Source organism: Pan troglodytes, chromosome 19 (assembly GCF_028858775.2).
Source record: "Pan troglodytes isolate AG18354 chromosome 19, NHGRI_mPanTro3-v2.0_pri, whole genome shotgun sequence".
NCBI classification, from domain to species: Eukaryota; Metazoa; Chordata; class Mammalia; order Primates; family Hominidae; genus Pan; species Pan troglodytes.
In genome coordinates this window covers 24,594,593-24,655,540 of record NC_072417.2, presented here as the reverse complement: position 1 = coordinate 24,655,540, position 60,948 = coordinate 24,594,593, and the positions used below count along the sequence as shown (strand labels likewise).

At 56.5% G+C, this 60,948-nt stretch overlaps 10 non-coding genes across 10 annotated transcripts; all 10 read left to right on the top strand.

The window, feature by feature from the left end:
* Positions 1-483: 483 nt before the first annotated feature.
* Positions 484-674, top strand: LOC134808995 (U2 spliceosomal RNA). Its single transcript, XR_010153420.1, has one exon. It is a non-coding gene; the product is annotated as a U2 spliceosomal RNA (small nuclear RNA).
* A 5,909-nt stretch (positions 675-6,583) lies between these two features.
* LOC129137792 (U2 spliceosomal RNA) lies at positions 6,584-6,774 on the top strand. Its single transcript, XR_008540583.1, has one exon. It is a non-coding gene; the product is annotated as a U2 spliceosomal RNA (small nuclear RNA).
* A 5,928-nt stretch (positions 6,775-12,702) lies between these two features.
* Positions 12,703-12,893, top strand: LOC129137791 (U2 spliceosomal RNA). Its single transcript, XR_008540582.1, has one exon. It is a non-coding gene; the product is annotated as a U2 spliceosomal RNA (small nuclear RNA).
* Positions 12,894-18,809: 5,916 nt separating this feature from the next.
* LOC129137790 (U2 spliceosomal RNA) lies at positions 18,810-19,000 on the top strand. The gene has a single exon (XR_008540581.1). It is a non-coding gene; the product is annotated as a U2 spliceosomal RNA (small nuclear RNA).
* Positions 19,001-24,927: 5,927 nt separating this feature from the next.
* On the top strand, positions 24,928-25,118 carry LOC129137789 (U2 spliceosomal RNA). Its single transcript, XR_008540580.1, has one exon. It is a non-coding gene; the product is annotated as a U2 spliceosomal RNA (small nuclear RNA).
* A 5,914-nt stretch (positions 25,119-31,032) lies between these two features.
* On the top strand, positions 31,033-31,223 carry LOC129137788 (U2 spliceosomal RNA). The gene has a single exon (XR_008540579.1). It is a non-coding gene; the product is annotated as a U2 spliceosomal RNA (small nuclear RNA).
* A 5,908-nt stretch (positions 31,224-37,131) lies between these two features.
* On the top strand, positions 37,132-37,322 carry LOC129137787 (U2 spliceosomal RNA). Its single transcript, XR_008540578.1, has one exon. It is a non-coding gene; the product is annotated as a U2 spliceosomal RNA (small nuclear RNA).
* Positions 37,323-43,235: 5,913 nt separating this feature from the next.
* On the top strand, positions 43,236-43,426 carry LOC129137786 (U2 spliceosomal RNA). The gene has a single exon (XR_008540577.1). It is a non-coding gene; the product is annotated as a U2 spliceosomal RNA (small nuclear RNA).
* Positions 43,427-49,337: 5,911 nt separating this feature from the next.
* On the top strand, positions 49,338-49,528 carry LOC129137784 (U2 spliceosomal RNA). Its single transcript, XR_008540575.1, has one exon. It is a non-coding gene; the product is annotated as a U2 spliceosomal RNA (small nuclear RNA).
* A 5,914-nt stretch (positions 49,529-55,442) lies between these two features.
* LOC129137783 (U2 spliceosomal RNA) lies at positions 55,443-55,633 on the top strand. The gene has a single exon (XR_008540574.1). It is a non-coding gene; the product is annotated as a U2 spliceosomal RNA (small nuclear RNA).
* The last annotated feature ends 5,315 nt before the right edge of the window (positions 55,634-60,948 follow it).

Genomic DNA, 60,948 nt, shown 5'->3' with positions numbered 1-60,948 from the left:
GGCGAAGTAAAGGCCCAGCGCAGCCCGCGCTCCTGCCCTGGGGCCTCGTCTTTCTCCAGGAAAACGTGGACCGCTCTCCGCCGACAGGTCTCTTCCACAGACCCCTGTCGCCTTCGCCCCCAGTCTCTTCCGGTTCTGTCTTTTCGCTGGCTCGATACGAACAAGGAAGTCGCCCCCAGCGGAGCCCCGGCTCCCCCAGGCAGAGGCGGCCCCGGGGGCGGAGTCAACGGCGGAGGCCACGCCCTCCGTGAAAGGGCGGGGCATGCAAATTCGAAATGAAAGCCCGGGAACGCCGGAAGAAGCACGGGTGTAAGATTTCCCTTTTCAAAGGCGGAGAATAAGAAATCAGCCCGAGAGTGTAAGGGCGTCAATAGCGCTGTGGACGAGACAGAGGGAATGGGGCAAGGAGCGAGGCTGGGGCTCTCACCGCGACTTGAATGTGGATGAGAGTGGGACGGTGACGGCGGGCGCGAAGGCGACCGCATCGCTTCTCGGCCTTTTGGCTAAGATCAAGTGTAGTATCTGTTCTTATCAGTTTAATATCTGATACGTCCTCTATCCGAGGACAATATATTAAATGGATTTTTGGAGCAGGGAGATGGAATAGGAGCTTGCTCCGTCCACTCCACGCATCGACCTGGTATTGCAGTACCTCCAGGAACGGTGCACCCCCTCCGGGGATACAACGTGTTTCCTAAAAGCAGAGAGAGGTAAGAGACAGTAGCAGCTGCGGGGCGGCTTGCACGCCGAGTGCCTGTGACGCGCCGGCTTGACTTAACCGCTTCCCTGAAGTACCAGTGAGGGAGGTTCCTGATCTGCAGGCGGTGGGCGGTAGACGGTAGGCTTATGCGGCACGCTTCCGTTTCCACCGTGACTACTGCGCTTTGGGAAGGCCACGACCTCCTCCTTTGGGGAGGTCCTTAGGATCTCAGCTTGGCAGTCGAGTGGGTGGCGACCTTTTAAAGGAATGGGATCCACCCGGAATTGAACTTCTTTCTCCTCTCTCTCTCTCTCTCTCTCTCTCTCTTTCTCTCTCTCTCTCTCTCTTTCTCTCTCTCTCTGTCTCTTTCTCTCTCTCTTCACCCCCCCCCCGCCTCTCCTCCGTTCTCTCTTTTGGTTTCCCCCACCCCCTCCCAAGTTCTGGGGTACATGTGCAGGACGTGCAGGTTTGGAACATAGATACACGTGTGCCACGGTGCTTTGCTGCACCTATCCACCAGTCGTCTAGGTTTGAAGCCCCGCACGCGTTGGCCATTTGTCCTAATGCTCTCTCTCCCCTTGCCCCCCACGCCCCGTCAGGGCCCGGCGTGTGATGTTCCCCTCCCTGTGTCCCATGTGTTCTCACTGTTCAACTCCCACTTAGGAGCGAGAACATGCGGTGTTTGGTTTTCGCTTCCTGTGTCAGTTTGCTGAGAATGAGGCCTTCCAGCTTCATCCACGTTCCCGCAGAGGACATGAACTCATCCTTTTTTATGGCTGCGTAGTAATTCCATGGTGTATACGTGCCACACTTTCTTTATCCAGCCTATCATTCATGGGCATTCGAGTTGGTTCCAAGTCTTTGCTATTGTAAATAGTGCTGCAGTAAACATACGTGTCCACGTGTCTTCCTAGTAGGAACTTCTTCCTCTTCAGCCCGCTGGGTAGCTGGCACTTTAAGGCAGGTGCCAACGCACCGGCAGCAAGCTTCCTTTTTTGCCCGGGAAAAACTGAGGTGCAGGTAGTATAAGCCATTTATCACGGAACGCACAGGAGCAGAGCTCGAGTCCAAGCATCGTGGCTCCACCCGTCATGCTTGATGCATCTTTAGGCTCCGCTCTAGGTATGCGTATCCTTTACGGGATCAGCCACCGGCAGTTGCCTTGCGACCACGATGACAAACCTCTGCCGGCTCTTTTGGGTCTCATCCCTGTATCTATTATACGTTGCATCCCAACATAAAGATCGGAATGTTCCTTTCGCTGACCCAGTCTCTCACCCTTTCCAAACTCCAGAAACCTTGTCTGTCCTCGGAAGAACTCCCCCTGCTTCTTTCTCTAAAGGCTGTCTTCAGGCCGGGCACAGTGGGGGGATCGCTTGAGCCCAGAAGGCCGCAGTGAGGTGAGATCGCGCCATTGCACTGCAGCCCCGGCGGCAGAGCCGGAGCCCCGTCTCGAAAGAAACAAACAAAAACCAACCGACCAACCAACAAACAAACACAGACAAAGAAAGAAAGAGCCCAGGCAACCTAGTGAAAACCTGTTCGGGCTGGGGCGTATCTGTACCCCAGCTGTTCCAGAGGCTGAGGCCAGGAGGATGGGTGGACGCTGGGAGGTGGATGCTGCAGTGAGCGGTGATCGCACCACTGCACTCCAGCCTGGGTGACAGAGCCAGACCCCGTCCCAAATAAATAAACATGAAAATAGAGGAACCAGTTTGTAGAAAGCGGGAGAGGGTCCCATTGAACTTCAAGCCTTCGAGCAACAGCTGTGGCTGGACAGGTTGGACCAGCAGGCTGGAGCAGTCGCCATCTTGGCAGGGATCATTGACCCTGATCTATCGCCGGGAGGAGGAAGAGCTGATCTTACGCAGGGAGGGCAGGTGGACTATGCGTGGACTCTGGTGATCTGTTTGGGTGCCAGGTGTTACTCCCAGGGCCACCCGTAACTGTGAATGTGCAGGAACCCTGACTTGAGAAGGGCCTGGCCACGGGGGGCTTAGGCCCCTGGGGAATGAGAGTTTGGTTCCCGGTACCCAGGGAAACCACCAGCATCGGCAGAGGTGATAGCTGGGGAGGAGCGGGGATTTGGACGAGAGACACAGGATGAGTACCGGGGGCAGCCCCGTGATCAACAACTGCTGCAACAGGGGCCGTTTGTTCGACTCGCTAGTCTTCTGTGGCTCTATGCGGTACTCAAGAGCAGAAGACAGAAGATACAAAAACCACAAAAGGTAGCCGGGCGTGGTGCTGCCCGTCAATAATCCCAGCTACTCGGGAGGCTGAGACAGGAGAATCGCTTGAACCCGGGAGGCGGAAGTTTCAGCGAGCCGAGATCACGCCATTGCAGTCCAACCTGAGCGTCCGAGCGAGACTCTATCTCAGAAAATAAAGACAGAATGAAAGAGCCCGGCGCGGTGGCTTACGCCTGTAATCCCAGCGCTTTGGGAGGCCGAGGCGGGCGGATCGCCTGAGGTCAGGAGCTGGAGACCAGCCTGGCCGACATGGCGAAACCCCCTAAAAATACAAAAATGAGCCGGGCGTGGTGGCCTACGCCTGTAATCCCAGCTACCCAGGAGGCTGAGGCAGGAGAATCGCTGGAACCCGGGAGGTAGAGGCTGCAGTGAGCCGAGATCGCGCCACTGCACTCCAGCCTGGGCGACAGAGCAAGAGTTTGTCTGCCAAAAAAAAAAAAAAAAAAAAAGCCAGGGTGAGCGGTGGCTCAAGCCTGTAATCGCAAGCAACACTTTGGGAGGCGGCAGCTGGGCGGATCACCGGAGGTCGGGAGTTGGAGACCAGCCTGACCAACATGGAGAAACCCCATGTGTACTAAAAATACAAACTTAGCCGGGCGTGGTGGCACATGCCTGTAGTCCCAGCTGCTCGGGAGGCTGAGGCAGGGGAATCGCTTGAACCCGGGAGGCGGAGGTTGCAGAGAGCCTAGATCGCGCCATTGGACTCCAGGCTGGGTAACAAGAGCGGAACCTCCGTCTGAAAAAAAAAAAAAAAAATTGGGAGAATTTTGCTCCCACTGCCGTCAAAATCCCATGTGTATTTCACACTTACAGCACAGCTCCATTAGAACTGACCACATTTCCAGGGCTCCCTAGATACCTGTGGCTAGCGGCTGCCATACTACACCGTGCTGGGCTGTAGAATGGGGATGACAAGACAGGGCGGCGGAGATTGGGTTGGCGTGAAGCGAGGGAAACACTCGGCCGCAGGACAAAACTAAAACAGCAAGGGGGCACCGAAAGACTCAGTAGTCCACATGAATATCTTGATTATGTTGTAGCCGAGATAATGTAGGGTCCACCCCTACCGGGTCTGTGGGTTTTCTCTTCGTGTGTGTGCGCGCGGAGACGAGAGATCGAAGAGATAAAGACAGAAGACAAAGAGATAGGAAGAAAGACAGCTGGGCCCGGGGGACCACTGCCACCAAAGCGCGGAGACAGACAGGTAGTGGCCCCGAATGCCTGGAGGCGCTGCTATTTATTGTAGTCAAGGCAAGGGGGCAGGGTAAGGAGTGCCAGTCATCTCCAGTGATCGATAGGTCACGCGAGTCACGTGTCCACTGGACAGGGGGCCTTTCCCTTTGTGGTAGCCGAGGTGGAGAGGGAGGACAGCAAACGTCAGCGTTTCTTCTATGCACTTATCAGAAAGATCGAAGACTGTGGTACTCCTACTAATTGTGCTACTGCTGTCTTCTAAGAACTTAAAAGGAGGAGCCAGGTGTACAGGCGGAACATGAAAGTGAAGAAGGAGCGTGCCCACTGAAGCACAGCATCACAGGGAGACGTTGGAGCCTCCGGCTGACTGCGGGCCGGCCTGGCTAATGTCAGACCTCCCACAAGAGGTGGTGGAGCGGAGCGTTCTCTGTCTCCCCTGGAGAGAGGGAGATTCCCTTTCCCGGCCTGCTAAGTAACGGGTGCCTTCCCAGGCACTGGGGCCACCGCTAGACCAAGGCCTGCTAAGTAACCAGGGCCTTCCCAGGCACTGGCATTACCGCTAGGCCAAGGAGCCCTCCAGCGGCCCTTCTCTGGGCGTGAATGAGGGCTCACACTCTTGTCTCCTGGTCACCTCTCACTGTGGCCCTTCAGCTCCTAACTCTGTGTGGCCTGGTTTCCCCCAGGGTAATCATAATGGAACAGAGATCATTATGGTAATAGAACAAAGAGTAATGCTACAAACTAATGATTAATAATAGTCAGATATAATCCTATCCGTTTCCTATCTCTAGTAAAACTTTTCTTATTCTAATAATTTTCTTTACTATACTGGAACAGCTTGTGCCTTCAGGCTCTTGCCTGGGCACCTGGGTGGCTTGCGGCCCACAAGATAAGATATATTGCGTTGAACTATAGTTTATGTTGATTGCTGAATGATTTAGGGCGGGGGGGTGGGCACCCTCTGAAATTCTGCCCTGGAGGAGAGGCCTCACCCTAACCCTGGCCGTGGCTAATAATAAGGCCCACCTCTTAGGGCCGTGGAGTGAAATAAGTTTTCCAGGTAATGCGCAGTAGAGCCCTCAGCCCTCCGCTGAAGTTGCGTTAGGAAGGAGGAAGGGAGAGGTAAATGCTGAGCCCGCAGGCGGCAGTCTGTGCCTCGGAGAGAAACTTTATCCCAACCTTGCTGGGGGCCTTGACGCCCACCTTGCCCCAAGAGCACCCCGGCAGTCACCCCTGCCCTCTGGGGTCCTGCCACCCCGAGCCCGACCTTCCCCCTTTTCCCCCGCGCCGGGCCAATAGCCTCCTAACTGCGTCGTGCTCATCACGGTCTGCCGTGCTCATCACCTTTGCGTCGTTTCTTCGCTCCACAAACGTTTGCTGAGCGCCTTCCACACGCCAGGCGCCAGACTCGCGCGGGGAAACAGGGATAAGCACTGAGGAGGGGTCCCAGCCCTCAGCGATGGGATTTCAGAGCGGGAGATAAAGGGTTGCCCAGAAGGGTGGTGAGTGGAATAGCTGATATAAACAACGGGGGCGCGATGAAATACACAGGAGGGCTGCTAGTCACATACGGGGCGGGTGCCGAGGGCCCTTGACTAAGGGAGGCTTCCTGGACGCGTGACACCCAAGCGGAGTCCTGACGACCTGCGTCAGAAGTAGCCAGGCGAGGAGGAGGGGAAGGGAATCCACGTCCCGAGCAGGGAGGCAGCTTTCCCTACACAGCACAGGACACGGTCCGCGCACAGAAGCCGCAGGAGACGCAGGCACAGGGGCTGGGGAGAATCCTTGCTGGGCCCTCGCCGCCTCCCTCTGCTGGGTGTCTGGTGCCAGCCTCCTGCCTGGCCGAGGAACTCCAGCCCCTGCTCCCGGAAGCCCCTCCAGGCCTTCGGCTTCCCTGACTGGGCATGGGCCCCTCGTCCCCTCGGGTACGGGGCCGGTCTCCCCGCCCGCGGGCGGCGAAGTAAAGGCCCAGCGCAGCCCGCGCTCCTGCCCTGGGGCCTCGTCTTTCTCCAGGAAAACGTGGACCGCTCTCCGCCGACAGGTCTCTTCCACAGACCCCTGTCGCCTTCGCCCCCAGTCTCTTCCGGTTCTGTCTTTTCGCTGGCTCGATACGAACAAGGAAGTCGCCCCCAGCGGAGCCCCGGCTCCCCCAGGCAGAGGCGGCCCCGGGGGCGGAGTCAACGGCGGAGGCCACGCCCTCCGTGAAAGGGCGGGGCATGCAAATTCGAAATGAAAGCCCGGGAACGCCGGAAGAAGCACGGGTGTAAGATTTCCCTTTTCAAAGGCGGAGAATAAGAAATCAGCCCGAGAGTGTAAGGGCGTCAATAGCGCTGTGGACGAGACAGAGGGAATGGGGCAAGGAGCGAGGCTGGGGCTCTCACCGCGACTTGAATGTGGATGAGAGTGGGACGGTGACGGCGGGCGCGAAGGCGACCGCATCGCTTCTCGGCCTTTTGGCTAAGATCAAGTGTAGTATCTGTTCTTATCAGTTTAATATCTGATACGTCCTCTATCCGAGGACAATATATTAAATGGATTTTTGGAGCAGGGAGATGGAATAGGAGCTTGCTCCGTCCACTCCACGCATCGACCTGGTATTGCAGTACCTCCAGGAACGGTGCACCCCCTCCGGGGATACAACGTGTTTCCTAAAAGCAGAGAGAGGTAAGAGACAGTAGCAGCTGCGGGGCGGCTTGCACGCCGAGTGCCTGTGACGCGCCGGCTTGACTTAACCGCTTCCCTGAAGTACCAGTGAGGGAGGTTCCTGATCTGCAGGCGGTGGGCGGTAGACGGTAGGCTTATGCGGCACGCTTCCGTTTCCACCGTGACTACTGCGCTTTGGGAAGGCCACGACCTCCTCCTTTGGGGAGGTCCTTAGGATCTCAGCTTGGCAGTCGAGTGGGTGGCGACCTTTTAAAGGAATGGGATCCACCCGGAATTGAACTTCTTTCTCCTCTCTCTCTCTCTCTCTCTCTCTCTCTTTCTCTCTCTCTCTCTCTCTCTCTCTCTCTTTCTCTCTCTCTCTGTCTCTTTCTCTCTCTCTTCACCCCCCCCCCGCCTCTCCTCCGTTCTCTCTTTTGGTTTCCCCCACCCCCTCCCAAGTTCTGGGGTACATGTGCAGGACGTGCAGGTTTGGAACATAGATACACGTGTGCCACGGTGCTTTGCTGCACCTATCCACCAGTCGTCTAGGTTTGAAGCCCCGCACGCGTTGGCCATTTGTCCTAATGCTCTCTCTCCCCTTGCCCCCCACGCCCCGTCAGGGCCCGGCGTGTGATGTTCCCCTCCCTGTGTCCCATGTGTTCTCACTGTTCAACTCCCACTTAGGAGCGAGAACATGCGGTGTTTGGTTTTCGCTTCCTGTGTCAGTTTGCTGAGAATGAGGCCTTCCAGCTTCATCCACGTTCCCGCAGAGGACATGAACTCATCCTTTTTTATGGCTGCGTAGTAATTCCATGGTGTATACGTGCCACACTTTCTTTATCCAGCCTATCATTCATGGGCATTCGAGTTGGTTCCAAGTCTTTGCTATTGTAAATAGTGCTGCAGTAAACATACGTGTCCACGTGTCTTCCTAGTAGGAACTTCTTCCTCTTCAGCCCGCTGGGTAGCTGGCACTTTAAGGCAGGTGCCAACGCACCGGCAGCAAGCTTCCTTTTTTGCCCGGGAAAAACTGAGGTGCAGGTAGTATAAGCCATTTATCACGGAACGCACAGGAGCAGAGCTCGAGTCCAAGCATCGTGGCTCCACCCGTCATGCTTGATGCATCTTTAGGCTCCGCTCTAGGTATGCGTATCCTTTACGGGATCAGCCACCGGCAGTTGCCTTGCGACCACGATGACAAACCTCTGCCGGCTCTTTTGGGTCTCATCCCTGTATCTATTATACGTTGCATCCCAACATAAAGATCGGAATGTTCCTTTCGCTGACCCAGTCTCTCACCCTTTCCAAACTCCAGAAACCTTGTCTGTCCTCGGAAGAACTCCCCCTGCTTCTTTCTCTAAAGGCTGTCTTCAGGCCGGGCACAGTGGGGGGATCGCTTGAGCCCAGAAGGCCGCAGTGAGGTGAGATCGCGCCATTGCACTGCAGCCCCGGCGGCAGAGCCGGAGCCCCGTCTCGAAAGAAACAAACAAAAACCAACCGACCAACCAACAAACAAACACAGACAAAGAAAGAAAGAGCCCAGGCAACCTAGTGAAAACCTGTTCGGGCTGGGGCGTATCTGTACCCCAGCTGTTCCAGAGGCTGAGGCCAGGAGGATGGGTGGACGCTGGGAGGTGGATGCTGCAGTGAGCGGTGATCGCACCACTGCACTCCAGCCTGGGTGACAGAGCCAGACCCCGTCCCAAATAAATAAACATGAAAATAGAGGAACCAGTTTGTAGAAAGCGGGAGAGGGTCCCATTGAACTTCAAGCCTTCGAGCAACAGCTGTGGCTGGACAGGTTGGACCAGCAGGCTGGAGCAGTCGCCATCTTGGCAGGGATCATTGACCCTGATCTATCGCCGGGAGGAGGAAGAGCTGATCTTACGCAGGGAGGGCAGGTGGACTATGCGTGGACTCTGGTGATCTGTTTGGGTGCCAGGTGTTACTCCCAGGGCCACCCGTAACTGTGAATGTGCAGGAACCCTGACTTGAGAAGGGCCTGGCCACGGGGGGCTTAGGCCCCTGGGGAATGAGAGTTTGGTTCCCGGTACCCAGGGAAACCACCAGCATCGGCAGAGGTGATAGCTGGGGAGGAGCGGGGATTTGGACGAGAGACACAGGATGAGTACCGGGGGCAGCCCCGTGATCAACAACTGCTGCAACAGGGGCCGTTTGTTCGACTCGCTAGTCTTCTGTGGCTCTATGCGGTACTCAAGAGCAGAAGACAGAAGATACAAAAACCACAAAAGGTAGCCGGGCGTGGTGCTGCCCGTCAATAATCCCAGCTACTCGGGAGGCTGAGACAGGAGAATCGCTTGAACCCGGGAGGCGGAAGTTTCAGCGAGCCGAGATCACGCCATTGCAGTCCAACCTGAGCGTCCGAGCGAGACTCTATCTCAGAAAATAAAGACAGAATGAAAGAGCCCGGCGCGGTGGCTTACGCCTGTAATCCCAGCGCTTTGGGAGGCCGAGGCGGGCGGATCGCCTGAGGTCAGGAGCTGGAGACCAGCCTGGCCGACATGGCGAAACCCCCTAAAAATACAAAAATGAGCCGGGCGTGGTGGCCTACGCCTGTAATCCCAGCTACCCAGGAGGCTGAGGCAGGAGAATCGCTGGAACCCGGGAGGTAGAGGCTGCAGTGAGCCGAGATCGCGCCACTGCACTCCAGCCTGGGCGACAGAGCAAGAGTTTGTCTGCCAAAAAAAAAAAAAAAAAAAAAAAAAAAAAAGCCAGGGTGAGCGGTGGCTCAAGCCTGTAATCGCAAGCAACACTTTGGGAGGCGGCAGCTGGGCGGATCACCGGAGGTCGGGAGTTGGAGACCAGCCTGACCAACATGGAGAAACCCCATGTGTACTAAAAATACAAACTTAGCCGGGCGTGGTGGCACATGCCTGTAGTCCCAGCTGCTCGGGAGGCTGAGGCAGGGGAATCGCTTGAACCCGGGAGGCGGAGGTTGCAGAGAGCCTAGATCGCGCCATTGGACTCCAGGCTGGGTAACAAGAGCGGAACCTCCGTCTGAAAAAAAAAAAAAAAAATTGGGAGAATTTTGCTCCCACTGCCGTCAAAATCCCATGTGTATTTCACACTTACAGCACAGCTCCATTAGAACTGACCACATTTCCAGGGCTCCCTAGATACCTGTGGCTAGCGGCTGCCATACTACACCGTGCTGGGCTGTAGAATGGGGATGACAAGACAGGGCGGCGGAGATTGGGTTGGCGTGAAGCGAGGGAAACACTCGGCCGCAGGACAAAACTAAAACAGCAAGGGGGCACCGAAAGACTCAGTAGTCCACATGAATATCTTGATTATGTTGTGGCCGAGATAATGTAGGGTCCACCCCTACCGGGTCTGTGGGTTTTCTCTTCGTGTGTGTGCGCGCGGAGACGAGAGATCGAAGAGATAAAGACAGAAGACAAAGAGATAGGAAGAAAGACAGCTGGGCCCGGGGGACCACTGCCACCAAAGCGCGGAGACAGACAGGTAGTGGCCCCGAATGCCTGGAGGCGCTGCTATTTATTGTAGTCAAGGCAAGGGGGCAGGGTAAGGAGTGCCAGTCATCTCCAGTGATCGATAGGTCACGCGAGTCACGTGTCCACTGGACAGGGGGCCTTTCCCTTTGTGGTAGCCGAGGTGGAGAGGGAGGACAGCAAACGTCAGCGTTTCTTCTATGCACTTATCAGAAAGATCGAAGACTGTGGTACTCCTACTAATTGTGCTACTGCTGTCTTCTAAGAACTTAAAAGGAGGAGCCAGGTGTACAGGCGGAACATGAAAGTGAAGAAGGAGCGTGCCCACTGAAGCACAGCATCACAGGGAGACGTTGGAGCCTCCGGCTGACTGCGGGCCGGCCTGGCTAATGTCAGACCTCCCACAAGAGGTGGTGGAGCGGAGCGTTCTCTGTCTCCCCTGGAGAGAGGGAGATTCCCTTTCCCGGCCTGCTAAGTAACGGGTGCCTTCCCAGGCACTGGGGCCACCGCTAGACCAAGGCCTGCTAAGTAACCAGGGCCTTCCCAGGCACTGGCATTACCGCTAGGCCAAGGAGCCCTCCAGCGGCCCTTCTCTGGGCGTGAATGAGGGCTCACACTCTTGTCTCCTGGTCACCTCTCACTGTGGCCCTTCAGCTCCTAACTCTGTGTGGCCTGGTTTCCCCCAGGGTAATCATAATGGAACAGAGATCATTATGGTAATAGAACAAAGAGTAATGCTACAAACTAATGATTAATAATAGTCAGATATAATCCTATCCGTTTCCTATCTCTAGTAAAACTTTTCTTATTCTAATAATTTTCTTTACTATACTGGAACAGCTTGTGCCTTCAGGCTCTTGCCTGGGCACCTGGGTGGCTTGCGGCCCACAAGATAAGATATATTGCGTTGAACTATAGTTTATGTTGATTGCTGAATGATTTAGGGCGGGGGGGTGGGCACCCTCTGAAATTCTGCCCTGGAGGAGAGGCCTCACCCTAACCCTGGCCGTGGCTAATAATAAGGCCCACCTCTTAGGGCCGTGGAGTGAAATAAGTTTTCCAGGTAATGCGCAGTAGAGCCCTCAGCCCTCCGCTGAAGTTGCGTTAGGAAGGAGGAAGGGAGAGGTAAATGCTGAGCCCGCAGGCGGCAGTCTGTGCCTCGGAGAGAAACTTTATCCCAACCTTGCTGGGGGCCTTGACGCCCACCTTGCCCCAAGAGCACCCCGGCAGTCACCCCTGCCCTCTGGGGTCCTGCCACCCCGAGCCCGACCTTCCCCCTTTTCCCCCGCGCCGGGCCAATAGCCTCCTAACTGCGTCGTGCTCATCACGGTCTGCCGTGCTCATCACCTTTGCGTCGTTTCTTCGCTCCACAAACGTTTGCTGAGCGCCTTCCACACGCCAGGCGCCAGACTCGCGCGGGGAAACAGGGATAAGCACTGAGGAGGGGTCCCAGCCCTCAGCGATGGGATTTCAGAGCGGGAGATAAAGGGTTGCCCAGAAGGGTGGTGAGTGGAATAGCTGATATAAACAACGGGGGCGCGATGAAATACACAGGAGGGCTGCTAGTCACATACGGGGCGGGTGCCGAGGGCCCTTGACTAAGGGAGGCTTCCTGGACGCGTGACACCCAAGCGGAGTCCTGACGACCTGCGTCAGAAGTAGCCAGGCGAGGAGGAGGGGAAGGGAATCCACGTCCCGAGCAGGGAGGCAGCTTTCCCTACACAGCACAGGACACGGTCCGCGCACAGAAGCCGCAGGAGACGCAGGCACAGGGGCTGGGGAGAATCCTTGCTGGGCCCTCGCCGCCTCCCTCTGCTGGGTGTCTGGTGCCAGCCTCCTGCCTGGCCGAGGAACTCCAGCCCCTGCTCCCGGAAGCCCCTCCAGGCCTTCGGCTTCCCTGACTGGGCATGGGCCCCTCGTCCCCTCGGGTACGGGGCCGGTCTCCCCGCCCGCGGGCGGCGAAGTAAAGGCCCAGCGCAGCCCGCGCTCCTGCCCTGGGGCCTCGTCTTTCTCCAGGAAAACGTGGACCGCTCTCCGCCGACAGGTCTCTTCCACAGACCCCTGTCGCCTTCGCCCCCAGTCTCTTCCGGTTCTGTCTTTTCGCTGGCTCGATACGAACAAGGAAGTCGCCCCCAGCGGAGCCCCGGCTCCCCCAGGCAGAGGCGGCCCCGGGGGCGGAGTCAACGGCGGAGGCCACGCCCTCCGTGAAAGGGCGGGGCATGCAAATTCGAAATGAAAGCCCGGGAACGCCGGAAGAAGCACGGGTGTAAGATTTCCCTTTTCAAAGGCGGAGAATAAGAAATCAGCCCGAGAGTGTAAGGGCGTCAATAGCGCTGTGGACGAGACAGAGGGAATGGGGCAAGGAGCGAGGCTGGGGCTCTCACCGCGACTTGAATGTGGATGAGAGTGGGACGGTGACGGCGGGCGCGAAGGCGACCGCATCGCTTCTCGGCCTTTTGGCTAAGATCAAGTGTAGTATCTGTTCTTATCAGTTTAATATCTGATACGTCCTCTATCCGAGGACAATATATTAAATGGATTTTTGGAGCAGGGAGATGGAATAGGAGCTTGCTCCGTCCACTCCACGCATCGACCTGGTATTGCAGTACCTCCAGGAACGGTGCACCCCCTCCGGGGATACAACGTGTTTCCTAAAAGCAGAGAGAGGTAAGAGACAGTAGCAGCTGCGGGGCGGCTTGCACGCCGAGTGCCTGTGACGCGCCGGCTTGACTTAACCGCTTCCCTGAAGTACCAGTGAGGGAGGTTCCTGATCTGCAGGCGGTGGGCGGTAGACGGTAGGCTTATGCGGCACGCTTCCGTTTCCACCGTGACTACTGCGCTTTGGGAAGGCCACGACCTCCTCCTTTGGGGAGGTCCTTAGGATCTCAGCTTGGCAGTCGAGTGGGTGGCGACCTTTTAAAGGAATGGGATCCACCCGGAATTGAACTTCTTTCTCCTCTCTCTCTCTCTCTCTCTCTCTCTCTTTCTCTCTCTCTCTCTCTCTTTCTCTCTCTCTCTGTCTCTTTCTCTCTCTCTTCACCCCCCCCCCGCCTCTCCTCCGTTCTCTCTTTTGGTTTCCCCCACCCCCTCCCAAGTTCTGGGGTACATGTGCAGGACGTGCAGGTTTGGAACATAGATACACGTGTGCCACGGTGCTTTGCTGCACCTATCCACCAGTCGTCTAGGTTTGAAGCCCCGCACGCGTTGGCCATTTGTCCTAATGCTCTCTCTCCCCTTGCCCCCCACGCCCCGTCAGGGCCCGGCGTGTGATGTTCCCCTCCCTGTGTCCCATGTGTTCTCACTGTTCAACTCCCACTTAGGAGCGAGAACATGCGGTGTTTGGTTTTCGCTTCCTGTGTCAGTTTGCTGAGAATGAGGCCTTCCAGCTTCATCCACGTTCCCGCAGAGGACATGAACTCATCCTTTTTTATGGCTGCGTAGTAATTCCATGGTGTATACGTGCCACACTTTCTTTATCCAGCCTATCATTCATGGGCATTCGAGTTGGTTCCAAGTCTTTGCTATTGTAAATAGTGCTGCAGTAAACATACGTGTCCACGTGTCTTCCTAGTAGGAACTTCTTCCTCTTCAGCCCGCTGGGTAGCTGGCACTTTAAGGCAGGTGCCAACGCACCGGCAGCAAGCTTCCTTTTTTGCCCGGGAAAAACTGAGGTGCAGGTAGTATAAGCCATTTATCACGGAACGCACAGGAGCAGAGCTCGAGTCCAAGCATCGTGGCTCCACCCGTCATGCTTGATGCATCTTTAGGCTCCGCTCTAGGTATGCGTATCCTTTACGGGATCAGCCACCGGCAGTTGCCTTGCGACCACGATGACAAACCTCTGCCGGCTCTTTTGGGTCTCATCCCTGTATCTATTATACGTTGCATCCCAACATAAAGATCGGAATGTTCCTTTCGCTGACCCAGTCTCTCACCCTTTCCAAACTCCAGAAACCTTGTCTGTCCTCGGAAGAACTCCCCCTGCTTCTTTCTCTAAAGGCTGTCTTCAGGCCGGGCACAGTGGGGGGATCGCTTGAGCCCAGAAGGCCGCAGTGAGGTGAGATCGCGCCATTGCACTGCAGCCCCGGCGGCAGAGCCGGAGCCCCGTCTCGAAAGAAACAAACAAAAACCAACCGACCAACCAACAAACAAACACAGACAAAGAAAGAAAGAGCCCAGGCAACCTAGTGAAAACCTGTTCGGGCTGGGGCGTATCTGTACCCCAGCTGTTCCAGAGGCTGAGGCCAGGAGGATGGGTGGACGCTGGGAGGTGGATGCTGCAGTGAGCAGTGATCGCACCACTGCACTCCAGCCTGGGTGACAGAGCCAGACCCCGTCCCAAATAAATAAACATGAAAATAGAGGAACCAGTTTGTAGAAAGCGGGAGAGGGTCCCATTGAACTTCAAGCCTTCGAGCAACAGCTGTGGCTGGACAGGTTGGACCAGCAGGCTGGAGCAGTCGCCATCTTGGCAGGGATCATTGACCCTGATCTATCGCCGGGAGGAGGAAGAGCTGATCTTACGCAGGGAGGGCAGGTGGACTATGCGTGGACTCTGGTGATCTGTTTGGGTGCCAGGTGTTACTCCCAGGGCCACCCGTAACTGTGAATGTGCAGGAACCCTGACTTGAGAAGGGCCTGGCCACGGGGGGCTTAGGCCCCTGGGGAATGAGAGTTTGGTTCCCGGTACCCAGGGAAACCACCAGCATCGGCAGAGGTGATAGCTGGGGAGGAGCGGGGATTTGGACGAGAGACACAGGATGAGTACCGGGGGCAGCCCCGTGATCAACAACTGCTGCAACAGGGGCCGTTTGTTCGACTCGCTAGTCTTCTGTGGCTCTATGCGGTACTCAAGAGCAGAAGACAGAAGATACAAAAACCACAAAAGGTAGCCGGGCGTGGTGCTGCCCGTCAATAATCCCAGCTACTCGGGAGGCTGAGACAGGAGAATCGCTTGAACCCGGGAGGCGGAAGTTTCAGCGAGCCGAGATCACGCCATTGCAGTCCAACCTGAGCGTCCGAGCGAGACTCTATCTCAGAAAATAAAGACAGAATGAAAGAGCCCGGCGCGGTGGCTTACGCCTGTAATCCCAGCGCTTTGGGAGGCCGAGGCGGGCGGATCGCCTGAGGTCAGGAGCTGGAGACCAGCCTGGCCGACATGGCGAAACCCCCTAAAAATACAAAAATGAGCCGGGCGTGGTGGCCTACGCCTGTAATCCCAGCTACCCAGGAGGCTGAGGCAGGAGAATCGCTGGAACCCGGGAGGTAGAGGCTGCAGTGAGCCGAGATCGCGCCACTGCACTCCAGCCTGGGCGACAGAGCAAGAGTTTGTCTGCCAAAAAAAAAAAAAAAAAAAAAAAAAAAAGCCAGGGTGAGCGGTGGCTCAAGCCTGTAATCGCAAGCAACACTTTGGGAGGCGGCAGCTGGGCGGATCACCGGAGGTCGGGAGTTGGAGACCAGCCTGACCAACATGGAGAAACCCCATGTGTACTAAAAATACAAACTTAGCCGGGCGTGGTGGCACATGCCTGTAGTCCCAGCTGCTCGGGAGGCTGAGGCAGGGGAATCGCTTGAACCCGGGAGGCGGAGGTTGCAGAGAGCCTAGATCGCGCCATTGGACTCCAGGCTGGGTAACAAGAGCGGAACCTCCGTCTGAAAAAAAAAAAAAAAAATTGGGAGAATTTTGCTCCCACTGCCGTCAAAATCCCATGTGTATTTCACACTTACAGCACAGCTCCATTAGAACTGACCACATTTCCAGGGCTCCCTAGATACCTGTGGCTAGCGGCTGCCATACTACACCGTGCTGGGCTGTAGAATGGGGATGACAAGACAGGGCGGCGGAGATTGGGTTGGCGTGAAGCGAGGGAAACACTCGGCCGCAGGACAAAACTAAAACAGCAAGGGGGCACCGAAAGACTCAGTAGTCCACATGAATATCTTGATTATGTTGTAGCCGAGATAATGTAGGGTCCACCCCTACCGGGTCTGTGGGTTTTCTCTTCGTGTGTGTGCGCGCGGAGACGAGAGATCGAAGAGATAAAGACAGAAGACAAAGAGATAGGAAGAAAGACAGCTGGGCCCGGGGGACCACTGCCACCAAAGCGCGGAGACAGACAGGTAGTGGCCCCGAATGCCTGGAGGCGCTGCTATTTATTGTAGTCAAGGCAAGGGGGCAGGGTAAGGAGTGCCAGTCATCTCCAGTGATCGATAGGTCACGCGAGTCACGTGTCCACTGGACAGGGGGCCTTTCCCTTTGTGGTAGCCGAGGTGGAGAGGGAGGACAGCAAACGTCAGCGTTTCTTCTATGCACTTATCAGAAAGATCGAAGACTGTGGTACTCCTACTAATTGTGCTACTGCTGTCTTCTAAGAACTTAAAAGGAGGAGCCAGGTGTACAGGCGGAACATGAAAGTGAAGAAGGAGCGTGCCCACTGAAGCACAGCATCACAGGGAGACGTTGGAGCCTCCGGCTGACTGCGGGCCGGCCTGGCTAATGTCAGACCTCCCACAAGAGGTGGTGGAGCGGAGCGTTCTCTGTCTCCCCTGGAGAGAGGGAGATTCCCTTTCCCGGCCTGCTAAGTAACGGGTGCCTTCCCAGGCACTGGGGCCACCGCTAGACCAAGGCCTGCTAAGTAACCAGGGCCTTCCCAGGCACTGGCATTACCGCTAGGCCAAGGAGCCCTCCAGCGGCCCTTCTCTGGGCGTGAATGAGGGCTCACACTCTTGTCTCCTGGTCACCTCTCACTGTGGCCCTTCAGCTCCTAACTCTGTGTGGCCTGGTTTCCCCCAGGGTAATCATAATGGAACAGAGATCATTATGGTAATAGAACAAAGAGTAATGCTACAAACTAATGATTAATAATAGTCAGATATAATCCTATCCGTTTCCTATCTCTAGTAAAACTTTTCTTATTCTAATAATTTTCTTTACTATACTGGAACAGCTTGTGCCTTCAGGCTCTTGCCTGGGCACCTGGGTGGCTTGCGGCCCACAAGATAAGATATATTGCGTTGAACTATAGTTTATGTTGATTGCTGAATGATTTAGGGCGGGGGGGTGGGCACCCTCTGAAATTCTGCCCTGGAGGAGAGGCCTCACCCTAACCCTGGCCGTGGCTAATAATAAGGCCCACCTCTTAGGGCCGTGGAGTGAAATAAGTTTTCCAGGTAATGCGCAGTAGAGCCCTCAGCCCTCCGCTGAAGTTGCGTTAGGAAGGAGGAAGGGAGAGGTAAATGCTGAGCCCGCAGGCGGCAGTCTGTGCCTCGGAGAGAAACTTTATCCCAACCTTGCTGGGGGCCTTGACGCCCACCTTGCCCCAAGAGCACCCCGGCAGTCACCCCTGCCCTCTGGGGTCCTGCCACCCCGAGCCCGACCTTCCCCCTTTTCCCCCGCGCCGGGCCAATAGCCTCCTAACTGCGTCGTGCTCATCACGGTCTGCCGTGCTCATCACCTTTGCGTCGTTTCTTCGCTCCACAAACGTTTGCTGAGCGCCTTCCACACGCCAGGCGCCAGACTCGCGCGGGGAAACAGGGATAAGCACTGAGGAGGGGTCCCAGCCCTCAGCGATGGGATTTCAGAGCGGGAGATAAAGGGTTGCCCAGAAGGGTGGTGAGTGGAATAGCTGATATAAACAACGGGGGCGCGATGAAATACACAGGAGGGCTGCTAGTCACATACGGGGCGGGTGCCGAGGGCCCTTGACTAAGGGAGGCTTCCTGGACGCGTGACACCCAAGCGGAGTCCTGACGACCTGCGTCAGAAGTAGCCAGGCGAGGAGGAGGGGAAGGGAATCCACGTCCCGAGCAGGGAGGCAGCTTTCCCTACACAGCACAGGACACGGTCCGCGCACAGAAGCCGCAGGAGACGCAGGCACAGGGGCTGGGGAGAATCCTTGCTGGGCCCTCGCCGCCTCCCTCTGCTGGGTGTCTGGTGCCAGCCTCCTGCCTGGCCGAGGAACTCCAGCCCCTGCTCCCGGAAGCCCCTCCAGGCCTTCGGCTTCCCTGACTGGGCATGGGCCCCTCGTCCCCTCGGGTACGGGGCCGGTCTCCCCGCCCGCGGGCGGCGAAGTAAAGGCCCAGCGCAGCCCGCGCTCCTGCCCTGGGGCCTCGTCTTTCTCCAGGAAAACGTGGACCGCTCTCCGCCGACAGGTCTCTTCCACAGACCCCTGTCGCCTTCGCCCCCAGTCTCTTCCGGTTCTGTCTTTTCGCTGGCTCGATACGAACAAGGAAGTCGCCCCCAGCGGAGCCCCGGCTCCCCCAGGCAGAGGCGGCCCCGGGGGCGGAGTCAACGGCGGAGGCCACGCCCTCCGTGAAAGGGCGGGGCATGCAAATTCGAAATGAAAGCCCGGGAACGCCGGAAGAAGCACGGGTGTAAGATTTCCCTTTTCAAAGGCGGAGAATAAGAAATCAGCCCGAGAGTGTAAGGGCGTCAATAGCGCTGTGGACGAGACAGAGGGAATGGGGCAAGGAGCGAGGCTGGGGCTCTCACCGCGACTTGAATGTGGATGAGAGTGGGACGGTGACGGCGGGCGCGAAGGCGACCGCATCGCTTCTCGGCCTTTTGGCTAAGATCAAGTGTAGTATCTGTTCTTATCAGTTTAATATCTGATACGTCCTCTATCCGAGGACAATATATTAAATGGATTTTTGGAGCAGGGAGATGGAATAGGAGCTTGCTCCGTCCACTCCACGCATCGACCTGGTATTGCAGTACCTCCAGGAACGGTGCACCCCCTCCGGGGATACAACGTGTTTCCTAAAAGCAGAGAGAGGTAAGAGACAGTAGCATCTGCGGGGCGGTTTGCACGCCGAGTGCCTGTGACGCGCCGGCTTGACTTAACCGCTTCCCTGAAGTACCAGTGAGGGAGGTTCCTGATCTGCAGGCGGTGGGCGGTAGACGGTAGGCTTATGCGGCACGCTTCCGTTTCCACCGTGACTACTGCGCTTTGGGAAGGCCACGACCTCCTCCTTTGGGGAGGTCCTTAGGATCTCAGCTTGGCAGTCGAGTGGGTGGCGACCTTTTAAAGGAATGGGATCCACCCGGAATTGAACTTCTTTCTCCTCTCTCTCTCTCTCTCTCTCTCTCTCTCTCTCTCTCTTTCTCTCTCTCTCTCTCTCTTTCTCTCTCTCTCTGTCTCTTTCTCTCTCTCTTCACCCCCCCCCCGCCTCTCCTCCGTTCTCTCTTTTGGTTTCCCCCACCCCCTCCCAAGTTCTGGGGTACATGTGCAGGACGTGCAGGTTTGGAACATAGATACACGTGTGCCACGGTGCTTTGCTGCACCTATCCACCAGTCGTCTAGGTTTGAAGCCCCGCACGCGTTGGCCATTTGTCCTAATGCTCTCTCTCCCCTTGCCCCCCACGCCCCGTCAGGGCCCGGCGTGTGATGTTCCCCTCCCTGTGTCCCATGTGTTCTCACTGTTCAACTCCCACTTAGGAGCGAGAACATGCGGTGTTTGGTTTTCGCTTCCTGTGTCAGTTTGCTGAGAATGAGGCCTTCCAGCTTCATCCACGTTCCCGCAGAGGACATGAACTCATCCTTTTTTATGGCTGCGTAGTAATTCCATGGTGTATACGTGCCACACTTTCTTTATCCAGCCTATCATTCATGGGCATTCGAGTTGGTTCCAAGTCTTTGCTATTGTAAATAGTGCTGCAGTAAACATACGTGTCCACGTGTCTTCCTAGTAGGAACTTCTTCCTCTTCAGCCCGCTGGGTAGCTGGCACTTTAAGGCAGGTGCCAACGCACCGGCAGCAAGCTTCCTTTTTTGCCCGGGAAAAACTGAGGTGCAGGTAGTATAAGCCATTTATCACGGAACGCACAGGAGCAGAGCTCGAGTCCAAGCATCGTGGCTCCACCCGTCATGCTTGATGCATCTTTAGGCTCCGCTCTAGGTATGCGTATCCTTTACGGGATCAGCCACCGGCAGTTGCCTTGCGACCACGATGACAAACCTCTGCCGGCTCTTTTGGGTCTCATCCCTGTATCTATTATACGTTGCATCCCAACATAAAGATCGGAATGTTCCTTTCGCTGACCCAGTCTCTCACCCTTTCCAAACTCCAGAAACCTTGTCTGTCCTCGGAAGAACTCCCCCTGCTTCTTTCTCTAAAGGCTGTCTTCAGGCCGGGCACAGTGGGGGGATCGCTTGAGCCCAGAAGGCCGCAGTGAGGTGAGATCGCGCCATTGCACTGCAGCCCCGGCGGCAGAGCCGGAGCCCCGTCTCGAAAGAAACAAACAAAAACCAACCGACCAACCAACAAACAAACACAGACAAAGAAAGAAAGAGCCCAGGCAACCTAGTGAAAACCTGTTCGGGCTGGGGCGTATCTGTACCCCAGCTGTTCCAGAGGCTGAGGCCAGGAGGATGGGTGGACGCTGGGAGGTGGATGCTGCAGTGAGCGGTGATCGCACCACTGCACTCCAGCCTGGGTGACAGAGCCAGACCCCGTCCCAAATAAATAAACATGAAAATAGAGGAACCAGTTTGTAGAAAGCGGGAGAGGGTCCCATTGAACTTCAAGCCTTCGAGCAACAGCTGTGGCTGGACAGGTTGGACCAGCAGGCTGGAGCAGTCGCCATCTTGGCAGGGATCATTGACCCTGATCTATCGCCGGGAGGAGGAAGAGCTGATCTTACGCAGGGAGGGCAGGTGGACTATGCGTGGACTCTGGTGATCTGTTTGGGTGCCAGGTGTTACTCCCAGGGCCACCCGTAACTGTGAATGTGCAGGAACCCTGACTTGAGAAGGGCCTGGCCACGGGGGGCTTAGGCCCCTGGGGAATGAGAGTTTGGTTCCCGGTACCCAGGGAAACCACCAGCATCGGCAGAGGTGATAGCTGGGGAGGAGCGGGGATTTGGACGAGAGACACAGGATGAGTACCGGGGGCAGCCCCGTGATCAACAACTGCTGCAACAGGGGCCGTTTGTTCGACTCGCTAGTCTTCTGTGGCTCTATGCGGTACTCAAGAGCAGAAGACAGAAGATACAAAAACCACAAAAGGTAGCCGGGCGTGGTGCTGCCCGTCAATAATCCCAGCTACTCGGGAGGCTGAGACAGGAGAATCGCTTGAACCCGGGAGGCGGAAGTTTCAGCGAGCCGAGATCACGCCATTGCAGTCCAACCTGAGCGTCCGAGCGAGACTCTATCTCAGAAAATAAAGACAGAATGAAAGAGCCCGGCGCGGTGGCTTACGCCTGTAATCCCAGCGCTTTGGGAGGCCGAGGCGGGCGGATCGCCTGAGGTCAGGAGCTGGAGACCAGCCTGGCCGACATGGCGAAACCCCCTAAAAATACAAAAATGAGCCGGGCGTGGTGGCCTACGCCTGTAATCCCAGCTACCCAGGAGGCTGAGGCAGGAGAATCGCTGGAACCCGGGAGGTAGAGGCTGCAGTGAGCCGAGATCGCGCCACTGCACTCCAGCCTGGGCGACAGAGCAAGAGTTTGTCTGCCAAAAAAAAAAAAAAAAAAAAAAAAAAAAAGCCAGGGTGAGCGGTGGCTCAAGCCTGTAATCGCAAGCAACACTTTGGGAGGCGGCAGCTGGGCGGATCACCGGAGGTCGGGAGTTGGAGACCAGCCTGACCAACATGGAGAAACCCCATGTGTACTAAAAATACAAACTTAGCCGGGCGTGGTGGCACATGCCTGTAGTCCCAGCTGCTCGGGAGGCTGAGGCAGGGGAATCGCTTGAACCCGGGAGGCGGAGGTTGCAGAGAGCCTAGATCGCGCCATTGGACTCCAGGCTGGGTAACAAGAGCGGAACCTCCGTCTGAAAAAAAAAAAAAAAAATTGGGAGAATTTTGCTCCCACTGCCGTCAAAATCCCATGTGTATTTCACACTTACAGCACAGCTCCATTAGAACTGACCACATTTCCAGGGCTCCCTAGATACCTGTGGCTAGCGGCTGCCATACTACACCGTGCTGGGCTGTAGAATGGGGATGACAAGACAGGGCGGCGGAGATTGGGTTGGCGTGAAGCGAGGGAAACACTCGGCCGCAGGACAAAACTAAAACAGCAAGGGGGCACCGAAAGACTCAGTAGTCCACATGAATATCTTGATTATGTTGTAGCCGAGATAATGTAGGGTCCACCCCTACCGGGTCTGTGGGTTTTCTCTTCGTGTGTGTGCGCGCGGAGACGAGAGATCGAAGAGATAAAGACAGAAGACAAAGAGATAGGAAGAAAGACAGCTGGGCCCGGGGGACCACTGCCACCAAAGCGCGGAGACAGACAGGTAGTGGCCCCGAATGCCTGGAGGCGCTGCTATTTATTGTAGTCAAGGCAAGGGGGCAGGGTAAGGAGTGCCAGTCATCTCCAGTGATCGATAGGTCACGCGAGTCACGTGTCCACTGGACAGGGGGCCTTTCCCTTTGTGGTAGCCGAGGTGGAGAGGGAGGACAGCAAACGTCAGCGTTTCTTCTATGCACTTATCAGAAAGATCGAAGACTGTGGTACTCCTACTAATTGTGCTACTGCTGTCTTCTAAGAACTTAAAAGGAGGAGCCAGGTGTACAGGCGGAACATGAAAGTGAAGAAGGAGCGTGCCCACTGAAGCACAGCATCACAGGGAGACGTTGGAGCCTCCGGCTGACTGCGGGCCGGCCTGGCTAATGTCAGACCTCCCACAAGAGGTGGTGGAGCGGAGCGTTCTCTGTCTCCCCTGGAGAGAGGGAGATTCCCTTTCCCGGCCTGCTAAGTAACGGGTGCCTTCCCAGGCACTGGGGCCACCGCTAGACCAAGGCCTGCTAAGTAACCAGGGCCTTCCCAGGCACTGGCATTACCGCTAGGCCAAGGAGCCCTCCAGCGGCCCTTCTCTGGGCGTGAATGAGGGCTCACACTCTTGTCTCCTGGTCACCTCTCACTGTGGCCCTTCAGCTCCTAACTCTGTGTGGCCTGGTTTCCCCCAGGGTAATCATAATGGAACAGAGATCATTATGGTAATAGAACAAAGAGTAATGCTACAAACTAATGATTAATAATAGTCAGATATAATCCTATCCGTTTCCTATCTCTAGTAAAACTTTTCTTATTCTAATAATTTTCTTTACTATACTGGAACAGCTTGTGCCTTCAGGCTCTTGCCTGGGCACCTGGGTGGCTTGCGGCCCACAAGATAAGATATATTGCGTTGAACTATAGTTTATGTTGATTGCTGAATGATTTAGGGCGGGGGGGTGGGCACCCTCTGAAATTCTGCCCTGGAGGAGAGGCCTCACCCTAACCCTGGCCGTGGCTAATAATAAGGCCCACCTCTTAGGGCCGTGGAGTGAAATAAGTTTTCCAGGTAATGCGCAGTAGAGCCCTCAGCCCTCCGCTGAAGTTGCGTTAGGAAGGAGGAAGGGAGAGGTAAATGCTGAGCCCGCAGGCGGCAGTCTGTGCCTCGGAGAGAAACTTTATCCCAACCTTGCTGGGGGCCTTGACGCCCACCTTGCCCCAAGAGCACCCCGGCAGTCACCCCTGCCCTCTGGGGTCCTGCCACCCCGAGCCCGACCTTCCCCCTTTTCCCCCGCGCCGGGCCAATAGCCTCCTAACTGCGTCGTGCTCATCACGGTCTGCCGTGCTCATCACCTTTGCGTCGTTTCTTCGCTCCACAAACGTTTGCTGAGCGCCTTCCACACGCCAGGCGCCAGACTCGCGCGGGGAAACAGGGATAAGCACTGAGGAGGGGTCCCAGCCCTCAGCGATGGGATTTCAGAGCGGGAGATAAAGGGTTGCCCAGAAGGGTGGTGAGTGGAATAGCTGATATAAACAACGGGGGCGCGATGAAATACACAGGAGGGCTGCTAGTCACATACGGGGCGGGTGCCGAGGGCCCTTGACTAAGGGAGGCTTCCTGGACGCGTGACACCCAAGCGGAGTCCTGACGACCTGCGTCAGAAGTAGCCAGGCGAGGAGGAGGGGAAGGGAATCCACGTCCCGAGCAGGGAGGCAGCTTTCCCTACACAGCACAGGACACGGTCCGCGCACAGAAGCCGCAGGAGACGCAGGCACAGGGGCTGGGGAGAATCCTTGCTGGGCCCTCGCCGCCTCCCTCTGCTGGGTGTCTGGTGCCAGCCTCCTGCCTGGCCGAGGAACTCCAGCCCCTGCTCCCGGAAGCCCCTCCAGGCCTTCGGCTTCCCTGACTGGGCATGGGCCCCTCGTCCCCTCGGGTACGGGGCCGGTCTCCCCGCCCGCGGGCGGCGAAGTAAAGGCCCAGCGCAGCCCGCGCTCCTGCCCTGGGGCCTCGTCTTTCTCCAGGAAAACGTGGACCGCTCTCCGCCGACAGGTCTCTTCCACAGACCCCTGTCGCCTTCGCCCCCAGTCTCTTCCGGTTCTGTCTTTTCGCTGGCTCGATACGAACAAGGAAGTCGCCCCCAGCGGAGCCCCGGCTCCCCCAGGCAGAGGCGGCCCCGGGGGCGGAGTCAACGGCGGAGGCCACGCCCTCCGTGAAAGGGCGGGGCATGCAAATTCGAAATGAAAGCCCGGGAACGCCGGAAGAAGCACGGGTGTAAGATTTCCCTTTTCAAAGGCGGAGAATAAGAAATCAGCCCGAGAGTGTAAGGGCGTCAATAGCGCTGTGGACGAGACAGAGGGAATGGGGCAAGGAGCGAGGCTGGGGCTCTCACCGCGACTTGAATGTGGATGAGAGTGGGACGGTGACGGCGGGCGCGAAGGCGACCGCATCGCTTCTCGGCCTTTTGGCTAAGATCAAGTGTAGTATCTGTTCTTATCAGTTTAATATCTGATACGTCCTCTATCCGAGGACAATATATTAAATGGATTTTTGGAGCAGGGAGATGGAATAGGAGCTTGCTCCGTCCACTCCACGCATCGACCTGGTATTGCAGTACCTCCAGGAACGGTGCACCCCCTCCGGGGATACAACGTGTTTCCTAAAAGCAGAGAGAGGTAAGAGACAGTAGCAGCTGCGGGGCGGCTTGCACGCCGAGTGCCTGTGACGCGCCGGCTTGACTTAACCGCTTCCCTGAAGTACCAGTGAGGGAGGTTCCTGATCTGCAGGCGGTGGGCGGTAGACGGTAGGCTTATGCGGCACGCTTCCGTTTCCACCGTGACTACTGCGCTTTGGGAAGGCCACGACCTCCTCCTTTGGGGAGGTCCTTAGGATCTCAGCTTGGCAGTCGAGTGGGTGGCGACCTTTTAAAGGAATGGGATCCACCCGGAATTGAACTTCTTTCTCCTCTCTCTCTCTCTCTCTCTCTCTCTCTCTCTTTCTCTCTCTCTCTTTCTCTCTCTCTCTGTCTCTTTCTCTCTCTCTTCACCCCCCCCCCGCCTCTCCTCCGTTCTCTCTTTTGGTTTCCCCCACCCCCTCCCAAGTTCTGGGGTACATGTGCAGGACGTGCAGGTTTGGAACATAGATACACGTGTGCCACGGTGCTTTGCTGCACCTATCCACCAGTCGTCTAGGTTTGAAGCCCCGCACGCGTTGGCCATTTGTCCTAATGCTCTCTCTCCCCTTGCCCCCCACGCCCCGTCAGGGCCCGGCGTGTGATGTTCCCCTCCCTGTGTCCCATGTGTTCTCACTGTTCAACTCCCACTTAGGAGCGAGAACATGCGGTGTTTGGTTTTCGCTTCCTGTGTCAGTTTGCTGAGAATGAGGCCTTCCAGCTTCATCCACGTTCCCGCAGAGGACATGAACTCATCCTTTTTTATGGCTGCGTAGTAATTCCATGGTGTATACGTGCCACACTTTCTTTATCCAGCCTATCATTCATGGGCATTCGAGTTGGTTCCAAGTCTTTGCTATTGTAAATAGTGCTGCAGTAAACATACGTGTCCACGTGTCTTCCTAGTAGGAACTTCTTCCTCTTCAGCCCGCTGGGTAGCTGGCACTTTAAGGCAGGTGCCAACGCACCGGCAGCAAGCTTCCTTTTTTGCCCGGGAAAAACTGAGGTGCAGGTAGTATAAGCCATTTATCACGGAACGCACAGGAGCAGAGCTCGAGTCCAAGCATCGTGGCTCCACCCGTCATGCTTGATGCATCTTTAGGCTCCGCTCTAGGTATGCGTATCCTTTACGGGATCAGCCACCGGCAGTTGCCTTGCGACCACGATGACAAACCTCTGCCGGCTCTTTTGGGTCTCATCCCTGTATCTATTATACGTTGCATCCCAACATAAAGATCGGAATGTTCCTTTCGCTGACCCAGTCTCTCACCCTTTCCAAACTCCAGAAACCTTGTCTGTCCTCGGAAGAACTCCCCCTGCTTCTTTCTCTAAAGGCTGTCTTCAGGCCGGGCACAGTGGGGGGATCGCTTGAGCCCAGAAGGCCGCAGTGAGGTGAGATCGCGCCATTGCACTGCAGCCCCGGCGGCAGAGCCGGAGCCCCGTCTCGAAAGAAACAAACAAAAACCAACCGACCAACCAACAAACAAACACAGACAAAGAAAGAAAGAGCCCAGGCAACCTAGTGAAAACCTGTTCGGGCTGGGGCGTATCTGTACCCCAGCTGTTCCAGAGGCTGAGGCCAGGAGGATGGGTGGACGCTGGGAGGTGGATGCTGCAGTGAGCAGTGATCGCACCACTGCACTCCAGCCTGGGTGACAGAGCCAGACCCCGTCCCAAATAAATAAACATGAAAATAGAGGAACCAGTTTGTAGAAAGCGGGAGAGGGTCCCATTGAACTTCAAGCCTTCGAGCAACAGCTGTGGCTGGACAGGTTGGACCAGCAGGCTGGAGCAGTCGCCATCTTGGCAGGGATCATTGACCCTGATCTATCGCCGGGAGGAGGAAGAGCTGATCTTACGCAGGGAGGGCAGGTGGACTATGCGTGGACTCTGGTGATCTGTTTGGGTGCCAGGTGTTACTCCCAGGGCCACCCGTAACTGTGAATGTGCAGGAACCCTGACTTGAGAAGGGCCTGGCCACGGGGGGCTTAGGCCCCTGGGGAATGAGAGTTTGGTTCCCGGTACCCAGGGAAACCACCAGCATCGGCAGAGGTGATAGCTGGGGAGGAGCGGGGATTTGGACGAGAGACACAGGATGAGTACCGGGGGCAGCCCCGTGATCAACAACTGCTGCAACAGGGGCCGTTTGTTCGACTCGCTAGTCTTCTGTGGCTCTATGCGGTACTCAAGAGCAGAAGACAGAAGATACAAAAACCACAAAAGGTAGCCGGGCGTGGTGCTGCCCGTCAATAATCCCAGCTACTCGGGAGGCTGAGACAGGAGAATCGCTTGAACCCGGGAGGCGGAAGTTTCAGCGAGCCGAGATCACGCCATTGCAGTCCAACCTGAGCGTCCGAGCGAGACTCTATCTCAGAAAATAAAGACAGAATGAAAGAGCCCGGCGCGGTGGCTTACGCCTGTAATCCCAGCGCTTTGGGAGGCCGAGGCGGGCGGATCGCCTGAGGTCAGGAGCTGGAGACCAGCCTGGCCGACATGGCGAAACCCCCTAAAAATACAAAAATGAGCCGGGCGTGGTGGCCTACGCCTGTAATCCCAGCTACCCAGGAGGCTGAGGCAGGAGAATCGCTGGAACCCGGGAGGTAGAGGCTGCAGTGAGCCGAGATCGCGCCACTGCACTCCAGCCTGGGCGACAGAGCAAGAGTTTGTCTGCCAAAAAAAAAAAAAAAAAAAAAAAAAAAAGCCAGGGTGAGCGGTGGCTCAAGCCTGTAATCGCAAGCAACACTTTGGGAGGCGGCAGCTGGGCGGATCACCGGAGGTCGGGAGTTGGAGACCAGCCTGACCAACATGGAGAAACCCCATGTGTACTAAAAATACAAACTTAGCCGGGCGTGGTGGCACATGCCTGTAGTCCCAGCTGCTCGGGAGGCTGAGGCAGGGGAATCGCTTGAACCCGGGAGGCGGAGGTTGCAGAGAGCCTAGATCGCGCCATTGGACTCCAGGCTGGGTAACAAGAGCGGAACCTCCGTCTGAAAAAAAAAAAAAAAAATTGGGAGAATTTTGCTCCCACTGCCGTCAAAATCCCATGTGTATTTCACACTTACAGCACAGCTCCATTAGAACTGACCACATTTCCAGGGCTCCCTAGATACCTGTGGCTAGCGGCTGCCATACTACACCGTGCTGGGCTGTAGAATGGGGATGACAAGACAGGGCGGCGGAGATTGGGTTGGCGTGAAGCGAGGGAAACACTCGGCCGCAGGACAAAACTAAAACAGCAAGGGGGCACCGAAAGACTCAGTAGTCCACATGAATATCTTGATTATGTTGTAGCCGAGATAATGTAGGGTCCACCCCTACCGGGTCTGTGGGTTTTCTCTTCGTGTGTGTGCGCGCGGAGACGAGAGATCGAAGAGATAAAGACAGAAGACAAAGAGATAGGAAGAAAGACAGCTGGGCCCGGGGGACCACTGCCACCAAAGCGCGGAGACAGACAGGTAGTGGCCCCGAATGCCTGGAGGCGCTGCTATTTATTGTAGTCAAGGCAAGGGGGCAGGGTAAGGAGTGCCAGTCATCTCCAGTGATCGATAGGTCACGCGAGTCACGTGTCCACTGGACAGGGGGCCTTTCCCTTTGTGGTAGCCGAGGTGGAGAGGGAGGACAGCAAACGTCAGCGTTTCTTCTATGCACTTATCAGAAAGATCGAAGACTGTGGTACTCCTACTAATTGTGCTACTGCTGTCTTCTAAGAACTTAAAAGGAGGAGCCAGGTGTACAGGCGGAACATGAAAGTGAAGAAGGAGCGTGCCCACTGAAGCACAGCATCACAGGGAGACGTTGGAGCCTCCGGCTGACTGCGGGCCGGCCTGGCTAATGTCAGACCTCCCACAAGAGGTGGTGGAGCGGAGCGTTCTCTGTCTCCCCTGGAGAGAGGGAGATTCCCTTTCCCGGCCTGCTAAGTAACGGGTGCCTTCCCAGGCACTGGGGCCACCGCTAGACCAAGGCCTGCTAAGTAACCAGGGCCTTCCCAGGCACTGGCATTACCGCTAGGCCAAGGAGCCCTCCAGCGGCCCTTCTCTGGGCGTGAATGAGGGCTCACACTCTTGTCTCCTGGTCACCTCTCACTGTGGCCCTTCAGCTCCTAACTCTGTGTGGCCTGGTTTCCCCCAGGGTAATCATAATGGAACAGAGATCATTATGGTAATAGAACAAAGAGTAATGCTACAAACTAATGATTAATAATAGTCAGATATAATCCTATCCGTTTCCTATCTCTAGTAAAACTTTTCTTATTCTAATAATTTTCTTTACTATACTGGAACAGCTTGTGCCTTCAGGCTCTTGCCTGGGCACCTGGGTGGCTTGCGGCCCACAAGATAAGATATATTGCGTTGAACTATAGTTTATGTTGATTGCTGAATGATTTAGGGCGGGGGGGTGGGCACCCTCTGAAATTCTGCCCTGGAGGAGAGGCCTCACCCTAACCCTGGCCGTGGCTAATAATAAGGCCCACCTCTTAGGGCCGTGGAGTGAAATAAGTTTTCCAGGTAATGCGCAGTAGAGCCCTCAGCCCTCCGCTGAAGTTGCGTTAGGAAGGAGGAAGGGAGAGGTAAATGCTGAGCCCGCAGGCGGCAGTCTGTGCCTCGGAGAGAAACTTTATCCCAACCTTGCTGGGGGCCTTGACGCCCACCTTGCCCCAAGAGCACCCCGGCAGTCACCCCTGCCCTCTGGGGTCCTGCCACCCCGAGCCCGACCTTCCCCCTTTTCCCCCGCGCCGGGCCAATAGCCTCCTAACTGCGTCGTGCTCATCACGGTCTGCCGTGCTCATCACCTTTGCGTCGTTTCTTCGCTCCACAAACGTTTGCTGAGCGCCTTCCACACGCCAGGCGCCAGACTCGCGCGGGGAAACAGGGATAAGCACTGAGGAGGGGTCCCAGCCCTCAGCGATGGGATTTCAGAGCGGGAGATAAAGGGTTGCCCAGAAGGGTGGTGAGTGGAATAGCTGATATAAACAACGGGGGCGCGATGAAATACACAGGAGGGCTGCTAGTCACATACGGGGCGGGTGCCGAGGGCCCTTGACTAAGGGAGGCTTCCTGGACGCGTGACACCCAAGCGGAGTCCTGACGACCTGCGTCAGAAGTAGCCAGGCGAGGAGGAGGGGAAGGGAATCCACGTCCCGAGCAGGGAGGCAGCTTTCCCTACACAGCACAGGACACGGTCCGCGCACAGAAGCCGCAGGAGACGCAGGCACAGGGGCTGGGGAGAATCCTTGCTGGGCCCTCGCCGCCTCCCTCTGCTGGGTGTCTGGTGCCAGCCTCCTGCCTGGCCGAGGAACTCCAGCCCCTGCTCCCGGAAGCCCCTCCAGGCCTTCGGCTTCCCTGACTGGGCATGGGCCCCTCGTCCCCTCGGGTACGGGGCCGGTCTCCCCGCCCGCGGGCGGCGAAGTAAAGGCCCAGCGCAGCCCGCGCTCCTGCCCTGGGGCCTCGTCTTTCTCCAGGAAAACGTGGACCGCTCTCCGCCGACAGGTCTCTTCCACAGACCCCTGTCGCCTTCGCCCCCAGTCTCTTCCGGTTCTGTCTTTTCGCTGGCTCGATACGAACAAGGAAGTCGCCCCCAGCGGAGCCCCGGCTCCCCCAGGCAGAGGCGGCCCCGGGGGCGGAGTCAACGGCGGAGGCCACGCCCTCCGTGAAAGGGCGGGGCATGCAAATTCGAAATGAAAGCCCGGGAACGCCGGAAGAAGCACGGGTGTAAGATTTCCCTTTTCAAAGGCGGAGAATAAGAAATCAGCCCGAGAGTGTAAGGGCGTCAATAGCGCTGTGGACGAGACAGAGGGAATGGGGCAAGGAGCGAGGCTGGGGCTCTCACCGCGACTTGAATGTGGATGAGAGTGGGACGGTGACGGCGGGCGCGAAGGCGACCGCATCGCTTCTCGGCCTTTTGGCTAAGATCAAGTGTAGTATCTGTTCTTATCAGTTTAATATCTGATACGTCCTCTATCCGAGGACAATATATTAAATGGATTTTTGGAGCAGGGAGATGGAATAGGAGCTTGCTCCGTCCACTCCACGCATCGACCTGGTATTGCAGTACCTCCAGGAACGGTGCACCCCCTCCGGGGATACAACGTGTTTCCTAAAAGCAGAGAGAGGTAAGAGACAGTAGCATCTGCGGGGCGGTTTGCACGCCGAGTGCCTGTGACGCGCCGGCTTGACTTAACCGCTTCCCTGAAGTACCAGTGAGGGAGGTTCCTGATCTGCAGGCGGTGGGCGGTAGACGGTAGGCTTATGCGGCACGCTTCCGTTTCCACCGTGACTACTGCGCTTTGGGAAGGCCACGACCTCCTCCTTTGGGGAGGTCCTTAGGATCTCAGCTTGGCAGTCGAGTGGGTGGCGACCTTTTAAAGGAATGGGATCCACCCGGAATTGAACTTCTTTCTCCTCTCTCTCTCTCTCTCTCTCTCTCTCTTTCTCTCTCTCTCTCTCTCTTTCTCTCTCTCTCTGTCTCTTTCTCTCTCTCTTCACCCCCCCCCCGCCTCTCCTCCGTTCTCTCTTTTGGTTTCCCCCACCCCCTCCCAAGTTCTGGGGTACATGTGCAGGACGTGCAGGTTTGGAACATAGATACACGTGTGCCACGGTGCTTTGCTGCACCTATCCACCAGTCGTCTAGGTTTGAAGCCCCGCACGCGTTGGCCATTTGTCCTAATGCTCTCTCTCCCCTTGCCCCCCACGCCCCGTCAGGGCCCGGCGTGTGATGTTCCCCTCCCTGTGTCCCATGTGTTCTCACTGTTCAACTCCCACTTAGGAGCGAGAACATGCGGTGTTTGGTTTTCGCTTCCTGTGTCAGTTTGCTGAGAATGAGGCCTTCCAGCTTCATCCACGTTCCCGCAGAGGACATGAACTCATCCTTTTTTATGGCTGCGTAGTAATTCCATGGTGTATACGTGCCACACTTTCTTTATCCAGCCTATCATTCATGGGCATTCGAGTTGGTTCCAAGTCTTTGCTATTGTAAATAGTGCTGCAGTAAACATACGTGTCCACGTGTCTTCCTAGTAGGAACTTCTTCCTCTTCAGCCCGCTGGGTAGCTGGCACTTTAAGGCAGGTGCCAACGCACCGGCAGCAAGCTTCCTTTTTTGCCCGGGAAAAACTGAGGTGCAGGTAGTATAAGCCATTTATCACGGAACGCACAGGAGCAGAGCTCGAGTCCAAGCATCGTGGCTCCACCCGTCATGCTTGATGCATCTTTAGGCTCCGCTCTAGGTATGCGTATCCTTTACGGGATCAGCCACCGGCAGTTGCCTTGCGACCACGATGACAAACCTCTGCCGGCTCTTTTGGGTCTCATCCCTGTATCTATTATACGTTGCATCCCAACATAAAGATCGGAATGTTCCTTTCGCTGACCCAGTCTCTCACCCTTTCCAAACTCCAGAAACCTTGTCTGTCCTCGGAAGAACTCCCCCTGCTTCTTTCTCTAAAGGCTGTCTTCAGGCCGGGCACAGTGGGGGGATCGCTTGAGCCCAGAAGGCCGCAGTGAGGTGAGATCGCGCCATTGCACTGCAGCCCCGGCGGCAGAGCCGGAGCCCCGTCTCGAAAGAAACAAACAAAAACCAACCGACCAACCAACAAACAAACACAGACAAAGAAAGAAAGAGCCCAGGCAACCTAGTGAAAACCTGTTCGGGCTGGGGCGTATCTGTACCCCAGCTGTTCCAGAGGCTGAGGCCAGGAGGATGGGTGGACGCTGGGAGGTGGATGCTGCAGTGAGCAGTGATCGCACCACTGCACTCCAGCCTGGGTGACAGAGCCAGACCCCGTCCCAAATAAATAAACATGAAAATAGAGGAACCAGTTTGTAGAAAGCGGGAGAGGGTCCCATTGAACTTCAAGCCTTCGAGCAACAGCTGTGGCTGGACAGGTTGGACCAGCAGGCTGGAGCAGTCGCCATCTTGGCAGGGATCATTGACCCTGATCTATCGCCGGGAGGAGGAAGAGCTGATCTTACGCAGGGAGGGCAGGTGGACTATGCGTGGACTCTGGTGATCTGTTTGGGTGCCAGGTGTTACTCCCAGGGCCACCCGTAACTGTGAATGTGCAGGAACCCTGACTTGAGAAGGGCCTGGCCACGGGGGGCTTAGGCCCCTGGGGAATGAGAGTTTGGTTCCCGGTACCCAGGGAAACCACCAGCATCGGCAGAGGTGATAGCTGGGGAGGAGCGGGGATTTGGACGAGAGACACAGGATGAGTACCGGGGGCAGCCCCGTGATCAACAACTGCTGCAACAGGGGCCGTTTGTTCGACTCGCTAGTCTTCTGTGGCTCTATGCGGTACTCAAGAGCAGAAGACAGAAGATACAAAAACCACAAAAGGTAGCCGGGCGTGGTGCTGCCCGTCAATAATCCCAGCTACTCGGGAGGCTGAGACAGGAGAATCGCTTGAACCCGGGAGGCGGAAGTTTCAGCGAGCCGAGATCACGCCATTGCAGTCCAACCTGAGCGTCCGAGCGAGACTCTATCTCAGAAAATAAAGACAGAATGAAAGAGCCCGGCGCGGTGGCTTACGCCTGTAATCCCAGCGCTTTGGGAGGCCGAGGCGGGCGGATCGCCTGAGGTCAGGAGCTGGAGACCAGCCTGGCCGACATGGCGAAACCCCCTAAAAATACAAAAATGAGCCGGGCGTGGTGGCCTACGCCTGTAATCCCAGCTACCCAGGAGGCTGAGGCAGGAGAATCGCTGGAACCCGGGAGGTAGAGGCTGCAGTGAGCCGAGATCGCGCCACTGCACTCCAGCCTGGGCGACAGAGCAAGAGTTTGTCTGCCAAAAAAAAAAAAAAAAAAAAGCCAGGGTGAGCGGTGGCTCAAGCCTGTAATCGCAAGCAACACTTTGGGAGGCGGCAGCTGGGCGGATCACCGGAGGTCGGGAGTTGGAGACCAGCCTGACCAACATGGAGAAACCCCATGTGTACTAAAAATACAAACTTAGCCGGGCGTGGTGGCACATGCCTGTAGTCCCAGCTGCTCGGGAGGCTGAGGCAGGGGAATCGCTTGAACCCGGGAGGCGGAGGTTGCAGAGAGCCTAGATCGCGCCATTGGACTCCAGGCTGGGTAACAAGAGCGGAACCTCCGTCTGAAAAAAAAAAAAAAAAATTGGGAGAATTTTGCTCCCACTGCCGTCAAAATCCCATGTGTATTTCACACTTACAGCACAGCTCCATTAGAACTGACCACATTTCCAGGGCTCCCTAGATACCTGTGGCTAGCGGCTGCCATACTACACCGTGCTGGGCTGTAGAATGGGGATGACAAGACAGGGCGGCGGAGATTGGGTTGGCGTGAAGCGAGGGAAACACTCGGCCGCAGGACAAAACTAAAACAGCAAGGGGGCACCGAAAGACTCAGTAGTCCACATGAATATCTTGATTATGTTGTAGCCGAGATAATGTAGGGTCCACCCCTACCGGGTCTGTGGGTTTTCTCTTCGTGTGTGTGCGCGCGGAGACGAGAGATCGAAGAGATAAAGACAGAAGACAAAGAGATAGGAAGAAAGACAGCTGGGCCCGGGGGACCACTGCCACCAAAGCGCGGAGACAGACAGGTAGTGGCCCCGAATGCCTGGAGGCGCTGCTATTTATTGTAGTCAAGGCAAGGGGGCAGGGTAAGGAGTGCCAGTCATCTCCAGTGATCGATAGGTCACGCGAGTCACGTGTCCACTGGACAGGGGGCCTTTCCCTTTGTGGTAGCCGAGGTGGAGAGGGAGGACAGCAAACGTCAGCGTTTCTTCTATGCACTTATCAGAAAGATCGAAGACTGTGGTACTCCTACTAATTGTGCTACTGCTGTCTTCTAAGAACTTAAAAGGAGGAGCCAGGTGTACAGGCGGAACATGAAAGTGAAGAAGGAGCGTGCCCACTGAAGCACAGCATCACAGGGAGACGTTGGAGCCTCCGGCTGACTGCGGGCCGGCCTGGCTAATGTCAGACCTCCCACAAGAGGTGGTGGAGCGGAGCGTTCTCTGTCTCCCCTGGAGAGAGGGAGATTCCCTTTCCCGGCCTGCTAAGTAACGGGTGCCTTCCCAGGCACTGGGGCCACCGCTAGACCAAGGCCTGCTAAGTAACCAGGGCCTTCCCAGGCACTGGCATTACCGCTAGGCCAAGGAGCCCTCCAGCGGCCCTTCTCTGGGCGTGAATGAGGGCTCACACTCTTGTCTCCTGGTCACCTCTCACTGTGGCCCTTCAGCTCCTAACTCTGTGTGGCCTGGTTTCCCCCAGGGTAATCATAATGGAACAGAGATCATTATGGTAATAGAACAAAGAGTAATGCTACAAACTAATGATTAATAATAGTCAGATATAATCCTATCCGTTTCCTATCTCTAGTAAAACTTTTCTTATTCTAATAATTTTCTTTACTATACTGGAACAGCTTGTGCCTTCAGGCTCTTGCCTGGGCACCTGGGTGGCTTGCGGCCCACAAGATAAGATATATTGCGTTGAACTATAGTTTATGTTGATTGCTGAATGATTTAGGGCGGGGGGGTGGGCACCCTCTGAAATTCTGCCCTGGAGGAGAGGCCTCACCCTAACCCTGGCCGTGGCTAATAATAAGGCCCACCTCTTAGGGCCGTGGAGTGAAATAAGTTTTCCAGGTAATGCGCAGTAGAGCCCTCAGCCCTCCGCTGAAGTTGCGTTAGGAAGGAGGAAGGGAGAGGTAAATGCTGAGCCCGCAGGCGGCAGTCTGTGCCTCGGAGAGAAACTTTATCCCAACCTTGCTGGGGGCCTTGACGCCCACCTTGCCCCAAGAGCACCCCGGCAGTCACCCCTGCCCTCTGGGGTCCTGCCACCCCGAGCCCGACCTTCCCCCTTTTCCCCCGCGCCGGGCCAATAGCCTCCTAACTGCGTCGTGCTCATCACGGTCTGCCGTGCTCATCACCTTTGCGTCGTTTCTTCGCTCCACAAACGTTTGCTGAGCGCCTTCCACACGCCAGGCGCCAGACTCGCGCGGGGAAACAGGGATAAGCACTGAGGAGGGGTCCCAGCCCTCAGCGATGGGATTTCAGAGCGGGAGATAAAGGGTTGCCCAGAAGGGTGGTGAGTGGAATAGCTGATATAAACAACGGGGGCGCGATGAAATACACAGGAGGGCTGCTAGTCACATACGGGGCGGGTGCCGAGGGCCCTTGACTAAGGGAGGCTTCCTGGACGCGTGACACCCAAGCGGAGTCCTGACGACCTGCGTCAGAAGTAGCCAGGCGAGGAGGAGGGGAAGGGAATCCACGTCCCGAGCAGGGAGGCAGCTTTCCCTACACAGCACAGGACACGGTCCGCGCACAGAAGCCGCAGGAGACGCAGGCACAGGGGCTGGGGAGAATCCTTGCTGGGCCCTCGCCGCCTCCCTCTGCTGGGTGTCTGGTGCCAGCCTCCTGCCTGGCCGAGGAACTCCAGCCCCTGCTCCCGGAAGCCCCTCCAGGCCTTCGGCTTCCCTGACTGGGCATGGGCCCCTCGTCCCCTCGGGTACGGGGCCGGTCTCCCCGCCCGCGGGCGGCGAAGTAAAGGCCCAGCGCAGCCCGCGCTCCTGCCCTGGGGCCTCGTCTTTCTCCAGGAAAACGTGGACCGCTCTCCGCCGACAGGTCTCTTCCACAGACCCCTGTCGCCTTCGCCCCCAGTCTCTTCCGGTTCTGTCTTTTCGCTGGCTCGATACGAACAAGGAAGTCGCCCCCAGCGGAGCCCCGGCTCCCCCAGGCAGAGGCGGCCCCGGGGGCGGAGTCAACGGCGGAGGCCACGCCCTCCGTGAAAGGGCGGGGCATGCAAATTCGAAATGAAAGCCCGGGAACGCCGGAAGAAGCACGGGTGTAAGATTTCCCTTTTCAAAGGCGGAGAATAAGAAATCAGCCCGAGAGTGTAAGGGCGTCAATAGCGCTGTGGACGAGACAGAGGGAATGGGGCAAGGAGCGAGGCTGGGGCTCTCACCGCGACTTGAATGTGGATGAGAGTGGGACGGTGACGGCGGGCGCGAAGGCGACCGCATCGCTTCTCGGCCTTTTGGCTAAGATCAAGTGTAGTATCTGTTCTTATCAGTTTAATATCTGATACGTCCTCTATCCGAGGACAATATATTAAATGGATTTTTGGAGCAGGGAGATGGAATAGGAGCTTGCTCCGTCCACTCCACGCATCGACCTGGTATTGCAGTACCTCCAGGAACGGTGCACCCCCTCCGGGGATACAACGTGTTTCCTAAAAGCAGAGAGAGGTAAGAGACAGTAGCATCTGCGGGGCGGCTTGCACGCCGAGTGCCTGTGACGCGCCGGCTTGACTTAACCGCTTCCCTGAAGTACCAGTGAGGGAGGTTCCTGATCTGCAGGCGGTGGGCGGTAGACGGTAGGCTTATGCGGCACGCTTCCGTTTCCACCGTGACTACTGCGCTTTGGGAAGGCCACGACCTCCTCCTTTGGGGAGGTCCTTAGGATCTCAGCTTGGCAGTCGAGTGGGTGGCGACCTTTTAAAGGAATGGGATCCACCCGGAATTGAACTTCTTTCTCCTCTCTCTCTCTCTCTCTCTCTCTTTCTCTCTCTCTCTCTCTCTTTCTCTCTCTCTCTGTCTCTTTCTCTCTCTCTTCACCCCCCCCCCGCCTCTCCTCCGTTCTCTCTTTTGGTTTCCCCCACCCCCTCCCAAGTTCTGGGGTACATGTGCAGGACGTGCAGGTTTGGAACATAGATACACGTGTGCCACGGTGCTTTGCTGCACCTATCCACCAGTCGTCTAGGTTTGAAGCCCCGCACGCGTTGGCCATTTGTCCTAATGCTCTCTCTCCCCTTGCCCCCCACGCCCCGTCAGGGCCCGGCGTGTGATGTTCCCCTCCCTGTGTCCCATGTGTTCTCACTGTTCAACTCCCACTTAGGAGCGAGAACATGCGGTGTTTGGTTTTCGCTTCCTGTGTCAGTTTGCTGAGAATGAGGCCTTCCAGCTTCATCCACGTTCCCGCAGAGGACATGAACTCATCCTTTTTTATGGCTGCGTAGTAATTCCATGGTGTATACGTGCCACACTTTCTTTATCCAGCCTATCATTCATGGGCATTCGAGTTGGTTCCAAGTCTTTGCTATTGTAAATAGTGCTGCAGTAAACATACGTGTCCACGTGTCTTCCTAGTAGGAACTTCTTCCTCTTCAGCCCGCTGGGTAGCTGGCACTTTAAGGCAGGTGCCAACGCACCGGCAGCAAGCTTCCTTTTTTGCCCGGGAAAAACTGAGGTGCAGGTAGTATAAGCCATTTATCACGGAACGCACAGGAGCAGAGCTCGAGTCCAAGCATCGTGGCTCCACCCGTCATGCTTGATGCATCTTTAGGCTCCGCTCTAGGTATGCGTATCCTTTACGGGATCAGCCACCGGCAGTTGCCTTGCGACCACGATGACAAACCTCTGCCGGCTCTTTTGGGTCTCATCCCTGTATCTATTATACGTTGCATCCCAACATAAAGATCGGAATGTTCCTTTCGCTGACCCAGTCTCTCACCCTTTCCAAACTCCAGAAACCTTGTCTGTCCTCGGAAGAACTCCCCCTGCTTCTTTCTCTAAAGGCTGTCTTCAGGCCGGGCACAGTGGGGGGATCGCTTGAGCCCAGAAGGCCGCAGTGAGGTGAGATCGCGCCATTGCACTGCAGCCCCGGCGGCAGAGCCGGAGCCCCGTCTCGAAAGAAACAAACAAAAACCAACCGACCAACCAACAAACAAACACAGACAAAGAAAGAAAGAGCCCAGGCAACCTAGTGAAAACCTGTTCGGGCTGGGGCGTATCTGTACCCCAGCTGTTCCAGAGGCTGAGGCCAGGAGGATGGGTGGACGCTGGGAGGTGGATGCTGCAGTGAGCAGTGATCGCACCACTGCACTCCAGCCTGGGTGACAGAGCCAGACCCCGTCCCAAATAAATAAACATGAAAATAGAGGAACCAGTTTGTAGAAAGCGGGAGAGGGTCCCATTGAACTTCAAGCCTTCGAGCAACAGCTGTGGCTGGACAGGTTGGACCAGCAGGCTGGAGCAGTCGCCATCTTGGCAGGGATCATTGACCCTGATCTATCGCCGGGAGGAGGAAGAGCTGATCTTACGCAGGGAGGGCAGGTGGACTATGCGTGGACTCTGGTGATCTGTTTGGGTGCCAGGTGTTACTCCCAGGGCCACCCGTAACTGTGAATGTGCAGGAACCCTGACTTGAGAAGGGCCTGGCCACGGGGGGCTTAGGCCCCTGGGGAATGAGAGTTTGGTTCCCGGTACCCAGGGAAACCACCAGCATCGGCAGAGGTGATAGCTGGGGAGGAGCGGGGATTTGGACGAGAGACACAGGATGAGTACCGGGGGCAGCCCCGTGATCAACAACTGCTGCAACAGGGGCCGTTTGTTCGACTCGCTAGTCTTCTGTGGCTCTATGCGGTACTCAAGAGCAGAAGACAGAAGATACAAAAACCACAAAAGGTAGCCGGGCGTGGTGCTGCCCGTCAATAATCCCAGCTACTCGGGAGGCTGAGACAGGAGAATCGCTTGAACCCGGGAGGCGGAAGTTTCAGCGAGCCGAGATCACGCCATTGCAGTCCAACCTGAGCGTCCGAGCGAGACTCTATCTCAGAAAATAAAGACAGAATGAAAGAGCCCGGCGCGGTGGCTTACGCCTGTAATCCCAGCGCTTTGGGAGGCCGAGGCGGGCGGATCGCCTGAGGTCAGGAGCTGGAGACCAGCCTGGCCGACATGGCGAAACCCCCTAAAAATACAAAAATGAGCCGGGCGTGGTGGCCTACGCCTGTAATCCCAGCTACCCAGGAGGCTGAGGCAGGAGAATCGCTGGAACCCGGGAGGTAGAGGCTGCAGTGAGCCGAGATCGCGCCACTGCACTCCAGCCTGGGCGACAGAGCAAGAGTTTGTCTGCCAAAAAAAAAAAAAAAAAAAAAAAAAAAAAGCCAGGGTGAGCGGTGGCTCAAGCCTGTAATCGCAAGCAACACTTTGGGAGGCGGCAGCTGGGCGGATCACCGGAGGTCGGGAGTTGGAGACCAGCCTGACCAACATGGAGAAACCCCATGTGTACTAAAAATACAAACTTAGCCGGGCGTGGTGGCACATGCCTGTAGTCCCAGCTGCTCGGGAGGCTGAGGCAGGGGAATCGCTTGAACCCGGGAGGCGGAGGTTGCAGAGAGCCTAGATCGCGCCATTGGACTCCAGGCTGGGTAACAAGAGCGGAACCTCCGTCTGAAAAAAAAAAAAAAAAATTGGGAGAATTTTGCTCCCACTGCCGTCAAAATCCCATGTGTATTTCACACTTACAGCACAGCTCCATTAGAACTGACCACATTTCCAGGGCTCCCTAGATACCTGTGGCTAGCGGCTGCCATACTACACCGTGCTGGGCTGTAGAATGGGGATGACAAGACAGGGCGGCGGAGATTGGGTTGGCGTGAAGCGAGGGAAACACTCGGCCGCAGGACAAAACTAAAACAGCAAGGGGGCACCGAAAGACTCAGTAGTCCACATGAATATCTTGATTATGTTGTAGCCGAGATAATGTAGGGTCCACCCCTACCGGGTCTGTGGGTTTTCTCTTCGTGTGTGTGCGCGCGGAGACGAGAGATCGAAGAGATAAAGACAGAAGACAAAGAGATAGGAAGAAAGACAGCTGGGCCCGGGGGACCACTGCCACCAAAGCGCGGAGACAGACAGGTAGTGGCCCCGAATGCCTGGAGGCGCTGCTATTTATTGTAGTCAAGGCAAGGGGGCAGGGTAAGGAGTGCCAGTCATCTCCAGTGATCGATAGGTCACGCGAGTCACGTGTCCACTGGACAGGGGGCCTTTCCCTTTGTGGTAGCCGAGGTGGAGAGGGAGGACAGCAAACGTCAGCGTTTCTTCTATGCACTTATCAGAAAGATCGAAGACTGTGGTACTCCTACTAATTGTGCTACTGCTGTCTTCTAAGAACTTAAAAGGAGGAGCCAGGTGTACAGGCGGAACATGAAAGTGAAGAAGGAGCGTGCCCACTGAAGCACAGCATCACAGGGAGACGTTGGAGCCTCCGGCTGACTGCGGGCCGGCCTGGCTAATGTCAGACCTCCCACAAGAGGTGGTGGAGCGGAGCGTTCTCTGTCTCCCCTGGAGAGAGGGAGATTCCCTTTCCCGGCCTGCTAAGTAACGGGTGCCTTCCCAGGCACTGGGGCCACCGCTAGACCAAGGCCTGCTAAGTAACCAGGGCCTTCCCAGGCACTGGCATTACCGCTAGGCCAAGGAGCCCTCCAGCGGCCCTTCTCTGGGCGTGAATGAGGGCTCACACTCTTGTCTCCTGGTCACCTCTCACTGTGGCCCTTCAGCTCCTAACTCTGTGTGGCCTGGTTTCCCCCAGGGTAATCATAATGGAACAGAGATCATTATGGTAATAGAACAAAGAGTAATGCTACAAACTAATGATTAATAATAGTCAGATATAATCCTATCCGTTTCCTATCTCTAGTAAAACTTTTCTTATTCTAATAATTTTCTTTACTATACTGGAACAGCTTGTGCCTTCAGGCTCTTGCCTGGGCACCTGGGTGGCTTGCGGCCCACAAGATAAGATATATTGCGTTGAACTATAGTTTATGTTGATTGCTGAATGATTTAGGGCGGGGGGGTGGGCACCCTCTGAAATTCTGCCCTGGAGGAGAGGCCTCACCCTAACCCTGGCCGTGGCTAATAATAAGGCCCACCTCTTAGGGCCGTGGAGTGAAATAAGTTTTCCAGGTAATGCGCAGTAGAGCCCTCAGCCCTCCGCTGAAGTTGCGTTAGGAAGGAGGAAGGGAGAGGTAAATGCTGAGCCCGCAGGCGGCAGTCTGTGCCTCGGAGAGAAACTTTATCCCAACCTTGCTGGGGGCCTTGACGCCCACCTTGCCCCAAGAGCACCCCGGCAGTCACCCCTGCCCTCTGGGGTCCTGCCACCCCGAGCCCGACCTTCCCCCTTTTCCCCCGCGCCGGGCCAATAGCCTCCTAACTGCGTCGTGCTCATCACGGTCTGCCGTGCTCATCACCTTTGCGTCGTTTCTTCGCTCCACAAACGTTTGCTGAGCGCCTTCCACACGCCAGGCGCCAGACTCGCGCGGGGAAACAGGGATAAGCACTGAGGAGGGGTCCCAGCCCTCAGCGATGGGATTTCAGAGCGGGAGATAAAGGGTTGCCCAGAAGGGTGGTGAGTGGAATAGCTGATATAAACAACGGGGGCGCGATGAAATACACAGGAGGGCTGCTAGTCACATACGGGGCGGGTGCCGAGGGCCCTTGACTAAGGGAGGCTTCCTGGACGCGTGACACCCAAGCGGAGTCCTGACGACCTGCGTCAGAAGTAGCCAGGCGAGGAGGAGGGGAAGGGAATCCACGTCCCGAGCAGGGAGGCAGCTTTCCCTACACAGCACAGGACACGGTCCGCGCACAGAAGCCGCAGGAGACGCAGGCACAGGGGCTGGGGAGAATCCTTGCTGGGCCCTCGCCGCCTCCCTCTGCTGGGTGTCTGGTGCCAGCCTCCTGCCTGGCCGAGGAACTCCAGCCCCTGCTCCCGGAAGCCCCTCCAGGCCTTCGGCTTCCCTGACTGGGCATGGGCCCCTCGTCCCCTCGGGTACGGGGCCGGTCTCCCCGCCCGCGGGCGGCGAAGTAAAGGCCCAGCGCAGCCCGCGCTCCTGCCCTGGGGCCTCGTCTTTCTCCAGGAAAACGTGGACCGCTCTCCGCCGACAGGTCTCTTCCACAGACCCCTGTCGCCTTCGCCCCCAGTCTCTTCCGGTTCTGTCTTTTCGCTGGCTCGATACGAACAAGGAAGTCGCCCCCAGCGGAGCCCCGGCTCCCCCAGGCAGAGGCGGCCCCGGGGGCGGAGTCAACGGCGGAGGCCACGCCCTCCGTGAAAGGGCGGGGCATGCAAATTCGAAATGAAAGCCCGGGAACGCCGGAAGAAGCACGGGTGTAAGATTTCCCTTTTCAAAGGCGGAGAATAAGAAATCAGCCCGAGAGTGTAAGGGCGTCAATAGCGCTGTGGACGAGACAGAGGGAATGGGGCAAGGAGCGAGGCTGGGGCTCTCACCGCGACTTGAATGTGGATGAGAGTGGGACGGTGACGGCGGGCGCGAAGGCGACCGCATCGCTTCTCGGCCTTTTGGCTAAGATCAAGTGTAGTATCTGTTCTTATCAGTTTAATATCTGATACGTCCTCTATCCGAGGACAATATATTAAATGGATTTTTGGAGCAGGGAGATGGAATAGGAGCTTGCTCCGTCCACTCCACGCATCGACCTGGTATTGCAGTACCTCCAGGAACGGTGCACCCCCTCCGGGGATACAACGTGTTTCCTAAAAGCAGAGAGAGGTAAGAGACAGTAGCATCTGCGGGGCGGTTTGCACGCCGAGTGCCTGTGACGCGCCGGCTTGACTTAACCGCTTCCCTGAAGTACCAGTGAGGGAGGTTCCTGATCTGCAGGCGGTGGGCGGTAGACGGTAGGCTTATGCGGCACGCTTCCGTTTCCACCGTGACTACTGCGCTTTGGGAAGGCCACGACCTCCTCCTTTGGGGAGGTCCTTAGGATCTCAGCTTGGCAGTCGAGTGGGTGGCGACCTTTTAAAGGAATGGGATCCACCCGGAATTGAACTTCTTTCTCCTCTCTCTCTCTCTCTCTCTCTCTCTCTCTTTCTCTCTCTCTCTCTCTCTTTCTCTCTCTCTCTGTCTCTTTCTCTCTCTCTTCACCCCCCCCCCCGCCTCTCCTCCGTTCTCTCTTTTGGTTTCCCCCACCCCCTCCCAAGTTCTGGGGTACATGTGCAGGACGTGCAGGTTTGGAACATAGATACACGTGTGCCACGGTGCTTTGCTGCACCTATCCACCAGTCGTCTAGGTTTGAAGCCCCGCACGCGTTGGCCATTTGTCCTAATGCTCTCTCTCCCCTTGCCCCCCACGCCCCGTCAGGGCCCGGCGTGTGATGTTCCCCTCCCTGTGTCCCATGTGTTCTCACTGTTCAACTCCCACTTAGGAGCGAGAACATGCGGTGTTTGGTTTTCGCTTCCTGTGTCAGTTTGCTGAGAATGAGGCCTTCCAGCTTCATCCACGTTCCCGCAGAGGACATGAACTCATCCTTTTTTATGGCTGCGTAGTAATTCCATGGTGTATACGTGCCACACTTTCTTTATCCAGCCTATCATTCATGGGCATTCGAGTTGGTTCCAAGTCTTTGCTATTGTAAATAGTGCTGCAGTAAACATACGTGTCCACGTGTCTTCCTAGTAGGAACTTCTTCCTCTTCAGCCCGCTGGGTAGCTGGCACTTTAAGGCAGGTGCCAACGCACCGGCAGCAAGCTTCCTTTTTTGCCCGGGAAAAACTGAGGTGCAGGTAGTATAAGCCATTTATCACGGAACGCACAGGAGCAGAGCTCGAGTCCAAGCATCGTGGCTCCACCCGTCATGCTTGATGCATCTTTAGGCTCCGCTCTAGGTATGCGTATCCTTTACGGGATCAGCCACCGGCAGTTGCCTTGCGACCACGATGACAAACCTCTGCCGGCTCTTTTGGGTCTCATCCCTGTATCTATTATACGTTGCATCCCAACATAAAGATCGGAATGTTCCTTTCGCTGACCCAGTCTCTCACCCTTTCCAAACTCCAGAAACCTTGTCTGTCCTCGGAAGAACTCCCCCTGCTTCTTTCTCTAAAGGCTGTCTTCAGGCCGGGCACAGTGGGGGGATCGCTTGAGCCCAGAAGGCCGCAGTGAGGTGAGATCGCGCCATTGCACTGCAGCCCCGGCGGCAGAGCCGGAGCCCCGTCTCGAAAGAAACAAACAAAAACCAACCGACCAACCAACAAACAAACACAGACAAAGAAAGAAAGAGCCCAGGCAACCTAGTGAAAACCTGTTCGGGCTGGGGCGTATCTGTACCCCAGCTGTTCCAGAGGCTGAGGCCAGGAGGATGGGTGGACGCTGGGAGGTGGATGCTGCAGTGAGCGGTGATCGCACCACTGCACTCCAGCCTGGGTGACAGAGCCAGACCCCGTCCCAAATAAATAAACATGAAAATAGAGGAACCAGTTTGTAGAAAGCGGGAGAGGGTCCCATTGAACTTCAAGCCTTCGAGCAACAGCTGTGGCTGGACAGGTTGGACCAGCAGGCTGGAGCAGTCGCCATCTTGGCAGGGATCATTGACCCTGATCTATCGCCGGGAGGAGGAAGAGCTGATCTTACGCAGGGAGGGCAGGTGGACTATGCGTGGACTCTGGTGATCTGTTTGGGTGCCAGGTGTTACTCCCAGGGCCACCCGTAACTGTGAATGTGCAGGAACCCTGACTTGAGAAGGGCCTGGCCACGGGGGGCTTAGGCCCCTGGGGAATGAGAGTTTGGTTCCCGGTACCCAGGGAAACCACCAGCATCGGCAGAGGTGATAGCTGGGGAGGAGCGGGGATTTGGACGAGAGACACAGGATGAGTACCGGGGGCAGCCCCGTGATCAACAACTGCTGCAACAGGGGCCGTTTGTTCGACTCGCTAGTCTTCTGTGGCTCTATGCGGTACTCAAGAGCAGAAGACAGAAGATACAAAAACCACAAAAGGTAGCCGGGCGTGGTGCTGCCCGTCAATAATCCCAGCTACTCGGGAGGCTGAGACAGGAGAATCGCTTGAACCCGGGAGGCGGAAGTTTCAGCGAGCCGAGATCACGCCATTGCAGTCCAACCTGAGCGTCCGAGCGAGACTCTATCTCAGAAAATAAAGACAGAATGAAAGAGCCCGGCGCGGTGGCTTACGCCTGTAATCCCAGCGCTTTGGGAGGCCGAGGCGGGCGGATCGCCTGAGGTCAGGAGCTGGAGACCAGCCTGGCCGACATGGCGAAACCCCCTAAAAATACAAAAATGAGCCGGGCGTGGTGGCCTACGCCTGTAATCCCAGCTACCCAGGAGGCTGAGGCAGGAGAATCGCTGGAACCCGGGAGGTAGAGGCTGCAGTGAGCCGAGATCGCGCCACTGCACTCCAGCCTGGGCGACAGAGCAAGAGTTTGTCTGCCAAAAAAAAAAAAAAAAAAAAGCCAGGGTGAGCGGTGGCTCAAGCCTGTAATCGCAAGCAACACTTTGGGAGGCGGCAGCTGGGCGGATCACCGGAGGTCGGGAGTTGGAGACCAGCCTGACCAACATGGAGAAACCCCATGTGTACTAAAAATACAAACTTAGCCGGGCGTGGTGGCACATGCCTGTAGTCCCAGCTGCTCGGGAGGCTGAGGCAGGGGAATCGCTTGAACCCGGGAGGCGGAGGTTGCAGAGAGCCTAGATCGCGCCATTGGACTCCAGGCTGGGTAACAAGAGCGGAACCTCCGTCTGAAAAAAAAAAAAAAAAATTGGGAGAATTTTGCTCCCACTGCCGTCAAAATCCCATGTGTATTTCACACTTACAGCACAGCTCCATTAGAACTGACCACATTTCCAGGGCTCCCTAGATACCTGTGGCTAGCGGCTGCCATACTACACCGTGCTGGGCTGTAGAATGGGGATGACAAGACAGGGCGGCGGAGATTGGGTTGGCGTGAAGCGAGGGAAACACTCGGCCGCAGGACAAAACTAAAACAGCAAGGGGGCACCGAAAGACTCAGTAGTCCACATGAATATCTTGATTATGTTGTAGCCGAGATAATGTAGGGTCCACCCCTACCGGGTCTGTGGGTTTTCTCTTCGTGTGTGTGCGCGCGGAGACGAGAGATCGAAGAGATAAAGACAGAAGACAAAGAGATAGGAAGAAAGACAGCTGGGCCCGGGGGACCACTGCCACCAAAGCGCGGAGACAGACAGGTAGTGGCCCCGAATGCCTGGAGGCGCTGCTATTTATTGTAGTCAAGGCAAGGGGGCAGGGTAAGGAGTGCCAGTCATCTCCAGTGATCGATAGGTCACGCGAGTCACGTGTCCACTGGACAGGGGGCCTTTCCCTTTGTGGTAGCCGAGGTGGAGAGGGAGGACAGCAAACGTCAGCGTTTCTTCTATGCACTTATCAGAAAGATCGAAGACTGTGGTACTCCTACTAATTGTGCTACTGCTGTCTTCTAAGAACTTAAAAGGAGGAGCCAGGTGTACAGGCGGAACATGAAAGTGAAGAAGGAGCGTGCCCACTGAAGCACAGCATCACAGGGAGACGTTGGAGCCTCCGGCTGACTGCGGGCCGGCCTGGCTAATGTCAGACCTCCCACAAGAGGTGGTGGAGCGGAGCGTTCTCTGTCTCCCCTGGAGAGAGGGAGATTCCCTTTCCCGGCCTGCTAAGTAACGGGTGCCTTCCCAGGCACTGGGGCCACCGCTAGACCAAGGCCTGCTAAGTAACCAGGGCCTTCCCAGGCACTGGCATTACCGCTAGGCCAAGGAGCCCTCCAGCGGCCCTTCTCTGGGCGTGAATGAGGGCTCACACTCTTGTCTCCTGGTCACCTCTCACTGTGGCCCTTCAGCTCCTAACTCTGTGTGGCCTGGTTTCCCCCAGGGTAATCATAATGGAACAGAGATCATTATGGTAATAGAACAAAGAGTAATGCTACAAACTAATGATTAATAATAGTCAGATATAATCCTATCCGTTTCCTATCTCTAGTAAAACTTTTCTTATTCTAATAATTTTCTTTACTATACTGGAACAGCTTGTGCCTTCAGGCTCTTGCCTGGGCACCTGGGTGGCTTGCGGCCCACAAGATAAGATATATTGCGTTGAACTATAGTTTATGTTGATTGCTGAATGATTTAGGGCGGGGGGGTGGGCACCCTCTGAAATTCTGCCCTGGAGGAGAGGCCTCACCCTAACCCTGGCCGTGGCTAATAATAAGGCCCACCTCTTAGGGCCGTGGAGTGAAATAAGTTTTCCAGGTAATGCGCAGTAGAGCCCTCAGCCCTCCGCTGAAGTTGCGTTAGGAAGGAGGAAGGGAGAGGTAAATGCTGAGCCCGCAGGCGGCAGTCTGTGCCTCGGAGAGAAACTTTATCCCAACCTTGCTGGGGGCCTTGACGCCCACCTTGCCCCAAGAGCACCCCGGCAGTCACCCCTGCCCTCTGGGGTCCTGCCACCCCGAGCCCGACCTTCCCCCTTTTCCCCCGCGCCGGGCCAATAGCCTCCTAACTGCGTCGTGCTCATCACGGTCTGCCGTGCTCATCACCTTTGCGTCGTTTCTTCGCTCCACAAACGTTTGCTGAGCGCCTTCCACACGCCAGGCGCCAGACTCGCGCGGGGAAACAGGGATAAGCACTGAGGAGGGGTCCCAGCCCTCAGCGATGGGATTTCAGAGCGGGAGATAAAGGGTTGCCCAGAAGGGTGGTGAGTGGAATAGCTGATATAAACAACGGGGGCGCGATGAAATACACAGGAGGGCTGCTAGTCACATACGGGGCGGGTGCCGAGGGCCCTTGACTAAGGGAGGCTTCCTGGACGCGTGACACCCAAGCGGAGTCCTGACGACCTGCGTCAGAAGTAGCCAGGCGAGGAGGAGGGGAAGGGAATCCACGTCCCGAGCAGGGAGGCAGCTTTCCCTACACAGCACAGGACACGGTCCGCGCACAGAAGCCGCAGGAGACGCAGGCACAGGGGCTGGGGAGAATCCTTGCTGGGCCCTCGCCGCCTCCCTCTGCTGGGTGTCTGGTGCCAGCCTCCTGCCTGGCCGAGGAACTCCAGCCCCTGCTCCCGGAAGCCCCTCCAGGCCTTCGGCTTCCCTGACTGGGCATGGGCCCCTCGTCCCCTCGGGTACGGGGCCGGTCTCCCCGCCCGCGGGCGGCGAAGTAAAGGCCCAGCGCAGCCCGCGCTCCTGCCCTGGGGCCTCGTCTTTCTCCAGGAAAACGTGGACCGCTCTCCGCCGACAGGTCTCTTCCACAGACCCCTGTCGCCTTCGCCCCCAGTCTCTTCCGGTTCTGTCTTTTCGCTGGCTCGATACGAACAAGGAAGTCGCCCCCAGCGGAGCCCCGGCTCCCCCAGGCAGAGGCGGCCCCGGGGGCGGAGTCAACGGCGGAGGCCACGCCCTCCGTGAAAGGGCGGGGCATGCAAATTCGAAATGAAAGCCCGGGAACGCCGGAAGAAGCACGGGTGTAAGATTTCCCTTTTCAAAGGCGGAGAATAAGAAATCAGCCCGAGAGTGTAAGGGCGTCAATAGCGCTGTGGACGAGACAGAGGGAATGGGGCAAGGAGCGAGGCTGGGGCTCTCACCGCGACTTGAATGTGGATGAGAGTGGGACGGTGACGGCGGGCGCGAAGGCGACCGCATCGCTTCTCGGCCTTTTGGCTAAGATCAAGTGTAGTATCTGTTCTTATCAGTTTAATATCTGATACGTCCTCTATCCGAGGACAATATATTAAATGGATTTTTGGAGCAGGGAGATGGAATAGGAGCTTGCTCCGTCCACTCCACGCATCGACCTGGTATTGCAGTACCTCCAGGAACGGTGCACCCCCTCCGGGGATACAACGTGTTTCCTAAAAGCAGAGAGAGGTAAGAGACAGTAGCATCTGCGGGGCGGCTTGCACGCCGAGTGCCTGTGACGCGCCGGCTTGACTTAACCGCTTCCCTGAAGTACCAGTGAGGGAGGTTCCTGATCTGCAGGCGGTGGGCGGTAGACGGTAGGCTTATGCGGCACGCTTCCGTTTCCACCGTGACTACTGCGCTTTGGGAAGGCCACGACCTCCTCCTTTGGGGAGGTCCTTAGGATCTCAGCTTGGCAGTCGAGTGGGTGGCGACCTTTTAAAGGAATGGGATCCACCCGGAATTGAACTTCTTTCTCCTCTCTCTCTCTCTCTCTCTCTCTTTCTCTCTCTCTCTCTCTCTTTCTCTCTCTCTCTGTCTCTTTCTCTCTCTCTTCACCCCCCCCCCGCCTCTCCTCCGTTCTCTCTTTTGGTTTCCCCCACCCCCTCCCAAGTTCTGGGGTACATGTGCAGGACGTGCAGGTTTGGAACATAGATACACGTGTGCCACGGTGCTTTGCTGCACCTATCCACCAGTCGTCTAGGTTTGAAGCCCCGCACGCGTTGGCCATTTGTCCTAATGCTCTCTCTCCCCTTGCCCCCCACGCCCCGTCAGGGCCCGGCGTGTGATGTTCCCCTCCCTGTGTCCCATGTGTTCTCACTGTTCAACTCCCACTTAGGAGCGAGAACATGCGGTGTTTGGTTTTCGCTTCCTGTGTCAGTTTGCTGAGAATGAGGCCTTCCAGCTTCATCCACGTTCCCGCAGAGGACATGAACTCATCCTTTTTTATGGCTGCGTAGTAATTCCATGGTGTATACGTGCCACACTTTCTTTATCCAGCCTATCATTCATGGGCATTCGAGTTGGTTCCAAGTCTTTGCTATTGTAAATAGTGCTGCAGTAAACATACGTGTCCACGTGTCTTCCTAGTAGGAACTTCTTCCTCTTCAGCCCGCTGGGTAGCTGGCACTTTAAGGCAGGTGCCAACGCACCGGCAGCAAGCTTCCTTTTTTGCCCGGGAAAAACTGAGGTGCAGGTAGTATAAGCCATTTATCACGGAACGCACAGGAGCAGAGCTCGAGTCCAAGCATCGTGGCTCCACCCGTCATGCTTGATGCATCTTTAGGCTCCGCTCTAGGTATGCGTATCCTTTACGGGATCAGCCACCGGCAGTTGCCTTGCGACCACGATGACAAACCTCTGCCGGCTCTTTTGGGTCTCATCCCTGTATCTATTATACGTTGCATCCCAACATAAAGATCGGAATGTTCCTTTCGCTGACCCAGTCTCTCACCCTTTCCAAACTCCAGAAACCTTGTCTGTCCTCGGAAGAACTCCCCCTGCTTCTTTCTCTAAAGGCTGTCTTCAGGCCGGGCACAGTGGGGGGATCGCTTGAGCCCAGAAGGCCGCAGTGAGGTGAGATCGCGCCATTGCACTGCAGCCCCGGCGGCAGAGCCGGAGCCCCGTCTCGAAAGAAACAAACAAAAACCAACCGACCAACCAACAAACAAACACAGACAAAGAAAGAAAGAGCCCAGGCAACCTAGTGAAAACCTGTTCGGGCTGGGGCGTATCTGTACCCCAGCTGTTCCAGAGGCTGAGGCCAGGAGGATGGGTGGACGCTGGGAGGTGGATGCTGCAGTGAGCAGTGATCGCACCACTGCACTCCAGCCTGGGTGACAGAGCCAGACCCCGTCCCAAATAAATAAACATGAAAATAGAGGAACCAGTTTGTAGAAAGCGGGAGAGGGTCCCATTGAACTTCAAGCCTTCGAGCAACAGCTGTGGCTGGACAGGTTGGACCAGCAGGCTGGAGCAGTCGCCATCTTGGCAGGGATCATTGACCCTGATCTATCGCCGGGAGGAGGAAGAGCTGATCTTACGCAGGGAGGGCAGGTGGACTATGCGTGGACTCTGGTGATCTGTTTGGGTGCCAGGTGTTACTCCCAGGGCCACCCGTAACTGTGAATGTGCAGGAACCCTGACTTGAGAAGGGCCTGGCCACGGGGGGCTTAGGCCCCTGGGGAATGAGAGTTTGGTTCCCGGTACCCAGGGAAACCACCAGCATCGGCAGAGGTGATAGCTGGGGAGGAGCGGGGATTTGGACGAGAGACACAGGATGAGTACCGGGGGCAGCCCCGTGATCAACAACTGCTGCAACAGGGGCCGTTTGTTCGACTCGCTAGTCTTCTGTGGCTCTATGCGGTACTCAAGAGCAGAAGACAGAAGATACAAAAACCACAAAAGGTAGCCGGGCGTGGTGCTGCCCGTCAATAATCCCAGCTACTCGGGAGGCTGAGACAGGAGAATCGCTTGAACCCGGGAGGCGGAAGTTTCAGCGAGCCGAGATCACGCCATTGCAGTCCAACCTGAGCGTCCGAGCGAGACTCTATCTCAGAAAATAAAGACAGAATGAAAGAGCCCGGCGCGGTGGCTTACGCCTGTAATCCCAGCGCTTTGGGAGGCCGAGGCGGGCGGATCGCCTGAGGTCAGGAGCTGGAGACCAGCCTGGCCGACATGGCGAAACCCCCTAAAAATACAAAAATGAGCCGGGCGTGGTGGCCTACGCCTGTAATCCCAGCTACCCAGGAGGCTGAGGCAGGAGAATCGCTGGAACCCGGGAGGTAGAGGCTGCAGTGAGCCGAGATCGCGCCACTGCACTCCAGCCTGGGCGACAGAGCAAGAGTTTGTCTGCCAAAAAAAAAAAAAAAAAAAAAAAAAAAAAAGCCAGGGTGAGCGGTGGCTCAAGCCTGTAATCGCAAGCAACACTTTGGGAGGCGGCAGCTGGGCGGATCACCGGAGGTCGGGAGTTGGAGACCAGCCTGACCAACATGGAGAAACCCCATGTGTACTAAAAATACAAACTTAGCCGGGCGTGGTGGCACATGCCTGTAGTCCCAGCTGCTCGGGAGGCTGAGGCAGGGGAATCGCTTGAACCCGGGAGGCGGAGGTTGCAGAGAGCCTAGATCGCGCCATTGGACTCCAGGCTGGGTAACAAGAGCGGAACCTCCGTCTGAAAAAAAAAAAAAAAAATTGGGAGAATTTTGCTCCCACTGCCGTCAAAATCCCATGTGTATTTCACACTTACAGCACAGCTCCATTAGAACTGACCACATTTCCAGGGCTCCCTAGATACCTGTGGCTAGCGGCTGCCATACTACACCGTGCTGGGCTGTAGAATGGGGATGACAAGACAGGGCGGCGGAGATTGGGTTGGCGTGAAGCGAGGGAAACACTCGGCCGCAGGACAAAACTAAAACAGCAAGGGGGCACCGAAAGACTCAGTAGTCCACATGAATATCTTGATTATGTTGTAGCCGAGATAATGTAGGGTCCACCCCTACCGGGTCTGTGGGTTTTCTCTTCGTGTGTGTGCGCGCGGAGACGAGAGATCGAAGAGATAAAGACAGAAGACAAAGAGATAGGAAGAAAGACAGCTGGGCCCGGGGGACCACTGCCACCAAAGCGCGGAGACAGACAGGTAGTGGCCCCGAATGCCTGGAGGCGCTGCTATTTATTGTAGTCAAGGCAAGGGGGCAGGGTAAGGAGTGCCAGTCATCTCCAGTGATCGATAGGTCACGCGAGTCACGTGTCCACTGGACAGGGGGCCTTTCCCTTTGTGGTAGCCGAGGTGGAGAGGGAGGACAGCAAACGTCAGCGTTTCTTCTATGCACTTATCAGAAAGATCGAAGACTGTGGTACTCCTACTAATTGTGCTACTGCTGTCTTCTAAGAACTTAAAAGGAGGAGCCAGGTGTACAGGCGGAACATGAAAGTGAAGAAGGAGCGTGCCCACTGAAGCACAGCATCACAGGGAGACGTTGGAGCCTCCGGCTGACTGCGGGCCGGCCTGGCTAATGTCAGACCTCCCACAAGAGGTGGTGGAGCGGAGCGTTCTCTGTCTCCCCTGGAGAGAGGGAGATTCCCTTTCCCGGCCTGCTAAGTAACGGGTGCCTTCCCAGGCACTGGGGCCACCGCTAGACCAAGGCCTGCTAAGTAACCAGGGCCTTCCCAGGCACTGGCATTACCGCTAGGCCAAGGAGCCCTCCAGCGGCCCTTCTCTGGGCGTGAATGAGGGCTCACACTCTTGTCTCCTGGTCACCTCTCACTGTGGCCCTTCAGCTCCTAACTCTGTGTGGCCTGGTTTCCCCCAGGGTAATCATAATGGAACAGAGATCATTATGGTAATAGAACAAAGAGTAATGCTACAAACTAATGATTAATAATAGTCAGATATAATCCTATCCGTTTCCTATCTCTAGTAAAACTTTTCTTATTCTAATAATTTTCTTTACTATACTGGAACAGCTTGTGCCTTCAGGCTCTTGCCTGGGCACCTGGGTGGCTTGCGGCCCACAAGATAAGATATATTGCGTTGAACTATAGTTTATGTTGATTGCTGAATGATTTAGGGCGGGGGGGTGGGCACCCTCTGAAATTCTGCCCTGGAGGAGAGGCCTCACCCTAACCCTGGCCGTGGCTAATAATAAGGCCCACCTCTTAGGGCCGTGGAGTGAAATAAGTTTTCCAGGTAATGCGCAGTAGAGCCCTCAGCCCTCCGCTGAAGTTGCGTTAGGAAGGAGGAAGGGAGAGGTAAATGCTGAGCCCGCAGGCGGCAGTCTGTGCCTCGGAGAGAAACTTTATCCCAACCTTGCTGGGGGCCTTGACGCCCACCTTGCCCCAAGAGCACCCCGGCAGTCACCCCTGCCCTCTGGGGTCCTGCCACCCCGAGCCCGACCTTCCCCCTTTTCCCCCGCGCCGGGCCAATAGCCTCCTAACTGCGTCGTGCTCATCACGGTCTGCCGTGCTCATCACCTTTGCGTCGTTTCTTCGCTCCACAAACGTTTGCTGAGCGCCTTCCACACGCCAGGCGCCAGACTCGCGCGGGGAAACAGGGATAAGCACTGAGGAGGGGTCCCAGCCCTCAGCGATGGGATTTCAGAGCGGGAGATAAAGGGTTGCCCAGAAGGGTGGTGAGTGGAATAGCTGATATAAACAACGGGGGCGCGATGAAATACACAGGAGGGCTGCTAGTCACATACGGGGCGGGTGCCGAGGGCCCTTGACTAAGGGAGGCTTCCTGGACGCGTGACACCCAAGCGGAGTCCTGACGACCTGCGTCAGAAGTAGCCAGGCGAGGAGGAGGGGAAGGGAATCCACGTCCCGAGCAGGGAGGCAGCTTTCCCTACACAGCACAGGACACGGTCCGCGCACAGAAGCCGCAGGAGACGCAGGCACAGGGGCTGGGGAGAATCCTTGCTGGGCCCTCGCCGCCTCCCTCTGCTGGGTGTCTGGTGCCAGCCTCCTGCCTGGCCGAGGAACTCCAGCCCCTGCTCCCGGAAGCCCCTCCAGGCCTTCGGCTTCCCTGACTGGGCATGGGCCCCTCGTCCCCTCGGGTACGGGGCCGGTCTCCCCGCCCGCGGGCGGCGAAGTAAAGGCCCAGCGCAGCCCGCGCTCCTGCCCTGGGGCCTCGTCTTTCTCCAGGAAAACGTGGACCGCTCTCCGCCGACAGGTCTCTTCCACAGACCCCTGTCGCCTTCGCCCCCAGTCTCTTCCGGTTCTGTCTTTTCGCTGGCTCGATACGAACAAGGAAGTCGCCCCCAGCGGAGCCCCGGCTCCCCCAGGCAGAGGCGGCCCCGGGGGCGGAGTCAACGGCGGAGGCCACGCCCTCCGTGAAAGGGCGGGGCATGCAAATTCGAAATGAAAGCCCGGGAACGCCGGAAGAAGCACGGGTGTAAGATTTCCCTTTTCAAAGGCGGAGAATAAGAAATCAGCCCGAGAGTGTAAGGGCGTCAATAGCGCTGTGGACGAGACAGAGGGAATGGGGCAAGGAGCGAGGCTGGGGCTCTCACCGCGACTTGAATGTGGATGAGAGTGGGACGGTGACGGCGGGCGCGAAGGCGACCGCATCGCTTCTCGGCCTTTTGGCTAAGATCAAGTGTAGTATCTGTTCTTATCAGTTTAATATCTGATACGTCCTCTATCCGAGGACAATATATTAAATGGATTTTTGGAGCAGGGAGATGGAATAGGAGCTTGCTCCGTCCACTCCACGCATCGACCTGGTATTGCAGTACCTCCAGGAACGGTGCACCCCCTCCGGGGATACAACGTGTTTCCTAAAAGCAGAGAGAGGTAAGAGACAGTAGCATCTGCGGGGCGGCTTGCACGCCGAGTGCCTGTGACGCGCCGGCTTGACTTAACCGCTTCCCTGAAGTACCAGTGAGGGAGGTTCCTGATCTGCAGGCGGTGGGCGGTAGACGGTAGGCTTATGCGGCACGCTTCCGTTTCCACCGTGACTACTGCGCTTTGGGAAGGCCACGACCTCCTCCTTTGGGGAGGTCCTTAGGATCTCAGCTTGGCAGTCGAGTGGGTGGCGACCTTTTAAAGGAATGGGATCCACCCGGAATTGAACTTCTTTCTCCTCTCTCTCTCTCTCTCTCTCTCTCTCTCTCTCTCTCTCTCTCTCTCTCTTTCTCTCTCTCTCTGTCTCTTTCTCTCTCTCTTCACCCCCCCCCGCCTCTCCTCCGTTCTCTCTTTTGGTTTCCCCCACCCCCTCCCAAGTTCTGGGGTACATGTGCAGGACGTGCAGGTTTGGAACATAGATACACGTGTGCCACGGTGCTTTGCTGCACCTATCCACCAGTCGTCTAGGTTTGAAGCCCCGCACGCGTTGGCCATTTGTCCTAATGCTCTCTCTCCCCTTGCCCCCCACGCCCCGTCAGGGCCCGGCGTGTGATGTTCCCCTCCCTGTGTCCCATGTGTTCTCACTGTTCAACTCCCACTTAGGAGCGAGAACATGCGGTGTTTGGTTTTCGCTTCCTGTGTCAGTTTGCTGAGAATGAGGCCTTCCAGCTTCATCCACGTTCCCGCAGAGGACATGAACTCATCCTTTTTTATGGCTGCGTAGTAATTCCATGGTGTATACGTGCCACACTTTCTTTATCCAGCCTATCATTCATGGGCATTCGAGTTGGTTCCAAGTCTTTGCTATTGTAAATAGTGCTGCAGTAAACATACGTGTCCACGTGTCTTCCTAGTAGGAACTTCTTCCTCTTCAGCCCGCTGGGTAGCTGGCACTTTAAGGCAGGTGCCAACGCACCGGCAGCAAGCTTCCTTTTTTGCCCGGGAAAAACTGAGGTGCAGGTAGTATAAGCCATTTATCACGGAACGCACAGGAGCAGAGCTCGAGTCCAAGCATCGTGGCTCCACCCGTCATGCTTGATGCATCTTTAGGCTCCGCTCTAGGTATGCGTATCCTTTACGGGATCAGCCACCGGCAGTTGCCTTGCGACCACGATGACAAACCTCTGCCGGCTCTTTTGGGTCTCATCCCTGTATCTATTATACGTTGCATCCCAACATAAAGATCGGAATGTTCCTTTCGCTGACCCAGTCTCTCACCCTTTCCAAACTCCAGAAACCTTGTCTGTCCTCGGAAGAACTCCCCCTGCTTCTTTCTCTAAAGGCTGTCTTCAGGCCGGGCACAGTGGGGGGATCGCTTGAGCCCAGAAGGCCGCAGTGAGGTGAGATCGCGCCATTGCACTGCAGCCCCGGCGGCAGAGCCGGAGCCCCGTCTCGAAAGAAACAAACAAAAACCAACCGACCAACCAACAAACAAACACAGACAAAGAAAGAAAGAGCCCAGGCAACCTAGTGAAAACCTGTTCGGGCTGGGGCGTATCTGTACCCCAGCTGTTCCAGAGGCTGAGGCCAGGAGGATGGGTGGACGCTGGGAGGTGGATGCTGCAGTGAGCAGTGATCGCACCACTGCACTCCAGCCTGGGTGACAGAGCCAGACCCCGTCCCAAATAAATAAACATGAAAATAGAGGAACCAGTTTGTAGAAAGCGGGAGAGGGTCCCATTGAACTTCAAGCCTTCGAGCAACAGCTGTGGCTGGACAGGTTGGACCAGCAGGCTGGAGCAGTCGCCATCTTGGCAGGGATCATTGACCCTGATCTATCGCCGGGAGGAGGAAGAGCTGATCTTACGCAGGGAGGGCAGGTGGACTATGCGTGGACTCTGGTGATCTGTTTGGGTGCCAGGTGTTACTCCCAGGGCCACCCGTAACTGTGAATGTGCAGGAACCCTGACTTGAGAAGGGCCTGGCCACGGGGGGCTTAGGCCCCTGGGGAATGAGAGTTTGGTTCCCGGTACCCAGGGAAACCACCAGCATCGGCAGAGGTGATAGCTGGGGAGGAGCGGGGATTTGGACGAGAGACACAGGATGAGTACCGGGGGCAGCCCCGTGATCAACAACTGCTGCAACAGGGGCCGTTTGTTCGACTCGCTAGTCTTCTGTGGCTCTATGCGGTACTCAAGAGCAGAAGACAGAAGATACAAAAACCACAAAAGGTAGCCGGGCGTGGTGCTGCCCGTCAATAATCCCAGCTACTCGGGAGGCTGAGACAGGAGAATCGCTTGAACCCGGGAGGCGGAAGTTTCAGCGAGCCGAGATCACGCCATTGCAGTCCAACCTGAGCGTCCGAGCGAGACTCTATCTCAGAAAATAAAGACAGAATGAAAGAGCCCGGCGCGGTGGCTTACGCCTGTAATCCCAGCGCTTTGGGAGGCCGAGGCGGGCGGATCGCCTGAGGTCAGGAGCTGGAGACCAGCCTGGCCGACATGGCGAAACCCCCTAAAAATACAAAAATGAGCCGGGCGTGGTGGCCTACGCCTGTAATCCCAGCTACCCAGGAGGCTGAGGCAGGAGAATCGCTGGAACCCGGGAGGTAGAGGCTGCAGTGAGCCGAGATCGCGCCACTGCACTCCAGCCTGGGCGACAGAGCAAGAGTTTGTCTGCCAAAAAAAAAAAAAAAAAAAAGCCAGGGTGAGCGGTGGCTCAAGCCTGTAATCGCAAGCAACACTTTGGGAGGCGGCAGCTGGGCGGATCACCGGAGGTCGGGAGTTGGAGACCAGCCTGACCAACATGGAGAAACCCCATGTGTACTAAAAATACAAACTTAGCCGGGCGTGGTGGCACATGCCTGTAGTCCCAGCTGCTCGGGAGGCTGAGGCAGGGGAATCGCTTGAACCCGGGAGGCGGAGGTTGCAGAGAGCCTAGATCGCGCCATTGGACTCCAGGCTGGGTAACAAGAGCGGAACCTCCGTCTGAAAAAAAAAAAAAAAAATTGGGAGAATTTTGCTCCCACTGCCGTCAAAATCCCATGTGTATTTCACACTTACAGCACAGCTCCATTAGAACTGACCACATTTCCAGGGCTCCCTAGATACCTGTGGCTAGCGGCTGCCATACTACACCGTGCTGGGCTGTAGAATGGGGATGACAAGACAGGGCGGCGGAGATTGGGTTGGCGTGAAGCGAGGGAAACACTCGGCCGCAGGACAAAACTAAAACAGCAAGGGGGCACCGAAAGACTCAGTAGTCCACATGAATATCTTGATTATGTTGTAGCCGAGATAATGTAGGGTCCACCCCTACCGGGTCTGTGGGTTTTCTCTTCGTGTGTGTGCGCGCGGAGACGAGAGATCGAAGAGATAAAGACAGAAGACAAAGAGATAGGAAGAAAGACAGCTGGGCCCGGGGGACCACTGCCACCAAAGCGCGGAGACAGACAGGTAGTGGCCCCGAATGCCTGGAGGCGCTGCTATTTATTGTAGTCAAGGCAAGGGGGCAGGGTAAGGAGTGCCAGTCATCTCCAGTGATCGATAGGTCACGCGAGTCACGTGTCCACTGGACAGGGGGCCTTTCCCTTTGTGGTAGCCGAGGTGGAGAGGGAGGACAGCAAACGTCAGCGTTTCTTCTATGCACTTATCAGAAAGATCGAAGACTGTGGTACTCCTACTAATTGTGCTACTGCTGTCTTCTAAGAACTTAAAAGGAGGAGCCAGGTGTACAGGCGGAACATGAAAGTGAAGAAGGAGCGTGCCCACTGAAGCACAGCATCACAGGGAGACGTTGGAGCCTCCGGCTGACTGCGGGCCGGCCTGGCTAATGTCAGACCTCCCACAAGAGGTGGTGGAGCGGAGCGTTCTCTGTCTCCCCTGGAGAGAGGGAGATTCCCTTTCCCGGCCTGCTAAGTAACGGGTGCCTTCCCAGGCACTGGGGCCACCGCTAGACCAAGGCCTGCTAAGTAACCAGGGCCTTCCCAGGCACTGGCATTACCGCTAGGCCAAGGAGCCCTCCAGCGGCCCTTCTCTGGGCGTGAATGAGGGCTCACACTCTTGTCTCCTGGTCACCTCTCACTGTGGCCCTTCAGCTCCTAACTCTGTGTGGCCTGGTTTCCCCCAGGGTAATCATAATGGAACAGAGATCATTATGGTAATAGAACAAAGAGTAATGCTACAAACTAATGATTAATAATAGTCAGATATAATCCTATCCGTTTCCTATCTCTAGTAAAACTTTTCTTATTCTAATAATTTTCTTTACTATACTGGAACAGCTTGTGCCTTCAGGCTCTTGCCTGGGCACCTGGGTGGCTTGCGGCCCACAAGATAAGATATATTGCGTTGAACTATAGTTTATGTTGATTGCTGAATGATTTAGGGCGGGGGGGTGGGCACCCTCTGAAATTCTGCCCTGGAGGAGAGGCCTCACCCTAACCCTGGCCGTGGCTAATAATAAGGCCCACCTCTTAGGGCCGTGGAGTGAAATAAGTTTTCCAGGTAATGCGCAGTAGAGCCCTCAGCCCTCCGCTGAAGTTGCGTTAGGAAGGAGGAAGGGAGAGGTAAATGCTGAGCCCGCAGGCGGCAGTCTGTGCCTCGGAGAGAAACTTTATCCCAACCTTGCTGGGGGCCTTGACGCCCACCTTGCCCCAAGAGCACCCCGGCAGTCACCCCTGCCCTCTGGGGTCCTGCCACCCCGAGCCCGACCTTCCCCCTTTTCCCCCGCGCCGGGCCAATAGCCTCCTAACTGCGTCGTGCTCATCACGGTCTGCCGTGCTCATCACCTTTGCGTCGTTTCTTCGCTCCACAAACGTTTGCTGAGCGCCTTCCACACGCCAGGCGCCAGACTCGCGCGGGGAAACAGGGATAAGCACTGAGGAGGGGTCCCAGCCCTCAGCGATGGGATTTCAGAGCGGGAGATAAAGGGTTGCCCAGAAGGGTGGTGAGTGGAATAGCTGATATAAACAACGGGGGCGCGATGAAATACACAGGAGGGCTGCTAGTCACATACGGGGCGGGTGCCGAGGGCCCTTGACTAAGGGAGGCTTCCTGGACGCGTGACACCCAAGCGGAGTCCTGACGACCTGCGTCAGAAGTAGCCAGGCGAGGAGGAGGGGAAGGGAATCCACGTCCCGAGCAGGGAGGCAGCTTTCCCTACACAGCACAGGACACGGTCCGCGCACAGAAGCCGCAGGAGACGCAGGCACAGGGGCTGGGGAGAATCCTTGCTGGGCCCTCGCCGCCTCCCTCTGCTGGGTGTCTGGTGCCAGCCTCCTGCCTGGC